Source organism: Procambarus clarkii, chromosome 56, assembly GCF_040958095.1.
Source record: "Procambarus clarkii isolate CNS0578487 chromosome 56, FALCON_Pclarkii_2.0, whole genome shotgun sequence".
NCBI classification, from domain to species: Eukaryota; Metazoa; Arthropoda; class Malacostraca; order Decapoda; family Cambaridae; genus Procambarus; species Procambarus clarkii.
In genome coordinates, this window is record NC_091205.1 from 2,673,265 (window position 1) to 2,745,353 (window position 72,089).

General features: G+C 45.8%; 2 protein-coding genes across 2 annotated transcripts; one reads left to right on the forward strand and one right to left on the reverse strand.

Moving 5' to 3' along the window:
- The first annotated feature begins 3,677 nt into the window (after positions 1-3,677).
- On the forward strand, positions 3,678-5,250 carry LOC138353049 (clumping factor B-like). The gene is made up of 2 exons (XM_069305688.1): positions 3,678-3,936; positions 4,187-5,250. Exons 1-2 carry the CDS (start codon positions 3,678-3,680, stop codon positions 5,248-5,250), a joined length of 1,323 nt encoding a protein of 440 aa, XP_069161789.1.
- Positions 5,251-22,254: 17,004 nt separating this feature from the next.
- On the reverse strand, positions 22,255-33,199 carry LOC138353050 (prophage side tail fiber protein homolog StfR-like). The gene is made up of 2 exons (XM_069305689.1): positions 33,144-33,199; positions 22,255-23,017 (listed from the first exon to the last, which is right to left on the reverse strand). The coding sequence occupies exons 1-2, from the start codon at positions 33,197-33,199 to the stop codon at positions 22,255-22,257; spliced, it is 819 nt and encodes a 272-aa protein (XP_069161790.1).
- Positions 33,200-72,089: the final 38,890 nt, after the last annotated feature.

The following is a 72,089-nucleotide window of genomic DNA, read 5'->3' on the forward strand; positions in this document are numbered from 1 at the left end:
AAGGAACATATAATCTCTTCCCAGAACCAAACCATCGCCAGAGAAATCCTAGTAAACAACACAGAAATCATCGATAGATACAGCGATAGCAGGCGGCTTGACGTCTGCGAGGCACTACACATTAAGAAGTCAACACCAACAATCAACAGCCAATTAATGCACAACTATAACCTACCCACCTCAAGACTCCACTCCAATATAGAAGTATCAAGAAATATGGACCAATAGGCTTTCTACATTCACTTCCATTCAATACCCATTGTTTCGTGTTCTGTCTTGTGTTTATGAATATAATACCCTATTAATACCACCTCACCCCATCCACCTCACTCAAATGTAGATATAAACAAATCGAAGATGTGTAAGTTCTATTCAGTTGTGTATGTGTAAGCTAAAGTCTTTGAAAATGTAATAAGTTTTACGAAACGCGCTCAAGTGTCGCGTCAGACTAGAAATAAAAATGAATTTTGAGGAATTGATTTTTGAATTACCACCAACAGTGAAAAGAAACGTACGAAAGATCGAGAAAATTCGTGTAAGAATTATTAATCTTACTTTTTCGGTCATATTTAATAATATATATATATATATATATATATATATATATATATATATATATATATATATATATATATATATATATATATATATATATATATATATATATATATATATATATATATATATATATATATATATATATATATATATATATATATATATATATACATACATACTAGCAGAACCCGTCCATGCGTTGCTGTAGCTGAGCCACAGCAACCTTCCCTGTCCCCTCGTCCTTCCCACTATTCCCCACTCCACCATCCCCCTCTTCTTGCCCACCATGCCCCACTTTCCCTGTCCCTTTGTTCTCACACTTCTCCATTCCCCTATCCCCTTGTCCCCACCATCCCAAACTCCTCCGTCCCCTCGTCCTTCGCCACCATTCCCCACTCCAGCATCCCCTCTACCTTCCTACCATGCCCCCTCCCCTGTCCCTTTTTCCTCCCAACCCTTCTCCATTTCCCCATCCCCTCGTCCCCACCATACCAAACTTGCCCAGAGTTGACTCGAACACATACTACCAGGAGCACTCTGCTGGTGTACAGGATCCCTTAACAGCTCGACCAAGACGACCAGACAAAAGAGGATGGTTGCCGAGGCTTTTTCCATCCCCCCGCCGGCATTCGGTTGGTAATCTTGGGCATGGTGTTAGGGACTTCCTGTTGGCAGTCCCTAATTCCGCCTTGGGCACCCGCCTGGACCATCGGGCCCTAAGTATTGGTGTTGCTCTGCGCCTTGCCGCCCCTATCTCCACCGAGCATCGGTGTGTTTGCGGCCATGCACCGGCAGACCAATACGGCAGCCATGGTCTCATCTGTGGTAAGACACAGGGAAAGATTGCCAGGCACGAAGCAGTCAATGACATCATCAAGAGAAGTTTGGCTACAGCTGGGTGTCCAGCACAAAGGGAACCTCAGTTGTGCAGACCTGACAACAGCTAAAAACGCCCAGATGGAGTCACCCTGCATCCATGGAGGGAGGGTAAACAGGTCGTATGGGATTACACCTGTGCATCTACATTGGCTGATACCTATTTACGTTACAGCTCAGCGGAGGGAGGTGGGGCAGCCACCTTCAGGGAGACCCAGAAAATCCACAAGTACAGAGACCTAGAACGTTGTTACAGGTTCGTGCCGATAGGCTCTGAGACTCACGAGCAGCCAGTTTCCTGTTCCAGCTCCTCAGTGTCGCAGTTCAGAAGGAATTGCGCGCTGTATCCTGGGTACACACCCAACCTCCGAGGAGCTCGACCAGGTCTTTGAACGCTGATTGTTTAATTGTTATATATTTGTGTGTGTGTGTGTGTTCTCTGTAAACTGTAATATATATATATATATATATATATATATATATATATATATATATATATATATATATATATATATATATATACATATATATATATATATATATATATATATATATATATATATATATATATATATATATATATATATATATATATATATATATATATATATATATTTATATATTGAACATGACCGAAAGGGTATGATTAATGATTCTAACACGAATCTTCACATTATTTCATATATTTTTCCTCACTGTCGAGGGAAGTTGAAAAGTTACCTCTCCAAAGTTAATTTTCACACATTATTATGGTCTGACGCCTAGGAATGCGTTTCACAATGTATTCCTTACATTCTCAAGACAAGTTTACCATGTTTGGCTCCGGATTATATTCTCTTTGGGTGAGGTGGTAAAGAACAAGTGGATGAATGGCATAACATAATTAATTGGGTATTAAATGTATCAACAAGCTTATGTTCCTGAGGTAGGGTCATTGGATCTTGTCTCTGCATTGGCTCGGGGTCTTGAAGTGAGTAGAATGTAATTATGTGTTAGCTGGTTGTTAATTGTAGTCTTGACTTTTTGATGTGTAGAGCCTCGCTGATGTTCAGTCATCTGCTGTCGTTACCCGCTTTATTACCCATTCAGAAGGTTCTTTCATTATTGATATTTTTCAATAAAGAAATGAGACTTTGATAAAACGTTCGATTGAGTGCTGACTAAGCCATTTACGTTGTCCTTTTCCCTCATAACCTCACAGGTCATAACGCATAGTTACTTTTAGCTACGAGAGAGAGAGCGGTACCGATGGGAAAATATGCATAGTTACGTTTAGCTACGAGAGAGTTGCTGATAAGAAAATATTCATTGGCTTTTGTTGAGGTTTTTTGGTAACTTTTAATTCTATTCCTCGTCACTTTGTCATTCTTATTGAACATTTGTGAGAATCAAAGAAATTTCGTTTGATCTGATGGTGTTAAAGTACCTTTCCAAAAGAGATAAAAGTAGTGAGGTTTGATAGAATTATTACATAATCTTCCAAGATTTTAGTGATTTGATTATTATTCGAGTTTCCTGACTATTATAACAGTGCTTAAGAACACCAATTAGGTAGCATCCTTAGTCATACAGTCATAAATCACATTAACGTGATATATCAATGAACAAATCCACCGGAGCCTTGATGAGGGTTCGAAGCTCGGCGCTGGGTGTTCCCAGGCGCCCTCTAGTCGACTGTACCACGACATCTTAAAAAGAATTGCAATTTGTTGGCATTACTTGACCCACAAGGGTGTAGTAATGCCAGTGGTGGAGCCATGGACACTCACACATCTGCTTATAGTCAGTTATAACATTTAGTGACCGCGAGAGTTGGGTTTGCTGTAGCAAGACAACATCTTACAGTGCTGTCGAGGAGTGGGGAGGCGGCAGCCGACGAGGTGTTTGTTACTTGTCTTCTTAAGGGCGAACTGAGAATTTCCACTGCCTTCAAAAGCTAAATTTACATGTTTCTGCGATCAATTCATATGGATCCTGCTAACGTAAGCGATTGTATAGAGAACAATAAGGCCTTGCAGCAACTAGTGGAAAATAAGTTGATTATGCTACTATGTTATAATAATAGCGTCTGTAGAATTCTACGCATTCTACAGACGAACCTCAGGAGGAAATTGTGCCTTTTCAGTTAGTACCACACATTCAACTAAATTTTAGCTAAAAGGAGAGAAATGCTTGTTCTACTCGCGAGAGACAACATTGCCTTTGTTACCAATTGTTATGAACAACTGCTAATCAGGTCAATAATGGTGCAATCCAGAGACAATGTTAAAACACTTGACTGCAACCTTTGGTACCAACTGCAGATGGTACCACCGGGGAAAACTATATCTCAACTAACTGGTACTATGGCGACTCAATGGGCAGCTCTATCTCTGCATACTTCTCAGTTGATAACTGCAGGAACTACCCGACGGGCAGCTATAGATACTCTAGGAGATAATTGCCAGATAACATTGGTTCATCGTACACAAGAAGTGAAGGCTAAAGTTGCAGTTACTGCCAGTATTCAACAGGAGAGGACATCAGATTTTTCGAGACAAGAGCATATATATAACAGACGCTCCGCTGCTCTGAGAGGTGATAGAATGTATCAGAAAATCAGCGTGTTAATCACGGAAGCTATTGCAGCCATAACGGTGACCTTAAAAATGGCTTTCGAAACAACGAAACAAGAGGAGAGCCATGTTTACTAAGAAGCCTCGTGAGTAAACCCAGTCCAATATTCTAATCCTACCATGATTTCTCTCAAGAGATCAGTCTTACCTAAGAAAAGTTTCACCAGAGTCCAGGTCGCTCTGGTCACTTGCCATATACACCTGTGTAGATCCTGAGCCACACTATGACACCCTCACTGGTGTAGATCCTGAGCCACACTATGACACCCTCACTGGTGTAGATCCTGAGTCACACTATGACACCCTCACTGGTGTAGATCCTGAGCCACACTATGACACCCTCACTGGTGTAGATCCTGAGCCACACTATGACACCCTCACTGGTGTAGATCCTGAGCCACACTATGACACCCTCACTGGTGTAGATCCTGAGCCACACTATGACACCCTCACTGGTGTAGATCCTGAGCCACACTATGACACCCTCACTGGTGTAGATCCTGAGTCACACTATGACACCCTCACTGGTGTAGATCCTGAGCCACACTATGACACCCTCACTGGTGTAGATCCTGAGTCACACTATGACACCCTCACTGGTGTAGATCCTGAGTCACACTGTGACACTCACACTGGTGTAGATCCTGAGTCACACTATGACACCCTCACTGGTGTAGATCCTGAGCCACACTATGACACCCTCACTGGTGTAGATCCTGAGCCACACTATGACACCCACACTGGTATAGATCCTGAGTCACACTGTGACACTCACACTGGTGTAGATCCTGAGCCACACTGTGACACCCACACTGGTGTAGATCCTGAGCCACACTGTGACACCCACACTGGTATAGATCCTGAGCCACACTGTGACACCCTCACTGGTGTAGATCCTGAGCCACACTATGACACCCTCACTGGTGTAGATCCTGAGCCACACTATGACACCCTCACTGGTGTAGATCCTGAGTCACACTATGACACCCTCACTGGTGTAGATCCTGAGCCACACTATGACACCCTCACTGGTGTAGATCCTGAGTCACACTGTGACACTCACACTGGTGTAGATCCTGAGTCACACTGTGACACTCACACTGGTGTAGATCCTGAGTCACACTGTGACACTCACACTGGTGTAGATCCTGAGTCACACTGTGACACTGTTACGGACCCGAGTCCATCGTCGGAGCACTGAGCAGTGATGACAACGCCATCTGTGAGTCCGCTCCCGAAAACCCCACAACATGGACAACGCCATCTAGTGGTGACAGGATATGCCAGCAACAGGCGCTGGATTCCTGTCCTGGTCAGCTTGTGACGTAGCCGCTGCTGACCTCTGGTGAGGTGGCGCTTAGACAGTGAACGCCATCTATGGAGTGAAGAGGTGGACGTTTGTGTCTAAGCTAGTAAGTGAAGTTTCCTAGTGGCCCCAGGTAGTGTCCCCAGTACTGATGACGTGTCTACTTTCAGAGTCAACCTAGGACGGTTGTGAGGTACGTGGAGTCAGTCTACCCAAGGCAGCCAAAGTCTCTTCCCCAGTCTGCTTTATAGAAGCTGTGAGCCACCCTCGGACGAACTCTGCTGAGTGTATGATTGCCTGCCTGAGGAGTGGCAGTAACGGGATTTGCCGTATCCGGGGCTGGCTGGAGGAAGAGATCACCCACTGAGGTGACGACCGAGGAGGGTGACCAGCGAGTCACACGAGGCTCCTGGCTAGGGCTCACAACCCTAGTATTAGTCGTGGAGTGGCCTGACAGCGAAGCTGACTAGTACCTGCCAGCTACAGGCTGGACTGTGGTTGTAGGCCATCACGACAAGGCACCCAGTGGGATTGTGGTTTGGCAGGCCTGTGGCCAGGGTAGATTCGTCGTAGAGTCATCGTGGGCCACGGAAGAAGAAACCAGGGCTACCCAGAGTGAGCATCGCCGAGTATCCAGTGTCTTCGGAGGAAGACGAAGCTGTATATATTTTGTGCAGTAATAATTCCCGTGTGTGACTTTTTATTCATATATGGTGGTGGAAATTATATATATAGAGGAAAGTGCTAATCGTGTACATTTAATGTACCTTCCATATTGTTTTAACTTGCGTTACGGAACACACCCCTTGAAAGCCTCTACTAACTTGGGGCCGGATACCCAAACTCTAATACCATCAGAGAAGAACCCGATTGCGTCCCAGTAGGGCCGTAACAGACACCCACACCTGTGTAGATCCTGAGTGAAACTGTGACACCCACACTTGTTTTGATGATGAGTCACACTGTGACACCCACACTTGTGTAGATCATGAGTCACAGTGTGACACCCAGTACGAGCACTAGATATCGTGCTTCACATGTATAGTAATGCGCAGCAGTAGAAGACTAACTCACATCTTGTCTATTTTATACTGCCAACATCAGCAGGGTTCCGAGCGAACATTTCTGTCTGCTATCATCCACGATGATAGCAGACAGAGTATATCGTGACCCAGCTTGCACTCCTCTTGACATGACAGAAAACACACTGAGGAATCTACTCCAAGCCTGCACTAAATAGGCACCCTTCTTGAGTCCAGATGGGAATATGTATAAGCAAGTAGATGGGGTCGCCATGGGTTCTCCCCTAGGTGTCCTGTTTTCGAACTTCTACATGGGCACCATCGAGCAGAGGGAGTTAGTTGACATGGACTTGAAACCCGCCATATACTGCAGGTATATTGACAACATTTTTACGCAGGTACCAGATGCCAGATGTCTGCAGCAGCTGAAGGAGGCATTTGAGCGGAATTCTGTGTAGAGCTTCACTTACGAGATGGAGAATAATGGGAAGCTGCCCTTTCTGGATGTAACAGTTATGGAAAAGAGCGGAGGCTTCCACACTGCAGTCTACACTAAGGAAACCAACATAGGAATGTGCCTCAATGCCAAGAGTGACTGCCCAGACAGGTACAAGATGAGTTTTGTCAACGTTTACGTCGACCGTGCTCTCAGCCACAGCTTAGGATGGAAGCAAGTCGATGAATAACTCTGTAGGGTAAGGCAGGTACTAGTCAACAACGGCTTCATTGAAGACATCATAAATAAAAAGGTGAAACGCCATGCAACCTCTGAAGAGTCAACCAACACAACACCTGTACCCCTTATTAAACTATTTTACAGGAACTTCTTTTTGACGGCTTATAAAACGAAGGAAAGGGTCCTGAAAGATATTGTTGATAGGAACGTTATCCCTACAGACAAAAATCAGAAAATACAATTGACAATTTATTATAAAACAAAAAAACGGCAAATCTACTCATTAAAAACATTCCAGATACTAAGCAGAATGCCTTAAAGGAGACCAACGTCGTCTATTACCCGGATGGTAATCTTGGGCATAGCATTTTATCAAATCACCTCATTCTTTGGGGCACATGTGAGGAACACAAATGCGAACAAGCCTGAATGGTCCCCAGGACTATATGCAACTGAAAACTCACACCCCAGAAGTGACTAGAACCCATACTGCCATACTGCCGGCGGGAGGGTGGTTCAAATAGCTTTGGCTATCACCTCCTTTTGTCTGGTTGAGATGGTCAAGTGGATTAAGGCTTCCTGTACAAACCAGTTGTGTTGCTCCTGGCAGTATGGGTTCGAGTCATTTCTGAGGTGTGAGTTTTCAGTTGCACACAGTCCTGGGGACCATTCAGGCTTGTTGACATTTGTGTTCCTCACGTGTGCCCCAAAGAATGAGGTGATTTGATAAAATGCTATGCCCAAAATTACCATCCGGATGCCGGTGGGGGAGTGATTCAAATAGCTTTGGCTATCACCTCCTTTTGTCCGGTCGAGATGGTCAAGTGGATTAAGGCGTCCTGTACAAACCAGTTGCGATGCTCCTGGCAGTATGGGTTCGAGTCACCTCTGGGGGTGTGAGTTTCCAGTTTATATATATATATATATATATATATATATATATATATATATATATATATATATATATATATATATATATATATATATGCAAACAAGCTTGAATGGTCCCCAAGCATATATGCAACTGAAAACTCCACACCCCGGAGGTCATTCGAACCCAGACAGCCAGGAGACACTATGCAACTGGCGTAACTGGTACCTTAACCACTTGACCAACCATGACCGTACAAAAGACGATGGTAGCCGTGGTTATTTCCCCCACCGTCCCGACGGCACTTAGTGGTGAGCTTGGGGACAGTTATTTCATCAAATCATCTCATTTTGTGGGGCCACGTAAGCAACACATATTTGTGTTGCTCACGTGGCCCTACAAAATGTCTGTGGAGAGTAACATAGCGCCTAGCTACTAATAAATGTTTAACATTAAGCATCTCACAATCATGTATATAATGAGGAATTAAAATATATAATGTCCAACTTATAGAACACAAAAGATGTGTTGAAGTTTCTAACACGAACAATGTTCCGATGTTAGGGACTCCAGTCATCCTATAGCTCTGATCCGTCCAAAATAATTTTCCTGCCCTCACTCAACACAAAGGCCATCTTATCAAAGCGGCTCACGTGAGTAATGTGTCCAGCACGACCCCTTTGTTTGCGCCTCGTTGATGTTGACTCGTGTATTTCTCAGCACAAAGTTTAAATCTTCTAATGTTCTAAACGTGTGGGATGTGACTTATTAATCTGTCCATCTCCTTTTATATTTTCTGTTCTTATATCTTTGTGTCTCTAATTACTACTCAGTCGTATTTCATCTTTGTTCCTTTTCGCGTTTCCGTTCTTCCACTTCCGATCTGTTTAAGGCGTTTAGTTTTCCTTTCTTCGCTAATGAAGCTAATATTAGGAGCTTCCTTCTGCGTGCTCTATATTATTATTATTATGTTCTTATCTCATGTCAGCTTGATATTCATGCTTTATTTCTTTACTTTACTTCTTCTCCTGCTCTCACCATGCCCTTCCTCTCGACCCCCTCTCATTCTCCTCCTCAGTTAGCACTTGGCGAGGCTCCATGACGGATCGAAACGTCGTCAGCACTATTTCATTTGCCGGTGGGGTTAAGTCTCAACAGCTACATTAGTGGGACTCATTCTAAAGAAAACATCTCCAATAATTTAATATTTCTTGTCAGTCGGATCGAAACATCTCATAACTGAAGTTATGAGAGAAAATTCAAAATTGAGCTCCACATCTAGTGAGAAGTTAATGTTCTTGACCAAAGTATATCCTACATCGAGGCTCTTCATCACAGAAGAGTTATTCATGGTTTACAAAATGTTTACTTGCATTTGGCTTCCTAACAAATCCGTTCCTAGAAAGCCCACAACCGAACAAGAGGTTCTATACCTTTTGAAAATATTGATGGTCATCTGCAAGAACAGATCAATTTCGAAGTTCTTATCGGCCAAATTATGGAACTTATTCTAGCAATAGATTGACGACAATTCTGAATTCTTGTAATGAATATATAAAAGCACAAACCAATACTCGATATATCTACTGAATGACCTCATTAGGGTAACAATAGAAAGATTTACTTTAAATTAAATTTCAACGTGATATATATAAAAACAAATGATATTAAAAATGTCAATAATAATAATTATTATTTGCAACAGAGCTACACATCCAGCGGGAAGCAAAATGACACAACTTGACACAATCCATAAATTCAGACTCTTCTATGCATAAGACTCGTGACGGGTCTGAACAAATTAAAGAAAATTCGATGATTGCGAACCCCAGTCTGGCAGGAGGCTGGTGGTTCTAACCATTCTGTCACTTCAACAATTCACACAACTTGTAAATGTCACTAAGAACACACAACAGTGTTCCATACAAATATTCTAATATCCTGATGAATGTACAAAAAAATGTAGTAATGGATTTCAAACGTCAAAGTAACTCTAGTGTGTAAACAAAATAATAATAACCACTATTAAAATAAATAATATTGGAGATCAGTTGGAGTCACAAGGAGGATTCGAACCTGCACATTGGGTACTCTCAAGTACACGCCTTAGACCACTTACCCACAACATGGTAAAAGCAATACATGGAATTCAGCTGAATCCTCTAGGCATCCTAAGGCTTCCAATGAGGCCATGTTAGGGTTTCACACATTGCCTCCCCCCCCCCCCCCCCGCCAACCAGTCCTCCTCCAAAGAGCGTCACATTTCGTCACAATAACAAACATACTTACACACAAACAGAGAGCTAGGAAGACCTAGAGACATTGGGTCAGACAGTCATACAGACTGACAAGGACACAGCATCCACCACATACACTCTTCAATCACTTGACAAATTCATATATTCAACACACAAATCCAGAAGCAAATACCTCGTTCTTGACGCTCGATGAACGTATGAACGATAATGTCACACTTCAACCAGCGTCTCCAATCGAGAATTCTCCTCCTCGAACCATGAGTAAGTGATCAGCAGCTGAGTAAGAGAGAAACTGCCATTCAGAATGCAAATTATTCTACAAGGAAATTTAATAAACAAAAGTCGAGGTCGTGCAAGGCTTTGCAGTGTGCAGCTAAAAGCCGGAAATGTGGAGGAACGTCTCTCACAACGTTGGAGATCTCTGGGAAATATAGAGACGGAGACGTGAAAATGAATGGCAGACGAGAGAGAGAGAGAGAGAGAGAGAGAGAGAGAGAGAGAGAGAGAGAGAGAGAGAGAGAGAGAGAGAGAGAGAGAGAGAGAGAGAGAGAGAGAGAGAGAGACAGAGAGAGAGAGAGAGAGAGAGAGACAGAGAGAGAGAGAGAGAGAAAGAGAGAGAGAGAGAGAGAGAGAGAGAGAGAGAGAGAGAGAGAGAGAGAGAGAGAGAGAGACAGAGAGAGAGAGAGAGAGAGAGACAGAGAGAGAGAGAGAGAGAGAGAGAGAGAGAGAGAGAGAGAGAGAGAGAGAGAGAGAGAGAGAGACAGAGAGAGAGAGAGAGAGAAAGAGAGAGGGGGGCGGCAGCAGAATGTGTGTAAGGGGCACAGAGTGCAGAGATGTGATAAAGTGTTGAGAAGGAGAATGGGAGAGAGGAAAGTAGAGTGGAAGAGTGAGAGGTGGATAGGAGAATGTTAGGGGAGAGAGGAGAGAAAGTTGGAGAGCGTGGGAGAGGAAAGGAGTGGAGGAAAAGAGTGAATGTGTGAATGAGAGACCCGGGCACCACTGGGTTCCCCATCTAGTTCCTCGTAGTTCGGAAGTTATCTTTCCAGTTAATGTTAACAAATCATGATAAACCCAACCGGAAGAAAAGTGAGTATACCAGATTAAAAACAATTATGACAAATTTTTCATTAACACACAGTTTACAATTCGTGTTGTTACATATACATTGGCAACACATAATCACAGCATTCAATTTAATGAGCAATGCATTCCATTTGTCAGAGTATGCAATAGGATGGAATGCAATTGGCAGTGATGTGGTGGAGGCAGACTCCATACACAGTTTCAAATGAAGATTTGATAGAGCCCAATAGGCTTCAGAATCTGTAGACCAGTTGATTGACAGTTGAGAGGCGGGATGAAAGAGCCAAAGGTTAACCCTTGCACGCACAACTAGCTGAGTACAGCAACATTTAACAGCTGAGACATGCGAAGTATATATGCAACATTAATTTACAGTAGTTTATAGAGCCATTGATATACAAGCAATATATAGCAGTGGCAAATATAACTGTAAGAGATGAATATGTTTATGAAAATTAGCTGTACATAACCCGCATATTAAGAATCTTGCTGTGTCACTCTCACTGTGTTCACACAGTGATAGACTAAACTAATTCGCAAATATACAGCCATTATAGCGCTATTGTTTTTATATTTAACAAACAAGTCAACATTTCATGACACTCGGACCAGTTGTGATGGATCAGGCTCCCGGCCAGCCTACAACGCCATTCGCAAATTCCCCGTCTCCAGCCTCACGCACGAGAGTACCAGCGGAGTCAGTGGGAACCCAGCCAGACGGAATGCTAATCATTCTACAAGGAATTCCAATAACCAAGCATTCGAGTCTGACAAGGCCTTCCAGTGTCCAAGTAAATGCCCGAAATACGAAGAAACTTCAGTTACTCTGTTTCTTTGAAAGCTAGAAGAAAGTTTCTAGGAAAAGCTATTTCTATGAAAGCTAGAAGTTGGAGTAAGATAGGACGGCTATAAGGGCTATAAGAGAGAGAGAGACAGAGACAGAGAGAGAAACCGAAATTGTGACACGGAATCAGAGAGAAACGGACACATATACATACAAACGAACATATATATAAATAGACAGACTAAAAGGTAGACATGCAGCATGAAACAAATTAAAAAAATATATCTTGAATAGTGAACCAATAATTAATAAGGTATTTTTAGATCTCCACTAAAATGCTCGGCTCCACTCCCAAAAATCAAGGTCCTGGTGATGAACCTGAGGACATTGCCTCCTTGTATTCCTTCTCTCCACTGCTCTCATAATTTAGTCGCGTTAAACGACTAAATCTTTTCGTTCGACAAGATTTACTTATCTAGACTAAAACAAACTATGGACTAAAGTTTTCTTTAGAGTCTAGGGTACTCCCTGCCAGTTGATCTTCATAACTGTTGCCGTTAGCGACATATACAACAAAAGAATTACGTAATCTGTAAAGATAGGTTGTGTCAGCTGGTGTTAATTATCTTCTATCACAACTGACTGTTTGAAGCTAGGAACAGCTGACTATACACAATAAGCTGTGCTCTAAGTCTCGGAAGCTCTGGAAGAACTGTTTCGTTGCCCTCAGACTGTTGTATTCTTCCATGCTGGGTCAATCACTGATGCAACTGTATGCAAAATTCGGAATGCTTCTGCAATATGTGGGCAATATTTTCCGGATGATGGCAGTAATACCTTAGTGGCAGGGGCGGGCAGCCATCCCCCAAAGCAGCCAAGCTGGCTAATGTCTTAAAACCAGAGTCCTGACGCATTAAAAGTTAGCGGTGCGATGCATTATGGCCATGACAGTGGACCCCTCCACCAGTTCATACACGCACGCGCACGCGTGCGTGTATGAACACACGCACACACACACACACACACACTTGAGAGGCAGGCAGGAGTAAGCGGAAAGGCCCTAGCATGGGTGAAGAACTACCTAACAGAAAGGAGCCAGAGGGTAATGGTAAGGTGCGAGAAGTCGGACTGGCGAACAGTAACAAGTGGAGTACCTCAAGGATCGGTGCTGGGACCAATCCTCTTTCTAATTTACGTAAATGATATGTTTACAGGAGTGGAATCATACATGTCAATGTTTGCGGATGACGCAAAATTAATGAGAAAAGTTGTGAGAGACGAGGATTGTAGGATCCTCCAAGGGGACTTAAACAGGTTGCAGAGATGGTCAGGGAAATGGCTACTGGAGTTCAACACCAGTAAATGTAAAGTTATGGAAATGGGATCAGGTGATAGGAAACCATAGGTTCTCCCCTATCCCCTACACAATGAAGGGGAACTGCCTACCTGTAACGATTCCAGAAAGAGACCTGGGAGTGGATGTGACACCTAATCTAACTCCTGAGGCACATATAAATAGGATAACGACAGCAGCGTACTCTACACTGGCAAAAATTAGAACTTCATTCAGAAACCTAAATGAGGAGGCTTTTAGGGCGCTTTACACTGCCTATGTGAGACCCGTCCTAGAGTATGCCGCGCCATCATGGAGACCCCAACCTGAAGAAACACATAAGGAAACTGGAGAAGGTTCAGAGGTTTGCGACGAAGCTTGTCCCAGAGTTACGAGGGATGGGATATGAAGAGCGTCTGAAGGAACTGAACCTTACGACACTAGAGAAAAGAAGGGAGAAAGGAGATATGATAGGGACATATAAAATACTCAGGGATTTGACAAAGTGGAAATAGATGAAATGTTCACACGTAACAATAACAGAACGAGGGGACATGGGTGGAAACTGGAAACTCAGATGAGTCACAGAGATGTTAGGAAGTTTTCTTTTAGCGTGAGAGTAGTGGAAAAATGGAATGCAATTGGGAAACAGGTTGTGGAAGCAAACTCTATTCATACTTTTAAAATTAGGTATGATAAGGAAATGGGACAGGAGTCATTGCTGTAAACAACCGATAGCTGGAAAGGCGGGATCCAAGAGTCAATGCTCGATCCTGCAAGCACAAATAGATGAGTACAAATAGGTGAGTTCACACACACACACACACACACACACACACACACACACACACACACACACATAGCCATATAAGAAGGAAGATGGCGGTAAATGACCAAGTGACAAGACTGAAGGAAAACAGAAGGGGCATATACAGAAAGCGACAAGGAAATCTGTGAGGTACTGAATGCAAAATTCCATGGAGTGATTCACAACCGAGCCTGAGCAGCTCCCATTGTTAGAAGAGATTACCCTAGATGAAAGACTATCAGATATAGAGATGACAGCAGAGGAGGTAATGAAACAGTTGACAACACTGGATGCAAATAAAGCTGTTGGACCAGACAAAGTATCACCGTGGATACTTAAAGAGGCAGCGCATTCTCTCAGCGTGCCTCTGGCAATGATCTTTAATGAGTCACTTATGTCGGGAGAATTGCCCAGTTGCTGGACAGGACAGTTCTGGACAGGGAAATCATGCCTAACAAACCTTTTAGAATTCTATGATAAAGTAACAAGGATAAGGCAGAACAGAGAAGGCTGGACAGACTACATATTTCTTGACTGCCAAAAGGCCTTTGATACAGTACCGCACATGAGACTGCTATACAAACTTGAGAGGCAGGCAGGAGTAAGCGGAAAGGCCCTAGTATGGGTGAAGAACTACCTAACAGGAAGGAGCCAGAGGGTAATGGTAAGGGGCGAGAAGTCGGACTGGCGAACAGTAACAAGTGGAGTACCTCAAGGATCGGTGCTGGGACCAATCCTCTTTCTAATTTACGTAAATGATATGTTTACAGGAGTGGAATCATACATGTCAGTGTTTGCGGATGACGCAAAATTAATGAGAAGAGTTGTGACAGACGAGGATTGTAGGATCCTCCAAGAGGACTTAAACAGGTTGCAGAGATGGTCAGGGAAATGGCTACTGGAGTTCAACACCAGTAAATGTAAAGTTATGGAAATGGGATCAGGTGATAGGAGACCAAAGGGACAGTGCACAATGAAGGGGAACAGCCTACCTGTAACGAATCGAGAAAGAGACCTGGGAGTGGATGTGACACCTAATCTAATTCCTGAGGCACATATAAATAGGATAACGGCAGCAGCGTACTCTACACTGACGAAAATTAGAACTTCATTCAGAAACCTAAATAAGGTGGCTTTCAGGGCGCTTTACACTGCCTACGTGAGACCCGTCATAGAGTATGCCGCGCCATCATGGAGCCCCCACCTGAAGAAACACATAAAGAAACTGGAGAAGGTTCAAAGGTTTCCGACGAGGCTTGTCCCAGAATTACGAGGGATGGGATATGAAGAGCGTCTGCAGAAACTGAACCTTACGAAACTAGAGAAAAGAAGGAGGAGAGGAAATATGATAGGTACATATAAAATACTCAGAGGAATTGACAAAGTGGAAATAGATGAAATGTTCACACGTAATAATAACAGAACGAGGGGACATGGGTGGAAACTGGAAACTCAGTTGAGTCACAGAGATGTTAGGAAGTTTTCTTTTAGCGTGAGAGTAGTGGAAAAATGGAATGCACTTGGGGAACAGGTTGTGGAAGCAAATACTATTCATACTTTTAAAACTAGGTATGATAGGGAAATGGGACAGGAGTCATTGCTGTAAACAACCGATAGCTGGAAAGGCGGGATCCAAGAGTCAATGCTCGATCCTGCAAGCACAATTAGGTGAGTACAAATAGGTGAGTACACACACACACACACACACACACACACACACACACACACACACACACACACACACACACACACACACACACACACACACACAGGATCCAAGGCGGGATCCAAGAGTCAATGCTCAATCCTGCAAGCACAAATAGGTGAGTACACACACACACACACACACACACACACACACACACACACACACACACACACACACACACACACACACACACACACACACACACACAAAGTTTCAAAGTGTAGTTTCAAAGCGTTATTGGAAAAAGAGTCCTAGGAAGACGGGACACCACGAGCATAGCTCTCATCCTGTAACTACACTTAGGTAATTACACTTAGGTAATTACACACACACACACTCCTTCCTCTCCCCCCCTCTCTGCCCACACGCTCACACACACACACACACACACATTGGGTATTGAAAGAGTGTGCAGGAGCACTTTGCCTACCACTCTCCATAGTGTATAGTAGGTCACTGGAAACGGGGGACCTACAAGAAATATGGAAGACTGCTAATGTAGTACCAATATACAAAAAGGGTGACAGACAAGAGGCACTGAACTACAGGCCAGTGTCCTTAACTTGTATACCATGCAAGGTGATGGAGAAGATTGTGAGAAAAAACCTAGTAACACATCTGGAGAGAAGAGACTTCGTGACAACCCATCAACATGGGTTCAGGGAGGGTAAATCTTGCCTTACAGGATTGATAGAATTCTACGATCAGGTGACAAAGATTAAACAAGAAAGAGAAGGGTGGGCGGACTGGATTTTTTTGGACTGTCGGAAAGCCTTTGACATAGTACCCCATAAAAGGTTGATGCATAAGCTAGAGAAACAGGCAGAAGTAACTGGTAGGGCGCTCCAGTGGATAAGGGAGTACCTAAACAATAGGAAGCAGTGAGTTACAGTGAGGGGTGAGACCTCAGACTGGCGTGAAGTCACCAGTGGAGTCCCACAGGGCTCTGTACTTGGACCTATCCTGATTCTGATATACGTAAATGATCTCCCAGAGGGTATAGAATCATTCCTCTCAATGTTTGCTGACGACGCCAAAATTATGAGAAGGATTAAGACAGAGGAGGACAGCTTGAGGCTTCAAGAAGACCTGGACAAGCCCTATTATCGGAAGGGAAGGGAATTATCGGTGGAAAGCGCCATGCCATTGCGACTATATAACACTCGGATGCTTTCAGGATTAGGATTTGGGATGTGACGGGGGAAGGAACTAACATAGAAATGTGCCTTACCTTGCGGTTACCTTGCTATGATTTCGGGGCTCAACGTCCCCGTGGCCCAGTCCTCGACCAGGCCTCCTGGTTGCTGGACTGGTCAACCAGGCTGTTGGATGCGGCTGCGAACAGCCTAACGTATGAGTCACAATCTGGTTGATCAGGTACCCTTTGGAGGTGTTTATCAAATACTCTCTTGAACACTGCTAAGGGTCTGCCAGTTATACCCCTTATGTGTAGTAGAAGCGTGTTGAACAGTCTCGGACCTCGGATGTTGACAGAGTTCTCTCTCAGGGTACCTATTGCACCTTTGCTCTTCAACGGGGTTATTCTGCACATTCTGCCATGCCTTCTGGTCTCATGTGATGATATTTCTGTGTGCAGGTTTGGGACCTGCATATTTTCCTCGTGTAAATTATTATGTATCTCTCCGGCCTGCGCCCAAGAGAATACAGATTTAGGCCTTTTAGTGGGTCCCAATAGTTTAGATGTTTTACTGAGTGGATTCTAGCAGTAAAGGTTCTCTGCACGCTCTCCAGGTCAGTAATTTCTTCAGCTTTGAAAGGGGGTTGTCATTGTGCAACATTATTCCACTGTAGAGAGCACTAGCATCTTGAAGAGTATCATCATTGGTATAACATCTCTAGTGTGAACGGTTCTTGTTATCCAAACTGTCATGTTTTGTAAGTTGTGACGGCAACTTTATTGTGTTCTTTGAAGGTAAGGTCTTCCGACATAAGTACACCCAAATCCTTTAAAATGCTTTTTCGTTCTATGTTATGATTTTACTGCATTTTGTTCGTGGTTTCCGTTTTTACATTTTCACTTTTTCCTAAACGTAGCAGCTGGAACTTACCTTCACTACATAAATATTATTTTCTGCAGCCCATTAAAAGATCTTAGTGATAAGTATGAAACTATGTACAATATATATATATATTGTTGCACAAGGCCTGTCGACCGTGTGATACATTAATTCTCCTAATAATACGTGATTATATATTCAGTTGCTCCGGTTAACTTGTGTTGGAAAATTTAGTTCACTGACCTGTTTAAATAATCATCTCATTTACACTTAATACTATAGATTAGTTTAATTAATTAAATTCTCCGAGTTATTAAATCCAGACGACACTCGTTGGTGAGAATACTGAGTTACTTATTCTGCTACACCCTACTGGGCCCCGCTCTGCTACACCCTACTGGGCTACACCCTACTCTGTTACACCCTACTGGGCCACGCTCTGCTACACCCTACTGGGCCACGCTCTGCTACACCCTACTGGGCTACACCCTACTCTGTTACACCCTACTGGGCCACGCTCTGCTACACCCTACTGGGCTACACCCTACTCTGTTACACCCTACTGGGCCACGCTCTGCTACACCCTACTGGGCCCCGCTCTGCTACACCCTACTGGGCTACACCCTACTCTGTTACACCCTACTGGGCCACGCTCTGCTACACCCTACTGGGCCACGCTCTGCTACACCCTACTGGGCCACGCTCTGCTACACCCTACTGGGCCACGCTCTGGTACACCCTACTGGGCCACACACTGCTACACCCTACTGGGCCCCGCTCTGGTACACCCTACTGGGCCACACACTGCTACACCCTACTGGGCCACGCTCTGGTACACCCTACTGGGCCACGCTCTGCTACACCCTACTGGGCCACACTCTGCTACACCCTACTGGGCCACACTCTGCTACACCCTACTGGGCCACGCTCTGGTACACCCTACTGGGCCACGCTCTGCTACACCCTACTGGGCCACGCTCTGCTACACCCTACTGGGCCACGCTCTGGTACACCCTACTGGGCCACGCTCTGCTACACCCTACTGGGCCACGCTCTGCTACACCCTACTGGGCCACACACTGCTACACCCTACTGGGCCACGCTCTGGTACACCCTACTGGGCCACGCTCTGCTACACCCTACTGGGCCACACTCTGCTACACCCTACTGGGCCACACTCTGCTACACCCTACTGGGCCACACTCTGCTACACCCTACTGGGCCACACTCTGCTACACCCTACTGGGCCCCACTCTGTTACACCCTACTGGGCCCCGCTCTGCTACACCCTACTGGGCCACACTCTGCTACACCCTACTAGGCCCCGCTCTGCTACACCCTACTGGGCCACACTCTGCTACACCCTACTGGGCCACGCTCTGCTACACCCTACTGGGCCACACTCTGCTACACCCTGCTGGGCCACGCTCTGCTACACCCTACTGGGCCACGCTCTGCTACACCCTACTGGGCCACACTCTGCTACACCCTACTGGGCCCCGCTCTGCTACAACCTACTGGGCCACACTCTGCTACACCCTACTGGGCCACGCTCTGCTACACCCTACTGGGCCACGCTCTGCTACACCCTACTGGGCCACACTCTGCTACACCCTACTGGGCCACGCTCTGCTACACCCTACTGGGCCACACTCTGATACACCCTACTGGGCCCCGCTCTGCTACACCCTACTGGGCCACACTCTGCTACACCCTACTGGGCCCCGCTCTGCTACACCCTACTGGGCCACACTCTGCTACACCCTACTGGGCCACGCTCTGCTACACCCTACTGGGCCACACTCTGCTACACCCTACTGGGCCACACTCTGCTACACCCTACTGGGCCCCGCTCTGCTACACCCTACTGGGCCACACTCTGCTACACCCTACTGGGCCACACTCTGGTACACCCTACTGGGCCACGCTCTGCTACACCCTACTGGGCCACACTCTGCTACACCCTACTGGGCCACGCTCTGCTACACCCTAATGGGCCACACTCTGCTACACCCTACTGGGCCACACTCTGCTACACCCTACTGGGCCACACTCTGCTACACCCTACTGGGCCACACACTGCTACACCCTACTGGGCCACACTCTGCTACACCCTACTGGGCCACACTCTGCTACACCCTACTGGGCCACACTCTGCTACACCCTACTGGGCCCCGCTCTGCTACACCCTACTGGGCCACACTCTGCTACACCCTACTGGGCCCCGCTCTGCTACACCCTACTGGGCCACGCTCTGCTACACCCTACTGGGCCACGTTCTGCTACACCCTACTGGGCCACACTCTGCTACACCCTACTGGGCCACACACTGCTACACCCTACTGGGCCACACTCTGCTACACCCTACTGGGCTACACTCTGCTACACCCCACCCAAATGAATTTTTCATGGATATGATACCAACATCAAATCATATATCAGACGTCGCCCTATCCCCACTAGATTTTGAAGAAGCCATAAACAGTATGCCTATGCACTCTGCACCAGGCCCGGATTCTTGGAACTCCATATTCATCAAGAACTGTAAAAAAACACTATCGCAGGCCCTTCACATTCTGTGGAGACAAAGCCTAGATACTGGCGTTATCCCTGACATACTAAAAACAGCAGAGATAGCACCACTCCATAAAGGAGGAAATAAGGCAGAGGCAAAAAATTACAGACCGATAGCACTAACATCGCACATCATAAAAATTTTTGAGAGAGTGCTAAGAAGTAAGATCACAAAATACATGGAATCACAGCATCTCCATAACCCCGGACAACATGGTTTCAGAACAGGGCGCTCTTGCCTGTCGCAGTTGCTGGACCACTATGATATGGCATTAGATGCTATGGAAGACAAACAAAACGCTGATGTAATTTACACAGATTTCGCAAAAGCTTTTGATAAATGTGACCATGGTGTTATTGCACATAAAATGCGTTCAAAAGGAATTACCGGGAAAATAGGCAGATGGATCTACAATTTCCTGACTAACAGAACCCAATGTGTAATAGTCAACAAAATAAAATCCAGCCCATCAACCGTGAAGAGCTCAGTCCCCCAGGGTACTGTGCTTGCCCCAGTACTTTTTCTCATCCTCATATCGGACATAGACCAGAACACAACCTATAGCACTGTATCATCCTTTGCAGATGACACTAGGATTTTCATGAGAGTTGGCAACATAGAGGACACGGCAAACCTCCAATCAGATGTAGATCAGGTCTTTCTATGGGCTACAGAAAATAATATGGTATTCAACGAGGATAAGTTTCAGCTCATGCGCTACGGAAAAATTGAAAATATAAAAACAGAAACCACGTACAAAACGCAGGCAAATCATAACATAGAACGAAAAGGCAATGTAAAGGACCTGGGTGTACTCATGTCGGAAGACCTTACCTTTAAAGAACACAATAAAGTAGCCGTCACAACTGCAAGAAAAATGACAGGTTGGATAACAAGAACTTTTCACACTAGAGATGCTATACCGATGATGATACTTTTCAAAACGCTTGTGCTCTCTAGAGTGGAGTACTGCTGCACAATGACAGCCCCTTTCAAAGCTGGAGAAATTGCTGACCTAGAGAGCGTGCAGAGATCCTTTACTGCTAGAATCCACTCAGTAAAACATCTAAATTACTGGGACCGACTAAAGAGCCTAAATCTGTACTCCCTTGAGCGCAGGCGGGAGAGATACATAATAATTTACACGTGGAAAATAATTGAGGGGCTGGTCCCAAACCTGCACACAGAAATAACACCACATGAGACCAGAAGACATGGCAGGATGTGCAGAATACCCCCGTTGAAAAGCAGAGGTGCAACAGGTACTCTAAGAGAGAACTCTATCAACATCAGAGGCCCGAGACTGTTCAACACGCTTCCACTACACATAAGGGGCATAACTGGCAAACCCCTCACAGTGTTCAAGAGAGAACTGGATAAGCACCTCCAAAGGATACCTGATCAACCAGGCTGTGACTCATACGTCAGGCTGCGAGCAGCCGCGTCTAACAGCCTGGTTGATCAGTCCAGCAACCAGGAGGCCTGGTCGACGACCGGGCCGCGGGGACACTAAGCCCCGCAAGCACCTCAAGGTAGCCAAGGACCCTACTGGGCCCCGCTCTGCTACACCCTACTGGGCCACACTCTGCTACACCCTACTGGGCCACACTCTGCTACACCCTACTGGTCCACGTTCTGCTACACCCTACTGGGCCACACTCTGCTACACCCTACTGGGCCACACTCTGCTACACCCTACTGGGCCACACTCTGCTACACCCTACTGGGCCACACTCTGCTACACCCTACTGGGCCACGCTCAGCTACACCCTACTGGGCCACGCCCGTACACTCCTCTCTGCTTCAGATGCCCGTACACTCCTCTCTGCTTCAGATGCCCGTACACTCCTCTCTGCTTCAGATGCCCGTACACTCCCCTCTGCTTCAGATGCCCGTACACTCCTCTCTGCTTCAGATGCCCGTACACTCCTCTCTGCTTCAGATGCCCGTACACTCCTCTCTGCTTCAGATGCCCGTACACTCCTCTCTGCTTCAGATGCCCGTACACTCCTCTCTGCTTCAGATGCCCGTACACTCCTCTCTGCTTCAGATGCCCGTACACTCCTCTCTGCTTCAGATGCCCGTACACTCCCCTCTGCTTCAGATGCCCGTACACTCCTCTCTGCTTCAGATGTCCGTACTCTCCTCTCTGCTTCAGATGCCCGTACACTCCTCTCTGCTTCAGATGCCCGTACACTCCCCTCTGCTTCAGATGCCCGTACACTCCTCTCTGCTTCAGATGCCCGTACTCTCCTCTCTGCTTCAGATGCCCGTACACTCCTCTCTGCTTCAGATGCCCGTACACTCCTCTCTGCTTCAGATGCCCGTACACTCCTCTCTGCTTCAGATGCCCGTACACTCCTATCAGCTTCAGATGCCCGTACACTCCCCTCTGCTTCAGATGCCCGTACACTCCTCTCTGCTTCAGATGCCCGTACACTCCTCTCTGCTTCAGATGCCCGTACACTCCCCTCTGCTTCAGATTTTTTTTGCAGGGATATTCCTGCGCGGGCCCTAAGCCTCTGGCTGGCCCACTAAGTAATGCTTGTTTCTGTTTTACTTGGGCGGAGTATGAGTATTTATGACTCGTATGGTCGCTTCACATTATATCTACAGTTACCTGTAATGATATATACAGGTACGTGACATGATATCTACAGGTACCTGACAATATATCTAGAGGTACATCACGTGATATCTACAGGTACCCTCACATGATATCTACAGATACATCACATAATATCTACAGGTAACTATCTAGATATCTATAGGTACCTCACTTGATATCTACAGGTACCTCACATGATATCTACAGGTACCTAACAAGATATCAACAGGTACCTCACATGAGATCTGCATGTACCTGACAAGATATCTACAGGCACTTCACATGATATCTACAGGTACCTCACATAATATCTACAGGTACCTGACAGGATATCTACAGGCACCTCAAATGATATCTACAGGTACCTGACAAGATCTCTACAGGTCCCTCTCGTGATATCTACAGGTTCCTCACATGATATCTACAGGTAAATCACATGATATCTACAGGTACCTCACATGATATCTACAGGTATCCCACATGATATATAAAGGTAAATCACATGATATCTACAGGTACCTCACATGTTATCTACAGGTACCTCACATGATATCTACAGGTACGTCACATGATATCTACAGGTACCTCACATGATATCTACAGGTACCTCACAAGATATCTACATGTACCTGACAAGATATCTACAGGTACCTCACATGATATCTACAGGAACCTGACAAGATATCTACAGGTATCTCACATTATATCTACAGGTATCCCACATGATATCTACTGGTACCTCACATGATATCTACAGGTACCTCACATGATATCTACAGGAACATAACAAGATATCTACAGGTAACTCACATGAGATCTACAGGTATCTGACAAGATATCTACATGCACTTCACATGATGTCTACAGGTACCTCACATGATATCTACAAGTCCCTCATGTGACATCTAAAGGTACCTCACATGATATCTACAGGTACCTCACATGATATCAACAGGTACCTCACATGATATCTACAGGTACCTGACAAGATATCTATAGGTACCTGACAAGATATCTACAGGTACCTCACATTATATCTACAGGTACCTCACATGATATCTACAGGTACCTGACAATATATCTACAGGTACCTCACATGATATCTACAGGTACCTGACAAGATATCTACAGGCACCTCAAATGATATCTACAGGTACCTGACAAGATCTCTACAGGTCCCTCTCGTGATATCTACAGGTTCCTCACATGATATCTACAGGTAAATCACATGATATCTACAGGTACCTCACATGATGTCTACAGGTACCTCACATGATATATACAGGTACCTCACATGATATCTACGGGTACCTCTCATGATATCTACAGGTACCTGACAAGATATCTACAGGTACCTGATAAGATATCTAAAGGTACCTCACATGATATCTATATGTACTTCAAATCATATCTACAGGTACCTCACATGATATCTACAGGTACCTGACAAGATATCTACAGGTAACTCACATGGTATCTACATGTACCTGACAAGATATCTACAGGTATCTCACATGATATCTACAGTTACTTGACAAGATATCTACAGTTACTTGACAAGATATCTACAGGTACCTCACATGATATCTACAGGTACCTGATAAGAGATCTACAGGTATCTCACATTATATCTACAGGTACCTCACATGATATCTACAGGTACCTAACAAGATATCTACAGGTACCTCACATAAGATCTTCAGGTACCTGACAAGATATCTACAGGCACTTCACATGATGTCTACAGGTACCTCACATGATATCTACAGGTACCAGACAGGATATCTACAGGTAACTCAAATGATATCTACATATACCTGACAAGATCTCTACAGGTCCCTCATGTGACATCTACAGGTACCTTACATGATATCTACAGGTACCTCACATGATATCTACAGGTACCTCACATGATATCTACAGGTACCTGACAATATATCTACAGGTACCTCACATGATATCTAAGGTACCTGACAAGATATCTACAGGAACCTGACAAGATTTCTACTGGTATCTCACATGATATCTACAGGTACCTCACATGATATTTACAGGTGTGTCACATGATATCTACAGGTACCTCACATGATATCTACAAGTTCCTGACAAGATATCTACAGGTACCTCACATGATATCTACAGATTCCTGACAAGATATCTACAGGAATCTGACAAGATTTCTAATGGTATCTCACATGATATCTACAGGTACCTCACATGATATCTACAAGTTCCTGACAAGATATCTACAGGTACCTCACATGATATCTACAGATACCTGACAAGATAGCTACAGGTACCTCACATGATATCTACAGATACATCGCATGATATCTACAGGTACCTATCTAGATATCTATAGGTACCTCACTTGATATCTACAGGTACTTCACATGATATCTACAGGTACCTAAGAACATATCTACAGGTACCTCACATGAGATCTACAGGTACCTGACAGATATCTACAGGCACTTCACATGATCTTTAAAGATACCTCACATGATACCTACAGGTACCTCAAATGATATCTACAGGTACCTCAAATGATATATACAGGTACCTGACAAGATATCTACAGGTACCTCACATGATAACTACAGGTATCCAACATGATATATAAAGGTAAATCACATGATATCTACATGTACCTCACATGTTATCTACAGGTACCTCACATGATATCTACAGGTACGTCACATGATATCTACAGGTACCTCACATGATATCTACAGGTACCTCACAAGATATCTACATGTACCTGACAAGATATCTACAGGTATCTCAGATGATATCTACAGTTACTTGACAAGATATCTACAGGTACCTCACATGATATCTACAGGTACCTGATAAAATATCTACAGGTATCTCACATTATATCTACAGGTATCCCACATGATATCTACTGGTACCTCACATGCTATCTACAGATACCTCACATGATATCTAAAGGTACATAACAAGATATCTACAGGTACCTCACATGAGATCTACAGGTACCTGAAGAGATATCTACATGCTCTTCACATGATGTCTACAGGTACCTCACATGATATCTACAGGTCCCTCATGTGACATCTACAGGTACCTCACATGATATCTACAGGTACCTCACATGATATCTACAGGTACCTCACATGATATCTACAGGTACCTGACAAGATATCTATAGGTACCTGACAAGATATCTACAGGAACCTCACATGATATCTACAGGTACCTCACATGATATCTACAGGTACCTGACAATATATCTACAGGTACCTCACATGATATCTACAGGTACCTGACAAGATATCTACAGGAACCTGACAAGATTTCTACCGGTATCTCACATGATATCTACAGGTACCTCACATGATATTTACAGGTATGTCACATGATATCTACAGGTACCTCACATGATATCTACAGATACCTGACAAGATAGCTACAGGTACCTCACATGATAGCTACAGGTACCTAAGAAGATATCTACAGGTATCTCACATGAGATCTACAGGTACTTGACAAGATATCTGCAGGCACTTCACATGATATTTACAGGTACCTCACATGATATCTACAGGTACCTCAAATGATATCTACAGGTACCTCAAATGATATGTACAGGTACCTGACAAGATCTCTACTGGTCCCTCACGTGATATCTACAGGTACCTCACATGATATCTACAGGTACCTCACATGATATCCAAAGGTACCTCACATGATATCTACAGGTATCTGACAAGATAACTACAGGTAGCTGACAAGACATATACAGGTACCTCACATGATATCTACAGGTACCTGACAAGATATCTACAGGTACCTGACAAGACATCTACAGATACCTCACAAGATATATATATGCACCTCAAATCATATCTACAGGTACCTCACATGATATCTACAGGTTCATGACAAGATATCTACAGGTAACTCATATGGTATCTACAGGTACCTGACAAGATATCTACAGGTACCTCACATGATATGTACAGGTACCTCACATGATATTTACAGGTACTTCACAAGATATCTACAAGCACCTGACAAGATATCTACAGGTACCTCACGTGATATCTGCAGGTACCTCACATGATAACTACAGGTACCTGACAGGATATCTACAGATACCTCACATGATATCTACAGGTACCTCACATGATATCTGTAGGTACTTGACAAGATATCTACAGGTATCTCACATGATATCTACAGGTACCTGACAAAATATCTACAGGTACCAGACAAGATATCTACAGGTACCTCACATGATATCTAAGGTACCTGACAAGATTTCTACTGGTATCTCACATGATATCTACAGGTACCTCACATGATATTTACAGGTATGTCACATGATATCTACAGGTACCTCACATGATATCTACAAGTTCCTGACAAGATATCTACAGGTACCTCACATGATATCTACAGATACCTGACAAGATATCTACAGGAACCTGACAAGATTTCTACTGGTATCTCACATGATATCTACAGGTACCTCACATGATATCTACAAGTTCCTGACAAGATATCTACAGGTACCTCACATGATATCTACAGATACCTGACAAGATAGCTACAGGTACCTCACATGATATCTACAGATACATCGCATGATATCTACAGGTACCTATCTAGATATCTATAGGTACCTCACTTGATATCTACAGGTACTTCACATGATATCTACAGGTACCTAAGAACATAGCTACAGGTACCTCACATGAGATCTACAGGTACCTGACAGATATCTACAGGCACTTCACATGATCTTTAAAGATACCTCACATGATACCTACAGGTACCTCAAAAGATATCTACAGGTACCTCAAATGATATATACAGGTACCTGACAAGATATCTACAGGTACCTCACATGATAACTACAGGTATCCCACATGATATATAAAGATAAATCACATGATATCTACAGGTACCTCACATGTTATCTACAGGTACCTCACATGATATCTACAGGTACGTCACATGATATCTACAGGTACCTCACAAGATATCTACATGTACCTGACAAGATATCTACAGGTATCTCAGATGATATCTACAGTTACTTGACAAGATATCTACAGGTTCCTCACATGATATCTACAGGTACCTAATAAGATATCTACAGGTATCTCACATTATATCTACAGGTATCCCACATGATATCTACTGGTACCTCACATGATATCTACAGATACCTCACATGATATCTACAGGTACATAACAAGATATCTACAGGTACCTCACATGAGATCTACAGGTACCTGAAGAGATATCTACATGCACTTCACATGATGTCTACAGGTACCTCACATGATATCTACAGGTCCCTCATGTGGCATCTACAGGTACCTCACATGATATCTACAGGTACCTCACATGATATCTACAGGTACCTCACATGATATCTACAGGTACCTGACAAGATATCTATAGGTACCTGACAAGATATCTACAGGTACCTCACATGATATCTACAGGTACCTCACATGATATCTACAGGTACCTGACAATATATCTACAGGTACCTCACATGATATCTACAGGTACCTGACAAGATATCTAAAGGAACCTGTCAAGATTTCTACCGGTATCTCACATGATATCTACAGGTATGTCACATGATATCTACAGGTACCTCACATGATATCTACAGGTTCCTGACAAGATATCTACAGGTACCTCACATGATATCTACAGATACCTGACAAGATAGCTACAGGTACCTCACATGATAGCTACAGGTACCTAAGAAGATATCTACAGGTACCTCACATGAGATCTACAGGTACCTGACAAGATATCTGCAGGCACTTCACATGATCTTTACAGGTACCTCACATGATATCTACAGGTACCTCAAATGATATCTACAGGTACCTCAAATGATATGTACAGGTACCTGACAAGATCTCTACTGGTCCCTCACGTGATATCTACAGGTACCTCACATGATATCTACAGGTACCTCACATGATATCCACAGGTACCTCACATGATATCTGCAGGTACCTGACAAGATAACTACAGGTAGCTGACAAGACATATCCAGATACCTCACAAGATATATATATGCACCTCAAATCATATCTACAGGTACCTCACATGATATCTACAGGTTGCTGACAAGATATCTACAGGTAACTCACATGGTATCTAAGGGTACCTGACAAGATATCTACAGGTACCTCACATGATATGTACAGGTACCTCACATGATATTTACAGGTACCTGATAAGATATCTAGAGGTACCTGACAAGACATCTACAGATACCTCACAAGATATATATATGCACCTCAAATCATATCTACAGGTACCTCACATGATATCTACAGGTTCCTGACAAGATATCTACAGGTAACTCACATGTTATCTACAGGTACCTGACAAGATATCTACAGGTACCTCACATGATATGTACAGGTACCTCACATGATATTTACAGGTACTTCACATGATATCTACAAGCACCTGACAAGATATCTACAGGTACCTCACGTGATATCTGCAGGTACCTCACATGATAACTACAGGTACCTGACAGGATATCTACAGATACCTCACATGATATCTACAGGTACCTCACATGATATCTGTAGGTACTTGACAAGATATCTACAGGTATCTCACATGATATCTACAGGTACCTGACAAGATATCTACAGGTACCTGACAAGTTATTTACAGGTACCTCACATGATATCTACAGGTACCTCACATAATATCTACAGGTACATCACATGATATCTACAGCTACCTGACAAGATATCTACAGGTACCTCACATGATATCTACAGGTACTTCACATAATATCTACAGGTAGCTGACAATATATCTACAGGTATCTCATATGATATCTACAGGTACCTCACACGATATCTACAGCTACCTGACAAGATATCTACAGGTACCTCACATGATATCTACAGCTACCTGACAAGATATCTACAGGTACCTCACATGATATCTACCGGTACCTCACATAATATTTACAGGTACCTGACAAGATATCTACAGGTACCTCACATGATATCTAAAGGTACTTCACATGATATCTACAGGCACCTGACAAGATATCTACAGGTACCTCACATGATATATACAGGTACCTCACATGATATCAACAGGTACCTGACAAGATATCTACAAGTACATGACAAGATATCTACAGGTACCTCTCATGATATCTATATGTACCTCAAATCATATCTACAGGTACCTCACATGATATCTACAGGTACCTGACAAGATATCTACAGATAACTCACATGGTATCTACAGGTACCTGACAAGATATCTACAGGTACCTCACATGATATCTAAAGGTACTTCACATGATATCTACAGGCACCTGACAAGATATCTATAGGTACCTCACGTGATATCTAAAAGTACCTCACATGATAACTACAGGTACCTGACAGGATATCTACAGATACCTCACATGATATCTACAGGTACCTGACAAAATATCTACAGGTATCTCACATGATATCTACAGGTACCACACATGATATCTACATGTACCTCATAGGATATCTACATGTACCTCACATGATATCTACAGGTACCTCACATCATATCTACAGGTACCTCACATGATATCTACAGGTACCTCACATGATATCTACAGGTACCTCACATGATATCTACAGGTACCTGACAATATATGTACAGGTATCTCACATCATATCTACAGTTACTTGAAAAGATATCTACAGGTACCTCACATGATATCTACAGGTACCTGACAAGATATCTACAGGTACCTCACATGATATCTACAGGTGCTTCACATGATATCTACAGGTATCTCACATGATATCTAAAGGTCCTTCACATGATATCTTCAGGTACCTCACATAATATCTGCACGTACTTGACAAGATATCTACTGGTACCTCACATGATATCTACAGGTACCTCACATGATATCTACAGGTACTTCACGTGATATCTACAGGTACCTCACATGATATCTACAGGTACCTCACATGATATCTACAGGTACCTCACATGATATCTACAGGTACCTGACAAGATATCAACAGGTATCTCACATGATATCTACCGTTACTTAACGAGATATCTACAGGTACCTCACATGATATCTACAGGTACCTCACATGATAACTACAGGTACCTCACATGATAACTACAGGTACCTCACATGATATTTACAGGTACCTCACATGATATCTACAGGTACCTCACATGATATCTACTGGTTCCTGACAAGATATTTACAGGTTCCTCACGTGATATCTACACGTTCCTAACATGATTTCTACTGGTTTCCAGGTTATAGGCGGTGTTACCAGGTTGTGGGCGGTGTTACCAGGTTGTGGGCGGTGTTACCAGGTTGTGGGCGGTGTTACCAGGTTGTGGGCGGTGTTACCAGGTTGCAGCTAAAAGATTGTTGGCGGTGTTACCAGGTTGTGGGCGGTGTTGCCAGGTAGTGGGCGGTGTTACCAGGTTGTGGGCGGTGTTACCAGGTTGTGGGCGGTGTTACCAGTTTGTGGCGGTGTTACCAGGTTGCAGCTACAAGGTTGTGGGAAGTGTTACCAGGTTGTGGGCGGTGATGCCAGGTTGTGGGCGGTGTTACCAGGTTTTGGGCGTTGTTACCAGGTTGTGGGCGGTGTTACCAGTTTGTGGCGGTGTAACCAGGTTGCTGCTATAAGGTTTTGGGCGGTGTTACCAGGTTGTCGGCGGTGTTACCAGATTGTGGGCGGTGTTACCAGGTTGTCGGGGGTGTTACCAGGTTGTGGGCGATGATACCAGGTTGTGGGCGATGTTACCAGGTTGTGGGCGGTGTTGCCAGGTTGTTGGCGATGTTACCAGGTTGTGAGCGGTGTTGCCAGGTTGTGGGCTGAGTTACCAGGTTGCAGCTACAAGGTTGTGGTCGGTGTTACCAGGCTGTGGGCGTTGTTGCAAGGTTGTGGGCGGTGTTAACAGGTTGCCGCTTCAAATCTGTGGGCGGTGTTACCAGGTTTTGGGCGGTGTTACCAGGTTGTGTGCGGTGTTACGAGGTTGTGGGCAGTGTTACCAGGATGTGGGCGGTGTTACCAGCTGGTGGGAGGTATTACCGGTTTATGCGCGGTGTTATCAGGTTGCTGCAATAAGGTTATGGGCGATTTTTTTTAAATTTTGCCCCGAGGGGCGAGTTTATTGGGCAGCGCCACTCATCTTGTGAGTGGACACACCGCCATAGCAGAATGTACAACACTCCCCAATAGGAAGAAAACCCGCTGGGTTGTTCATCCTGTCACTTGTACCCAGACACAGCTGGGACTTGCTTAACTGTCTCAAGTGAACAGCTCCTCAAACAAGAAGATTAACATTTATCAACCCTTAAAAGCTTACGTTATCTTGCGGGTGCAAAATTGGGAAATCTTTTAAGAACAGTATCAATATTTGACAAAAAGTGTTTTCCTAACTCAAAAAATGTGGGGTTTATTATTCTACAGTTATTCCTAATGTCTCTCAGGTGTTCACATTCACGTAGATAGTGGTCAAGGCGGTGTCCATCACTCTCACCACAGATGCTGCAACTTCGCTGATCAACTGTTGTTTCCATTCCAAATCTCCATGGATATTTGTATCCAAGACGGATTCTCGCTATTACAGATTCTCACCCTCGTCGTCTTCGGCCATACTGATTGGGATGTTATGGGCGATGTTACCAGGTTGTGGACGGAGTTACCAGGTTGTGGATGGTGTTACCAGGTTGTGGGAGGTGTTACCAGTTTGTAGGAGGTGTTACCAGGTTGCTGCTACAAGGTTGTAAGCGGTGTTACCAGGTTGTAGGCGGTGTTACCAGGTTGCAGCTACAAGGTTGTCTTGGGTGCTACCAGGTTGCTGCTGCAAGGTTGATAGCGGTGTATTAGGTTGTGGGCGGTGTTACCAGGTTGTAGGCGGTGTCACCAGGTTGTGGGTCGTGTTACCAGGTTGTAGGCGGTGTCACCAGGTTGTGGGTCGTGTTACCAGGTTGCAGCAACAAGGTTGTGGGCGGTGTTACCAGGCTGTGAGCGGTGTTACCAGGCTGTGGGCGGTGTTACCAGGTTGTAGGCGGTGTTACCACGTTGCAGCTGCATGGTTGCAGGCGGTGTTACCAGGTTGCAGGCGGTGTTACCCGGTTGAGGGTGGTGTTACCAGGCTGTGGGCGGTGTTACCAGGTTGCTGCTACAAGGTTGTGGGCGGTATTGCCAGGTTGTGGGCGGTGTTACCTGGTTGAGAGTGGTGTTACCAGGTTGTGGGCGGTGTCACCAGGTTGTGGGTGTTGTTGCAAGGTCGTGGGCGGTGTTACCAGGTTGCTGCTTCAAGGCTGTGGGCGGTGTTACCAGGTTGTGGGCGTTGTTACCAGGTTGTGGGCGTTGTTACCAGGTTGTGTGCGGTGTTACAAGGTTGTGGGTGGTGTTACCAGGATGTGGGCGGTGTTACCAACTGGTAGGAGGTGTTACCAGTTCATGCACGGTTTTATCAGGTTGCTGCTATGAGGTTGTGGGCAGTGTTACCAGGTTGCGGGCGGTGTCACCAGGTTGTGGGCGGTGTTACCACGTTGCAGCTGCAAGGTTGCAGGCGGTGTTACCAGGATGTAGGCTGTGTTACCAGGTTGTAGGCGGTGTTACCCGGTTAAGAGTGGTGTTACCAGGCTGTGGGCGGTGTTACCAGGTTGCTGCTACAAGGCTCTGGGAGGTGTTGCCAGGTTGTAGGTGGTGTTACAACGTTGCAGCTGCAAGGTTACAGACGGTGTTACCAAGCTGCGGGCGGTGTTACCAGGTTGTTAGCGGTGTTGCCAGATTATGGGCGGTGTTACCAGGTTGCAGCTACAAGGTTGTGGGCGGTGTTACCAGGTTGTGGGTGGTTTTGCCAGGTTGTGGGCGGTGTTACCAGGTTGTGGGCGTTGTTACCAGGTTGTGGACGGTGTTACCAGTTTGTGACGGTGTTACCAGAATGCTGCTATAAAGTTTTGGGCTGTGTTACCAGGTTGTGGGTGGTGTTACCAGGTTGTGGGCGGTGTTATTAGGTTGTGAGCGGTGTTACCAGGTTGTGGGCGGTGTTACTAGGTTGTGGGCGATGTTACCAGGTTGTGGGCGGTGTTACCAGGTTGTGGGCGGTGTTGCCAGGTTGTTGGCGGTGTTACTAGGTTGTGGGCGATGTTACCAGGTTGTGGGCGGTGTTACCAGGTTGTGGGCGGTGTTGCCAGGTTGTTGGCGGTGTTACCAGGTTGTGGGAGGTGTTACCAAGATGTGGGCGGTGTTACCAGCTGGTTGGAGGTGTTACCAGTTTATGCGCGGTGTTACCAGGTTGCAGCTACAAGGTTGTGGGCGCTGTTACCAGGCTGTGAGCTTTCTTGCAAGGCTGTGGACGGTGTTACCAGGTTGTGGGCGGTGTTACCAGGTTGTGTGCGGTGTTACAAGGTTGTGGGCGGTGTTACCAGGATGTGGGCGGTGTTACCAGCTGGTTGGAGGTGTTACCAGGTTGCTGCTATATGGTTGGTGGCGGTGTTACCAGTTTGTAGGCGTTGTTACCAGGTTGATTCTACAAGGTTGTGGGCGGTGTTACCAGGTTGTAGGCGGTGTTACCAGTTTGTGTGCGGTGTTACCAGGTTGTGGGTGGTTTACCAGGTTGTGGGTCATGTTACCAGGTTGTTGTCAGTGTTACTAGGTTGAGGGAAGTGTTAACAGGTTGTGAGCGGTGTTACCAGGTTGTTGGCGGTGTTACTAGGCTGCGGGCGATGTTACCACGTTGTAGGTGGTGTTATCAGATTGTAGCTACAAAGTTGTAGGCGGTGTTACAAGGTTGCTGCTACAAGGTTGTGGGCGGTGTTTCCAGGTTGTGGGTAGTGTTACCAGATTGTGGGCAGTGTTACCAGGTTGCTGCTACTAGGTTATGGGCGGTGTTACCAGGTTGTGGGCGGTGTTACCAGGTTGTGGGTGGTATTACCAGGTTGAGGGCGGTGTTACCAGGTTGTGGGCGGTGTTACCAGGTTGTGGGCGGTGTTACCAGGTTGAGGGCGGTGTTACCACGTGTCAGCTACAAGGTTGTGGACGGTGTTACCAGGCTGAGGGCTGTGTTACCAGGCTGTGGGCGGTGTTACAAGGATGTCGACGGTGTTACCAGATTGTGGGCGGTGTTACCAGGTTGAGGGTGTTTTTGTCAGGTTGTGGCGGTGTTACCAGGCTGTGGGTGGTGTTACCAAGCTGGGTCCGGTGTTACCAATTTACAGCTACAAGGTTGTGGGTGGTGTTACCAGGTTGTGGCCGCTGTTACGAGGTTGTGGGCGGTGTTACCAGGTTGCAGCTACAAGGTTGTGGGCGGTGTTACCAGGTTGCTGCTAGAAGGTTGTGGGCGGTGTTACCAGGTTGCTGCTACAAGGTTGTGGGCGGTGTTACCAGGTTGTGGGAGGGGTTACCAGGTTATGGGCGGTGTTACCAGGATGTGGGCGGTGTACCAGGTTTTGGGCGGAGTTACCAGGTTGTAGCTACAAGGTGTTGGGGCTGTGTTACCAGGTTGTGGGTGGTGTTACCAGGTTGTGGGCGGTGTTACAAGGTTGTAGGAAGTGTTACAAGGTTGTGGGAGGTGTTACCAGGATGCAGCTACAATGTTGTGAGCTATGTAAAAAGGTTGTGGGCAGTATTACCACGTTGTGGTGGTGTTACCAGGTTATTAGCGGTGTTACCAGGTTCCACCTACAAGGTTGTGGGCGGTGTTACCAGGTTGCAGCTACAAGGTTGTGGGCGGTGTTACCAGGTTGTAGCTACAAGGTTGTGGGCGGTGGTACCAAGTTGTGGGCGGTGTTACCATGTTTCAGGTACAAGGTTGTGGGCGGTGTTACCAGGTTGTAGCTACAAGGTTGTGGGCGGTGGTACCAAGTTGTGGGCGGTGTTACCATGTTTCAGGTTCAAGGTTGTGAGCGATGTTACCAGGTTCCAGCTACAAGTTTGTGGGTGGTGTTACCAGGTTGCTACTACAAAGTTGTAGGCGGTGTTACCAGGTCGAAGCTACAAGGTTATGGGCGGTGTTACCATGTTGTGGGCTGTGTTACAAGGTTGTGGATGGTGTTACCAGGTTGTGGGTGGTGTTACCAGGTTCCAGCTACGAGGTTGTGGGCAGTGTTACCAGGTTGCTGCTAAAAGGTTGTGGGTGGTGTTTCCAGATTTGCAGCTAAAAGGTTGTGTGCGGTGTTACCAGGTTGTGGGCGGTGTTACCAGGTTGTGGGCGGTGTTACCAGGTTGTGGGTGGTGTTAGCAGGTTTCAGCTACAAGGTTGTGGGCTGTGCTACCAGGTTGTGGGCGGTGTTATAAGGATGTCGGCGGAGTTGCCAGGTTGTGGGCGGTGTTACCAATTTGCAGCTACAGGGTTGTGAGCGGTGTTACCAAGATGGAGCTACAAGGTTGTGGGCGGTGTTACCCGGTTGAAGCGACAAGGTTGTGGGCGGTGTTACCAGGTTTTGGGCGGTGTTACCAGGTTTTGGGCGGTGTTACCAGCTTGTGGGCGGTGTTCCCAGATTGCAGGTACGTGGTTGTGTGCGGTGTTACCAGGTTGTGGGCGGTGTTACCAGCCTCTGGGCTGTGCTACCAGGTTGTGGGCGGAGTTACAGGTTGTGGGCGTTGTTACCAGGTTGTGGGCGGTGTTACAAGGTTGTGGGCGGTGTTACCATGTTGTGGGTGGTGTTACCAGGATGCTGCTGCAAGGTTGTGGGCGGTGTTACCAGGTTGCAGCTACAAAGTTGTGGGCGGTGTTACCAGATTTTGGACGGTGTTTCCAGGTTGTGAGCGGTGTAACCAGTTTGTGGGGTGTGTTACCAGGTTGCTGTTAAAAGGTTGTGGGCGGTGTTACCAGGTTGCGGCCGACAGGTTGTGCGCGGTGTTACCAGGTTGTGGGCGGTGTTACCAGGTTGTGGGCTTTGTTACCAGGTTGTGGGCTGTGTTACCATGTTGTGGGTGGTGTTACCAGGTTTCAGCTACAAGGTTGTGGGCGGTGTTACCAGTCTGTGGGCTGTGCTACCAGGTTGTGGGCGGTGTTATAAGGAAGTGGGCGGTGTTGTCAGGTTGTAGGCGGTGTTACCAGCTTGCTGCTACAAGCTTGTAGGCTGTGTTACCAGGTTGTGGGCGGTGTTACAAGGATGTCGGCGGTGTTTCCAAGTTGCAGCTACAGGGTTGTGGGCGGTGTTACCAAGATGGAGGTACAAGGTTGTGGGCGGTGTTACCAGGTTGTGGGCGGTGTTACCAGGTTGTGGGCGGTGTTACCAGGTTGAGGGCGGTGTTACCAGGTTGCAGCCACAAGGTTGTGGGTTGTGTTACTAAGTTGTTGCTACAAGGTTGTGGGCGGTGTTACCAGGTCGAAGCTACAAGGTTGTGGGCGCTGTTACCAGGTTGTGGGCGGTGTTACCAGGTTTTGGGCGGTGTTACCAGGTTGTTGGCGGTGTTACAAGGTTGCAGGTACGTGGTTGTGGGCGGTGTTACCAGGTTGTGGGCGGTGTTACCTGGTTGTGGGCGGTGTTACAAGGTTGTGGGTGGTGTTATCACGTTGTGGGCGGTGTTACAAGGTTTTGGACGGTGTTTCCAGGTTGTGAGCAGTGTAACCAGGTTGTGAGGTGCGTTACCAGATTGCAGCTACAATTTTATGGGTGGTGTTACCAGGTTGCTGCTGCAAGGTTGTGGGCGGTGTTACCAAGTTGAGGGCGGTGTTACCAGGTTGTGGGCGGTGTTACCAAGTTGAAGGCGGTGTTACCAGGTTGAGGGCGGTGTTACCAGGTTGCAGCTACAAGGTTGTGGGTTGTGTTACTAAGTTGTTGCTACAAGGTTGTGGGCGGTGTTACCAGGTTGAAGCTACAAGGTTGTGGGCGCTGTTACCAGGTTGTGGGCGGTGTTACCAGGTTGCAGCTACAAGGTTGTGGGCGGTGTTACCAGGCTGAGGGCTGTGTTAAAAGGTTGTGGGCGGTGTTACAAGGATGTCGGCGGTGTTACCAGGTTGTGGGCGGTGTTACAGGCTATGGGCGGTCTTACCAGGATGTGGGCGGTGATACCAGATTGTGGGCGGTGTTACCAGGATGAGGGCGTTTTTGCCAGGTTGTGGCGGTGTTACCGGCTGTGGGTGGTGTTACCAGGCTGGGTCCGGTGTTACCAAGTTACAGCTACAAGGTTGTGGGCGGTGTTACCATGGTATGGCCGCTGTTACTAGGTTGTGGGCGGTGTTACCAGGTTGCAGCTGCAAGGTTGTCGGCGGTGTTACCATGTTGTGGCCGCTGTTACTAGGTTGTGGGCGGTGTTACCAGGTTGCTGCTACAAGGTTGTGGGCGGTGTTACCAGGTTGTGGGCAGTGTTACCAGGATGTGGGCGGTGTACCAGGTTTTGGGAGGTGTTACCAGGTTGTAGCTACAAGGTGTTGGGCTGTGTTACCAGGTTGTGGGTGGTGTTACCAGGCTGTGGGCTGTGTTACCAGGCTGTGGGCTGTGTTACCAGCTTGCAGCTATAAGGTTGTGGGCGGTGTTACCAGGTTGTGGGCGGTGTTGCAAGGTTGTGGGTGGTATTAACAGGTTGCATCTTCAAGGCTGTGGGCGGTGTTACCTGGTTGCAGCTACAAGGTTGTGGGCGGTGTTACCAGGTTCTGGGCGGTGTTACCAGGTTATGGACGATGTTACCAGGTTGTGGGCGATGTTACCAGGTTGTGGGCGGTGTTTCCAGGTTGTGGGCGGTGTTGCCAGGTTGTTGGCGGTGTACCAGGTTGTGGGCGGTGTTACGAGGCAGTAGGTGGCGTTACCAGGCTGTGGGCGGTGTTACCATTTTGCAGCTACAAGGCTGCGGGCGGTGTTACCAGTTTGTGGACGGTGTTACCAGGATGTGGGTGGTGTTACCAGGTGGCAGCTACAAGGCTGTGATCGGTGTTTCCAGGTTGTAGGCGGTGTTATCAGCTTGCTGTTTCACGGCTGTTGGAGGTGTTACCAGATTGTGGGCGGCGTTACCAGGTTGTGGGCGGTGTTATCAGGTTATAGCGGTGTTACAAGGATGTGGTCGGTATTGACTGGTTGTGGGCGGTGTTACCAGGTTGTGGGCAGTGATACCAGTTTGTTGGCGGTGTTACCAGGCTGTGTGTGGTGTTACCAGGCAGCGGGCGGTGTTACCAGGCAATGGGCGGTGTTACCAGGTTGTAGTTACAAAGTTGTAGGCGGTGTTACAAGGTTGTTGCTACATGCCTGCAGGCGGTGTTATCAGCTTCTGTTACACGGCTGTTGGAGGTGTTACCAGATTGTGGGCGGCGTTACCAGGTTGTGGGCGGTGTTATCAGGTTATAGTGGTGTTACAAGGATGTGGTCAGTATTGACAGGTTGTGGGCGGTGTTACCAGGTTGAGGGCGGTTTTACCATGTTGCAGCTACAAGGTTGTGGGCGGTGTTACCAGTTTGCAGCTACAAGGTTGTGGGCGGTGTTACCAGGTTGTGGGCGGTGTTGCCAGATTGTGGGAGGTGTTGCGAGGTTGTGGGCGGTGTTACCAGGTTTCAGCAACAAGGCTGTGGGCGGTGTTACCAGGTTGCAGATACAAGGATGTGGGCAGTGTTACCAGGCTGTGAGCGGTGTTACCAGGTTGCCGCTTCAAAGCTGTGGGCGGTGTTACCAGGTTCCAGCTACAAGGGTGTGGGCGGTGTTACCAGGCTGTGAGCGGTGTTACCAGGTTGCAGCTAGAAGGTTGTAAGGGGTGTTACCAGGTTGTGGGCAGTGTTACCATGTTGTGGGCGGTGTTACCATAATGTTGGCGGTGTTATTATGTGGCAACTACAAGGCTGTGAGCGGTGTTTCCAAGTTGTAGGCGGTGTTATCAGGTTGTGGGCAGTGATACCAGTTTGTTGGCGGTGTTACGAGGCTGTGTGTGGTGTTACCAGGCAGCGGGCGGTGTTACCAGGCTATGGGCGGTGTTACCAGGTTGTAGTTACAAAGTTGTAGGCGGTGTTACAAGGTTTCTGCTACATGCCTGCAGGCGGTGTTATCAGGTTGTGGGCGGTGCTACCAGGTTGAAGGCAGTGTTACCAGGTTGTAAATGGTGAAACAGGGATGTGGGCGGTGTTGCCAGGTTGTGGGCGGTGTTACCAGATTGCAGCTACAAGGTTGTATGCAGTGTTACCAGGTTGTGGGCCGTGTTATCAGGTTGTGGGCGGTGTTTGCAGGATGTGGGCGGTGTTGCCAGGTTGTGGGAGGTGTTGCGAGGTTGTGGGCGGTGTTACCAGGTTGCGGCCGACAGGTTGTGCGCGGTGTTACCAGGTTGAGGACGGTGTTACCAGGTTGTGGGCTTTGTTACCAGGTTGTGGGCTGTGTTACCATGTTGTGGGTGGTGTTACCAGGTTTCAGCTACAAGGTTGTGGGCGGTGTTACCAGTCTGTGGGCTGTGCTACCAGGTTGTGGGCGGTGTTATAAGGAAGTGGGCGGTGTTGTCAGGTTGTAGGCGGTGTTACCAGCTTGCTGCTACAAGCTTGTAGGCTGTGTTACCAGGTTGTGGGCGGTGTTACAAGGATGTCGGCGGTGTTTCCAAGTTGCAGCTACAGGGTTGTGGGCGGTGTTACCAAGATGGAGCTACAAGGTTGTGGGCGGTGTTACCAGGTTGTGGGCGGTGTTACCAGGTTGTGGGCGGTGTTACCAGGTTGAGGGCGGTGTTACCAGGTTGCAGCCACAAGGTTGTGGGTTGTGTTACTAAGTTGTTGCTACAAGGTTGTGGGCGGTGTTACCAGGTTGAAGCTACAAGGTTGTGGGCGCTGTTACCAGGTTGTGGGCGGTGTTACCAGGTTTTGGGCGGTGTTACCAGGTTGTTGGCGGTGTTACAAGGTTGCAGGTACGTGGTTGTGGGCGGTGTAACCAGGTTGTGGGCGGTGTTACCTGGTTGTGGGCGGTGTTACAAGGTTGTGGGTGGTGTTATCACGTTGTGGGCGGTGTTACAATGTTTTGGACGGTGTTTCCAGGTTGTGAGCAGTGTAACCAGGTTGTGAGGTGCGTTACCATATTGCAGCTACAAGGTTATGGGTGGTGTTACCAGGTTGCTGCTGCAAGGTTGTGGGCGGTGTTACCAAGTTGAGGGCGGTGTTACCAGGTTGTGGGCGGTGTTACCAAGTTGAAGGCGGTGTTACCAGGTTGAGGGCGGTGTTACCAGGTTGCAGCTACAAGGTTGTGGGTTGTGTTACTAAGTTGTTGCTACAAGGTTGTGGGCGGTGTTACCAGGTTGCAGCTACAAGGTTGTGGGTTGTGTTACTAAGTTGTTGCTACAAGGTTGTGGGCGGTGTTACCAGGTTGCAGCTACAAGGTTGTGGGCGGTGTTACCAGGCTGAGGGCTGTGTTAAAAGGTTGTGGGCGGTGTTACAAGGATGTCGGCGGTGTTACCAGGTTGTGGGCGGTGTTACCAGGCTATGGGCGGTCTTACCAGGATGTGGGCGGTGTTACCAGATTGTGGGCGGTGTTACCAGGTTGAGGGCGTTTTTGCCAGGTTGTGGCGGTGTTACCGGCTGTGGGTGGTGTTACCAGGCTGGGTCCGGTGTTACCAAGTTACAGCTACAAGGTTGTGGGCGGTGTTACCATGTTGTGGCCGCTGTTACTAGGTTGTGGGCGGTGTTACCATGTTGTGGCCGCTGTTACTAGGTTGTGGGCGGTGTTACCAGGTTGCTGCTACAAGGTTGTGGGCGGTGTTACCAGGTTGTGGGCAGTGTTACCTAGATGTGGGCGGTGTACCAGGTTTTGGGAGGTGTTACCAGGTTGTAGCTACAAGGTGTTGGGCTGTGTTACCAGGTTGTGGGTGGTGTTACCAGGCTGTGGGCTGTGTTACCAGCTTGCAGCTATAAGGTTGTGGGCGGTGTTACCAGGTTGTGGGCGGTGTTGCAAGGTTGTGGGTGGTATTAACAGGTTGCAACTTCAAGGCTGTGGGCGGTGTTACCTGGTTGCAGCTACAAGGTTGTGGGCGTTGTTACCAGGTTCTGGGCGGTGTTACCAGGTTGTGGACGATGTTACCAGGTTGTGGGCGATGTTACCAGGTTGTGGGCGGTGTTTCCAGGTTGTGGGCGGTGTTGCCAGGTTGTTGGCGGTGTACCAGGTTGTGGGCGGTGTTACGAGGCAGTAGGTGGCGTTACCAGGCTGTGGGCGGTGTTACCATTTTGCAGCTACAAGGCTGCGGGAGGTGTTACCAGTTTGTGGACGGTGTTACCAGGATGTGGGTGGTGTTACCAGGTGGCAGCTACAAGGCTGTGATCGGTGTTTCCAGGTTGTAGGCGGTGTTATCAGCTTGCTGTTACACGGCTGTTGGAGGTGTTACCTGATTGTGGGCGGCGTTACCAGGTTGTGGGCGGTGTTATCAGGTTATAGCGGTGTTACAAGGATGTGGTCGGTATTGACAGGTTGTGGGCGGTGTTACCAGGTTGTGGGCAGTGATACCAGTTTGTTGGCGGTGTTACCAGGCTGTGTGTGGTGTTACCAGGCAGCGGGCGGTGTTACCAGGCTATGGGCGGTGTTACCAGGTTGTAGTTACAAAGTTGTAGGCGGTGTTACAAGGTTGTTGCTACATGCCTGCAGGCGGTGTTATCAGCTTGCTGTTACACGGCAGTTGGAGGTGTTACCAGATTGTGGGCGGCGTTACCAGGTTGTGGGCGGTGTTATCAGGTTATAGTGGTGTTACAAGGATGTGGTCGGTATTGACAGGTTGTGGGCGGTGTTACCAGGTTGAGGGCGGTTTTACCATGTTGCAGCTACAAGGTTGTGGGCGGTGTTAACAGTTTGCAGCTACAAGGTTGTGGGCGGTGTTACCAGGTTGTGGGCGGTGTTGCCAGATTGTGGGAGGTGTTGCGAGGTTGTGGGCGGTGTTACCAGGTTTCAGCAACAAGGCTGTGGGCGGTGTTACCAGGTTGCAGATACAAGGATGTGGGCAGTGTTACCAGGCTGTGAGCGGTGTTACCAGGTTGCCGCTTCAAAGCTGTGGGCGGTGTTACCAGGTTCCAGCTACAAGGGTGTGGGCGGTGTTACCAGGCTGTGAGCGGTGTTACCAGGTTGCAGCTAGAAGGTTGTAAGGGGTGTTACCAGGTTGTGGGCAGTGTTACCATGTTGTGGGCGGTGTTACCATAATGTTGGCGGTGTTATTATGTGGCAACTACAAGGCTGTGAGCGGTGTTTCCAAGTTGTAGGCGGTGTTATCAGGTTGTGGGCAGTGATACCAGTTTGTTGGCGGTGTTACGAGGCTGTGTGTGGTGTTACCAGGCAGCGGGCGGTGTTACCAGGCTATGGGCGGTGTTACCAGGTTGTAGTTACAAAGTTGTAGGCGGTGTTACAAGGTTTCTGCTACATGCCTGCAGGCGGTGTTATCAGGTTGTGGGCGGTGCTACCAGGTTGAAGGCAGTGTTACCAGGTTGTAAATGGTGAAACAGGGATGTGGGCGGTGTTGCCAGGTTGTGGGCGGTGTTACCAGATTGCAGCTACAAGGTTGTATGCAGTGTTACCAGGTTGTGGGCCGTGTTATCAGGTTGTGGGCGGTGTTTGCAGGATGTGGGCGGTGTTGCCAGGTTGTGGGAGGTGTTGCGAGGTTGTGGGCGGTGTTACCAGGTTGCGGCCGACAGGTTGTGCGCGGTGTTACCAGGTTGAGGGCGGTGTTACCAGGTTGTGGGCTTTGTTACCAGGTTGTGGGCTGTGTTACCATGTTGTGGGTGGTGTTACCAGGTTTCAGCTACAAGGTTGTGGGCGGTGTTACCAGTCTGTGGGCTGTGCTACCAGGTTGTGGGCGGTGTTATAAGGAAGTGGGCGGTGTTGTCAGGTTGTAGGCGGTGTTACCAGCTTGCTGCTACAAGCTTGTAGGCTGTGTTACCAGGTTGTGGGCGGTGTTACAAGGATGTCGGCGGTGTTTCCAAGTTGCAGCTACAGGGTTGTGGGCGGTGTTACCAAGATGGAGCTACAAGGTTGTGGGCGGTGTTACCAGGTTGTGGGCGGTGTTACCAGGTTGTGGGCGGTGTTACCAGGTTGAGGGCGGTGTTACCAGGTTGCAGCCACAAGGTTGTGGGTTGTGTTACTAAGTTGTTGCTACAAGGTTGTGGGCGGTGTTACCAGGTTGAAGCTACAAGGTTGTGGGCGCTGTTACCAGGTTGTGGGCGGTGTTACCAGGTTTTGGGCGGTGTTACCAGGTTGTTGGCGGTGTTACAAGGTTGCAGGTACGTGGTTGTGGGCGGTGTAACCAGGTTGTGGGCGGTGTTACCTGGTTGTGGGCGGTGTTACAAGGTTGTGGGTGGTGTTATCACGTTGTGGGCGGTGTTACAATGTTTTGGACGGTGTTTCCAGGTTGTGAGCAGTGTAACCAGGTTGTGAGGTGCGTTACCATATTGCAGCTACAAGGTTATGGGTGGTGTTACCAGGTTGCTGCTGCAAGGTTGTGGGCGGTGTTACCAAGTTGAGGGCGGTGTTACCAGGTTGTGGGCGGTGTTACCAAGTTGAAGGCGGTGTTACCAGGTTGAGGGCGGTGTTACCAGGTTGCAGCTACAAGGTTGTGGGTTGTGTTACTAAGTTGTTGCTACAAGGTTGTGGGCGGTGTTACCAGGTTGCAGCTACAAGGTTGTGGGTTGTGTTACTAAGTTGTTGCTACAAGGTTGTGGGCGGTGTTACCAGGTTGCAGCTACAAGGTTGTGGGCGGTGTTACCAGGCTGAGGGCTGTGTTAAAAGGTTGTGGGCGGTGTTACAAGGATGTCGGCGGTGTTACCAGGTTGTGGGCGGTGTTACCAGGCTATGGGCGGTCTTACCAGGATGTGGGCGGTGTTACCAGATTGTGGGCGGTGTTACCAGGTTGAGGGCGTTTTTGCCAGGTTGTGGCGGTGTTACCGGCTGTGGGTGGTGTTACCAGGCTGGGTCCGGTGTTACCAAGTTACAGCTACAAGGTTGTGGGCGGTGTTACCATGTTGTGGCCGCTGTTACTAGGTTGTGGGCGGTGTTACCATGTTGTGGCCGCTGTTACTAGGTTGTGGGCGGTGTTACCAGGTTGCTGCTACAAGGTTGTGGGCGGTGTTACCAGGTTGTGGGCAGTGTTACCTAGATGTGGGCGGTGTACCAGGTTTTGGGAGGTGTTACCAGGTTGTAGCTACAAGGTGTTGGGCTGTGTTACCAGGTTGTGGGTGGTGTTACCAGGCTGTGGGCTGTGTTACCAGCTTGCAGCTATAAGGTTGTGGGCGGTGTTACCAGGTTGTGGGCGGTGTTGCAAGGTTGTGGGTGGTATTAACAGGTTGCAACTTCAAGGCTGTGGGCGGTGTTACCTGGTTGCAGCTACAAGGTTGTGGGCGTTGTTACCAGGTTCTGGGCGGTGTTACCAGGTTGTGGACGATGTTACCAGGTTGTGGGCGATGTTACCAGGTTGTGGGCGGTGTTTCCAGGTTGTGGGCGGTGTTGCCAGGTTGTTGGCGGTGTACCAGGTTGTGGGCGGTGTTACGAGGCAGTAGGTGGCGTTACCAGGCTGTGGGCGGTGTTACCATTTTGCAGCTACAAGGCTGCGGGAGGTGTTACCAGTTTGTGGACGGTGTTACCAGGATGTGGGTGGTGTTACCAGGTGGCAGCTACAAGGCTGTGATCGGTGTTTCCAGGTTGTAGGCGGTGTTATCAGCTTGCTGTTACACGGCTGTTGGAGGTGTTACCAGATTGTGGGCGGCGTTACCAGGTTGTGGGCGGTGTTATCAGGTTATAGCGGTGTTACAAGGATGTGGTCGGTATTGACAGGTTGTGGGCGGTGTTACCAGGTTGTGGGCAGTGATACCAGTTTGTTGGCGGTGTTACCAGGCTGTGTGTGGTGTTACCAGGCAGCGGGCGGTGTTACCAGGCTATGGGCGGTGTTACCAGGTTGTAGTTACAAAGTTGTAGGCGGTGTTACAAGGTTGTTGCTACATGCCTGCAGGCGGTGTTATCAGCTTGCTGTTACACGGCAGTTGGAGGTGTTACCAGATTGTGGGCGGCGTTACCAGGTTGTGGGCGGTGTTATCAGGTTATAGTGGTGTTACAAGGATGTGGTCGGTATTGACAGGTTGTGGGCGGTGTTACCAGGTTGAGGGCGGTTTTACCATGTTGCAGCTACAAGGTTGTGGGCGGTGTTAACAGTTTGCAGCTACAAGGTTGTGGGCGGTGTTACAAGGTTGTGGGCGGTGTTGCCAGGTTGTGGGAGGTGTTGCGAGGTTGTGGGCGGTGTTACCAGGTTTCAGCAACAAGGCTGTGGGCGGTGTTACCAGGTTCCAGCTACAAGGGTGTGGGCGGTGTTACCAGGTTGTGGGCGGTGTTACCAGGTTTTGGGCAGTGTTACCAGGTTGTGGGCCGTGTTATCAGGTTGTGGGCGGTGTTAGCAGGATGTGGGCGGTGTTGCCAGGTTGCGGGAGGTGTTGCGAGGTTGTGGGCGGTGTTACCAGGTTGCGGCCGACAGGTTGTGCGCGGTGTTACCAGGTTGTTGGCGGTGTTACCAGGTTGTGGGCTTTGTTACCAGGTTGTGGGCTGTGTTACCATGTTGTGGGTGGTGTTACCAGGTTTCAGCTACAAGGTTGTGGGCGGTGTTACCAGTCTGTGGGCTGTGCTACCAGGTTGTGGGCGGTGTTATAAGGAATTGGGCGGTGTTGTCAGGTTGTAGGCGGTGTTACCAGCTTGCTGCTACAAGCTTGTAGGCTGTGTTACCAGGTTGTGGGCGGTGTTAAAAGGATGTCGGCGGTGTTTCCAAGTTGCAGCTACAGGGTTGTGGGCGGTGTTACCAAGATGGAGCTACAAGGTTGTGGGCGGTGTTACCAGGTTGTGGGCGGTGTTACCAGGTTGTGGGCGGTATTACCAGGTTGAGGGCGGTGTTACCAGGTTGCAGCCACAAGGTTGTGGGTTGTGTTACTAAGTTGTTGCTACAAGGTTGTGGGCGGTGTTACCAGGTTGAAGCTACAAGGTTGTGGGCGCTGTTACCAGGTTGTGAGCGGTGTTACCAGGTTTTGGGCGGTGTTACCAGGTTGTTGGCGGTGTTACAAGGTTGCAGGTACGTGGTTGTGGGCGGTGTTACCAGGTTGTGGGCGGTGTTACCTGGTTGTGGGCGGTGTTACAAGGTTGTGGGTGGTGTTATCACGTTGTGGGCGGTGTTACAAGGTTTTGGACGGTGTTTCCAGGTTGTGAGCAGTGTAACCAGGTTGTGAGGTGCGTTACCAGATTGCAGCTACAATTTTATGGGTGGTTTTACCAGGTTGCTGCTGCAAGGTTGTGGGCGGTGTTACCAAGTTGAGGGCGGTGTTACCAGGTTGTGGGCGGTGTTAGCAAGTTGAAGGCGGTGTTACCAGGTTGAGGGCGGTGTTACCAGGTTGCAGCTACAAGGTTGTGGGTTGTGTTACTAAGTTGTTGCTACAAGGTTGTGGGCGGTGTTACCAGGTTGAAGCTACAAGGTTGTGGGCGCTGTTACCAGGTTGTGGGCGGTGTTACCAGGTTGCAGCTACAAGGTTGTGGGCGGTGTTACCAGGCTGAGGGCTGTGTTAAAAGGTTGTGGGCGGTGTTACAAGGATGTCGGCGGTGTTACCAGGTTGTGGGCGGTGTTACCAGGCAATGGGCGGTCTTACCAGGATGTGGGCGGTGTTACCAGATTGTGGGCGGTGTTACCAGGTTGAGGGCGTTTTTGCCAGGTTGTGGCGGTGTTACCGGCTGTGGGTGGTGTTACCAGGCTGGGTCCGGTGTTACCAAGTTACAGCTACAAGGTTGTGGGCGGTGTTACCATGTTGTGGCCGCTGTTACTAGGTTGTGGGCGGTGTTACCATGTTGTGGCCGCTGTTACTAGGTTGTGGGCGGTGTTACCAGGTTGCTGCTACAAGGTTGTGGGCGGTGTTACCAGGTTGTGGGCAGTGTTACCTAGATGTGGGCGGTGTACCAGGTTTTGGGAGGTGTTACCAGGTTGTAGCTACAAGGTGTTGGGCTGTGTTACCAGGTTGTGGGTGGTGTTACCAGGCTGTGGGCTGTGTTACCAGCTTGCAGCTATAAGGTTGTGGGCGGTGTTACCAGGTTGTGGGCGGTGTTGCAAGGTTGTGGGTGGTATTAACAGGTTGCAACTTCAAGGCTGTGGGCGGTGTTACCTGGTTGCAGCTACAAGGTTGTGGGCGTTGTTACCAGGTTCTGGGCGGTGTTACCAGGTTGTGGACGATGTTACCAGGTTGTGGGCGATGTTACCAGGTTGTGGGCGGTGTTTCCAGGTTGTGGGCGGTGTTGCCAGGTTGTTGGCGGTGTACCAGGTTGTGGGCGGTGTTACGAGGCAGTAGGTGGCGTTACCAGGCTGTGGGCGGTGTTACCATTTTGCAGCTACAAGGCTGCGGGAGGTGTTACCAGTTTGTGGACGGTGTTACCAGGATGTGGGTGGTGTTACCAGGTGGCAGCTACAAGGCTGTGATCGGTGTTTCCAGGTTGTAGGCGGTGTTATCAGCTTGCTGTTACACGGCTGTTGGAGGTGTTACCAGATTGTGGGCGGCGTTACCAGGTTGTGGGCGGTGTTATCAGGTTATAGCGGTGTTACAAGGATGTGGTCGGTATTGACAGGTTGTGGGCGGTGTTACCAGGTTGTGGGCAGTGATACCAGTTTGTTGGCGGTGTTACCAGGCTGTGTGTGGTGTTACCAGGCAGCGGGCGGTGTTACCAGGCTATGGGCGGTGTTACCAGGTTGTAGTTACAAAGTTGTAGGCGGTGTTACAAGGTTGTTGCTACATGCCTGCAGGCGGTGTTATCAGCTTGCTGTTACACGGCAGTTGGAGGTGTTACCAGATTGTGGGCGGCGTTACCAGGTTGTGGGCGGTGTTATCAGGTTATAGTGGTGTTACAAGGATGTGGTCGGTATTGACAGGTTGTGGGCGGTGTTACCAGGTTGAGGGCGGTTTTACCATGTTGCAGCTACAAGGTTGTGGGCGGTGTTAACAGTTTGCAGCTACAAGGTTGTGGGCGGTGTTACAAGGTTGTGGGCGGTGTTGCCAGGTTGTGGGAGGTGTTGCGAGGTTGTGGGCGGTGTTACCAGGTTTCAGCAACAAGGCTGTGGGCGGTGTTACCAGGTTCCAGCTACAAGGGTGTGGGCGGTGTTACCAGGTTGTGGGCGGTGTTACCAGGTTTTGGGCAGTGTTACCAGGTTGTGGGCCGTGTTATCAGGTTGTGGGCGGTGTTAGCAGGATGTGGGCGGTGTTGCCAGGTTGCGGGAGGTGTTGCGAGGTTGTGGGCGGTGTTACCAGGTTGCGGCCGACAGGTTGTGCGCGGTGTTACCAGGTTGTTGGCGGTGTTACCAGGTTGTGGGCTTTGTTACCAGGTTGTGGGCTGTGTTACCATGTTGTGGGTGGTGTTACCAGGTTTCAGCTACAAGGTTGTGGGCGGTGTTACCAGTCTGTGGGCTGTGCTACCAGGTTGTGGGCGGTGTTATAAGGAATTGGGCGGTGTTGTCAGGTTGTAGGCGGTGTTACCAGCTTGCTGCTACAAGCTTGTAGGCTGTGTTACCAGGTTGTGGGCGGTGTTAAAAGGATGTCGGCGGTGTTTCCAAGTTGCAGCTACAGGGTTGTGGGCGGTGTTACCAAGATGGAGCTACAAGGTTGTGGGCGGTGTTACCAGGTTGTGGGCGGTGTTACCAGGTTGTGGGCGGTATTACCAGGTTGAGGGCGAGTAGTAGGGTTGACACGCCACAGGCCCTTTTTTTTCTGGGGAAAAAAAGGGCCTGTGGCGTGTCATGGTTTTCAGGTCCAAAGGGGAAAAAAGGGCCTGTAGCGTGTCAGGGTTTTCAGGTGAATTTAGAAATTCCCCTGTAGCGTGTCGGGGTTTTTCAGGTTCCAATATTCCCCTGTAGCGTGTCAGGGTTTTCAGGTAAATTTTTTTTTCAGTCACAGATTTTAGAAGTAAGGATTTCTTATAAGAAAAATAATTTCCGAGACATAGAAGTTTGTTAAGGCCTTATGGGAGAAATTCAAATAACGTGTGTAGCACTTTAGGGCTTCCAGGAGAACTCTACGGACATATTTTACATGTTTTCAACTTACAAAATCGTCTATGTAAGCCTTAGTTATTCATATAAATTTAGAAAATCACCTGTGTAAGTCATGGTTTTCAAGTCTCGTACCTCACACCCCCCTCCCTCCCCCCTTACCTCGCAATCTCTCGCGTCACCTTTATTTACTTTGCGCCCAGCCAGCCAGCCAGTCAGCTCTTAATCTTATCTTATCTTATCCGTAATATCTGGACCGTCCCTCCTCTCTCTCTCTCTCTCTCCCTCCTCTCTCTCTCTCCTCTTCATATTATTCCCTCTTCCTATTTTCTGACATACTAATATTTTATTCCTTTTTCATTAACCAGTCAGTTTTATACAAATCAACCGAAGCATCTCAATGTAACCTTTAATACTGAAAACTGCCTCAGAGACTATCTAAGCTGGCCCCAGCTACCTGCCCCAGGCTATCTGCCCGAGGCAATCATCACCTGATTACCTGCCCCAGACATCCACCAGTCATTGTCGGCGTTCGCCACCATAATAATTTATATATATATATATACATTAAGCGTTAATAAAACTTATTTATTTATTTATAATTTATTTAGTCATCTAATTCATAGTTTACACAATTTATAATAAAAGAGTTTATTCCCAGTATTCGCCAATCATTCTCGCTATTAATAAAACAACCAAACGCTCACTAAGGGGCACACTATCGTTATTACGCTCATTCAGGGGCCCCCTCAGATCGCCAAAGTCTCAGAGGCCTACACTTTCAGTCAACATTCAATCTTCATCCTGTTCACAAGGTTCCCCTAGCCTAGTCATATCATCATGTCAGTGTGTCCTCTGTGCCTGTCTCCTCTCAACAACAACAACAACGAAATCGTTCATGTGTGTCAAACACGATGTTTAACATGCCTAGGTGAAATGTCCATCAACGCTCTTCAAGAATGCAGACTATACTGTATAGGATGCAACGGGCCTACACCGCCTGGACATTTTGACGTAACCTGTACCAGCTGCGGGCAACTCTATTGTGCAAATCGTAAGTACCGCTTTTTCTCGCACATTCAATAAACTTTCAAAGAAAATATATATCCGAAACACACATACATACATACAGACAGTCAATTTATATATATTATTTTCATTTCAGTTCATGGTTCTACTTCCTGCCCATACTGTCGTTTCTCCGTTAACCGGGAACCTCCCACCGAAGCCAGAAACGTCATTGAACCTCCACCCAAACGCCGTCGCACCATAAATAACCGTACGTTTTCACAATAATTTGCGTAATTTTAAAAGTTAATAATTGTATTTTTAACAAGTGTATAAACAAGTAATAAGTACTCATACAGAAAAATGTTTCCATTACAGGAGTTCCTATTCGTGATCAAGAGAATCTCATACTTGGTGGAATCAACATCCCAGCTCGTAAGTAATATTATTATTTTATCTGTAATTCAGTTTTTCCTTTTATTTAAACTTTTTGTTTTTCCTCTTAATAATAATTCCTCTTATTTACACAATATTTTCCATTAAGGTTTTCAAATCCTCTTATTGTTTTCAAATTTGTTTTCCTCTTAATGTTTATTTCATTGCTAATATTATATTACAGAATCGCCCCTGGATTCAACCCAACCCTCTGAGTGGAGCACACCTGTACGCAGTCAACCCCAGCTGTCCCAGGAGCTAGAAGAAGATGCACCAGACGGCAACCAGCAGGCATCCTCAGATGAAGAAGAAGAAGACAATCAACCCCCTGTTCACGACATATCAGATGAAGAAGTCAACGCTCCAGATTCCCCAGAGGTACTTAACTTAGATAACGTTGTTCCACGAGTGTTAGAAGTCATTAACCATTTCGAAGGAGCATTCTCGAGGCATTCTTTCTCCATTCCCGGTCATTTAGACGCCGACCCCAGCATTTATATAAATAGGTATAGGGAATTTTTTATAGAATATATAGACAATCAGTTCAGACAAATACAGGAAGAATTCCCTCCCTCATTTCACATTTACCCTGATGTAAGCCTAATTTTGCAAAAACTTAATCATGCCGACGATCAATATGAAATATTAGATGAAGTATTTTCAATTAGAGGCGAAACTCAGACTGTTACACAGGAAGAGGTGGAAGTTCTCGTAAATTCATGGGTTGACGAAATGTCTGCTAAAATTGACGAATGCTTAAAAAATGTCCAATCCTCGAGTGTAGGAATTCATTCCATGTCAGGCTTTGCCATTAATTTTTCATATATTCGCCACCCTATGCACCTTGGATCTTACGTACCATATCCTGCAAAATTAAAGGGTAAAGAATCGGTATTTAATCCTGAAAGTGAAGGAGATGAGTGTTTGTTACAGTGCATTGCGGCGTATAAAAACTTAGCATTGGGCAGGACTATAAAAAACGTTAGACAACATTACAAAAGCCTTCGATGGTGTAGAAGATTCGTAGTATGGGCAGATGAAATCAGATTCCCCGTATCATTTGATAACCTTAAGAAAATAGAGAAGCTTAACAAAATTTCTATTTATATTTATACAATAACTCATGAAAGTAACAGATACTATCTTAGTTTAGCTAGGAAAAGCCAGGAAAAGTATGCCGATAAAGTTCCTTTGTTGTTATTAGAAGGCAAGCATCTCTGTCTGATCAAGGATTTTGATAAATTTGTAAAGAATATTAACCATAACCACGGTAGAATTCCTGACACTCATAAATTCTGTAAAATTTGCCTTTTGCATGCTCCCTTGGATGAAATTCAGGCTCACGAAGAGTCATGCACTGTATCCCAAGTATTTTCATTCTATAATCCTAGTGATAAAATCAGTTTTAAAAATTACGGTAGGACCTATAGCCCAACTCACACCGCCTATTACGATTTTGAATGTCTATTAGACCGTCAAAATCCTAGAGGCATGGTGGAATGTAAGCATAAAGCAATTGCTTATGCATACATGATTTTAGACAGGGAATTCAATGTCGTAGAAACGTATTCATACGTAGGTCCAGACGCGGTCAATCATTTTATTACCAAGCTAGAAGCCTCATGGAAAGCTATTCATGCTCAGCTCCCCAACTTCCCTAAGAACTTGTCTAGAGAACAGGAAAGAATGGTTCAAAGACAAAATACGTGTCAATTGTGTCATCAAACTTTCAAGGATAAGAAAGATAAACATAGACATCATAATCATGCTATTCAGGAAAATAATTACTTAGGTGCTTATTGTGCTCGTTGCAATTTACAATGTAAAAATGCTCGTAAATACTTGACCACATTTTCCCATAATGCTGCCTATGATCTGGGAATTATACTTAAAGAACTGTCCAAAAATCCTCACCGCGATGTAGAAATTCTAACCAAGGAAGGATTGAAATTTATGCAAGTCATCATAGGTAAACTTAAATTCCTAGATAGCCTAGCTCTCCTTAATGGGTCATTAGGAACCTTAGCAAGCGAGCACGTTGCCGGTAAGAAACCCACCAAGTACACTGAACACATACTAAATGGTGTATCCGATGAAGCTAAAGCTCTGTTAATTAAAGGTAAACAAAGCCTATGTTATGATTATATTTCTTCCATGGACGTGTTAGACGAACCTCAGCTCCCTTCGCGAGATAAGTTTTACAATGTTTTACATGACTCTCCTCTGTCTGAAGAAGATTATAACAATGCTCTTAAAGTGTTTAATTTAGGGAACTGTACAAACATCAAGGATTACCTCATGTTATATTTAAAAGTTGACGTGGGAATGCTAGTTGATATATTTACACTTTGGCGAACATCACTGAAAGAAATTTATGAACTAGATATTGTTTTCTATGTATCACTTCCTAGTTATGCTTGGGACGCTTTCCTATTTAAATCGAAAGTTGTACTTGACTATGTGTATGATCAGAATATATATGATTTGTTGAGAAGGAATCTTAGAGGAGGGTTCACATCTTCCATTAGACAATTTACACAGGCTGTTAACGAGCACACTACATCTAACCCTAGCTCTGATGACGATACTCACATTTTGTACCTCGACTTTAACAGCTTATATGCAGCGTGCATGGCTGAGGTACTTCCCCAGGGAGGGATTAGACAATTAACTGACCTTGAGCGGGATACCTTATTAGGGCAAGGGTTACAACATATCCCCTGTAATCAAGACAAAGGCTATTGGATTTTATGCGATACAAAACGTGTATCTCCCGAGGTAGCCAGGTATACTGATGATCTGCCCCTTGTACTGTCTCATACTAATATAACTGAGGAGTTTTTGTCAGAGTACAGTAAGAAAACCCTTAATGATGAAAAACGTAAGCTCCCACCTAAAAATACTAAGTTAATTGCATCCCACTTGCCCCAAAACGACTACTTAGTAAGCCTTGATTTCCTGCAATTGCTATTAAAACTTGGACTAGAAGTTGAACGAGTAAAAACAATCTATGAATTTAAACAGGCTCCCTATTTAAAAGATTTTATTTCAACCAACATTCGAGAACGAGCAAATACCACCTGTAAAGTTAAAGGAAAAGCCTTTAAACTCATAAGTAATAGTCTGTACGGGAAATCAATGACAAATATATCTAGATATGCTAATACTCACCATCTAGTAACGACAAAACATTCATTCTTAACTCATGCAAGAAACCCTTTGTATAAACGAGCTGTCTCTTTAGGTCAAGATAGGGTTCTCTGTACAGTAATGAAAGACATCCTTAAAGTTACCACTCCTTCTTACATGGGTTATCAGATCTTGCAAATAGCCAAGAGGCGTTTATACGAGTTCTGGTATAATGTAGTTAAAGCCCATTATGGGGAGAGAGCTAGACTAATTTATACGGATACAGACTCATTCATATTTACTCTGTCCTGTAAAGATGCTTTCCAAGAAATGACAAAAGCTCCTCTAGTAGATTATATGGATTTCAGTAATTTTGACAAAGATCATCCCATGTATTCTGCTACTCGCAAAGGTGAACTAGGACTCCTCAAGTCAGAAGTAAAGCAGAAAATCATAACTGAATTAATTGCACTCAAGCCTAAAACTTACTCTCTCCTAACCCTTGATAATGAACATTTATGTAAATGTAAAGGGATTCCTTATCACCAACAAAAGAAAATAACACATGCATCTTTTCAGAACACATTAGAGACAAATACAACTTTTAATTTTGTATCCCGATCCATTCGTAATGTTAATGGACAGATATGCACGTGTAAAACAACTAAGCGCGGTCTGTCAGCTTTTGATGACAAGAGGTACCTCATTAGTCCCACAGAGTCATTAGCTTACGGTCACCCAGACATTCCAGAGCGTGAGGTACAGGTACAGGTAGAGGAAGAGGTACAGGAAGAGGTACAGGTAGAGGAAGAGGCGCAGGTAGGGGATCCAGTAATTGTAGATAATCCCCAACCAAGACGTCAATTGTTCCCCATTTTTAATCTTTGGGAAAAGCGGGATAGAGTCGCTCAGCAATTATTCCCTAACAACAACTAAGTCTGTTACTGTATTGTCTATGTATTATCTATAACTATATTCAAATGTCTATGATATTGTATTGGCTATGATTTGTTACTGTATTTGATATGAAAATGACTAAGATTTGTTACTGTATTGGATATGTTATGTTTTAATGTCTATGATAATGTATATTCTATGATTTTATTACTGTATTTGATATGTTCAAATTGCTATTTTAAGACTGATTTATTTATTACTGTATTGGATATGTTATGATATTTGATATTCTATGATTTTATTACTGTATTTGATATGAAAATGACTATGATTCAAATGTCTATAATAATGTATATTTTATGATTTTATTACTGTATTGGATATGTTATGTTTTAATGTCTATGATAATGTATATTCTATGATTTTATTACTGTATTGGTTATGTTATGACTATGATTTTATTGGTTATGTTTAAATAAAACTCGAATGTAGATTTCGTTTAAATACTCCTTTCATTATATATTTGTAGTTAGTCTATTGAATCCTAGCAACATGGAAGGGCAGAAAAAAGTTATTACTGAATCCCAGTTGAATATATTTAGTGAACCGTCAAGAATTATTATTGCTGGATTTTCAAATGGTGGGAAGAGCTATTTATGTGCTAAAATGATAGAGAAATATCAGCAGAACTTTGCAAAAATAATTATCTGTGGAAGCGGGTATAAAGAGTTGAGAACTAATCCACTTATTAAACATAAGATAACTTTTTACTCTGAAATTGTAAACCCTTTAGACGATCGTGATCCAGAGGACACATCTCATATATTAGTTGTTTATGATGACTTGTATGTTGAATCTACAAACTCTAAAATAGTAAGTGATATATTTACTAAGGGACGGCATGAGAACATCTCTGTTATTTTTATAACCCAAAATATATTTTTCAGTGGGAAATTTTCTAGATCTATAAGTTTAAATGCTTCTCATTTTATTCTGCTTAAATCAAGAGACTTGTCCCAGATAGAAACATTAGGCAGACAAATATTCGGAAAACAAGATGCCAAGAAATTTTTAGATATATATAAGAAAGTGATTTCTCGACAGTATGGGTATTTACTTGTTGACTTGGGCGTTAAAACACCTGAATCCATAATATTTAGGGGAAATATTGTAAATGAACCCCCATATGAAATAGTGTATCAATGGTGAACATTACACAAGCTCTTAATAAGATATACAATGACCCCAAGTCCATAGGTGGGTTTGGTGGCGTTTTAAAATTGTATAAGGCTGCAAAGAAAACAATCCCTGAAATAACTATAAAAGATGTGAAAGACTATTTAAAAACGTCTAATGCTTATACCTTACATCTATTAAAAAAACGTAAATTTAAACGAAGACGTATCTTAGCACCTAGACCAAAAGCTTTCTTTACCAGTGACTTGGCTGATATGACATTGTTAGCTAAGCACAACAATGATATTAAATATTTATTAGTTTGTGTTGATATATTTTCAAGGTTTGCACATGTAGTTCCACTATCCACTAAATCAGGTCAGAGTGTAAGTGAAGCCATGAAAGCTGTTCTGGATTTACCTTCATCAAAAGGTGTAAGGAAGCTTAACACTGATAAGGGCGGTGAATTCTATAATAAATATATGAAACGATTGTTAGACAGTAAAAACATTGATCTGTACAGTGTATTTTCTCAGGAAACTAAAGCTAGCATAGCAGAGAGATTTATAAGAACATTGAAAACTAAGATATATAAATATTTAACGGCTTATAACACCTTAACCTATATAAATGTTTTACCTGATATGGTTAAAACGTATAATAGAACACCACATAGAGGATTAAAGGGGAAAATACCTATTGATGTACATGCTTTATCTTCGTCTCAAGATGTGACTAGGCAATTTAAGCTCATGTATAAAGGAGAGCAGCAGACTAAGCCACGCATCAGTAATCATCTGTCTGTAGGAGATACAGTACGGCTTGCCTTATCTAATCGTATTTCAAAGTTCAAAAGAGGTTTTCATCAACAGAACACTAAGGAAATATTTACAATTGCTCGAATTGATACTAAACAACCCGTGCCTTTATATTATCTAAAGGACTTAAATAATAGACTTATAGAAGGCGGATTTTATAGAGAGGAGTTGACTCCCACCTACTTGTCAGATACATTTGAAATTGAGAGAATTATAAGTAAACGTAAAGTTGGTAATACTACTTTATATAAAGTTAGATACATCGGTTACGACAGTTCATTTGATCAGTGGGTGAATTCAGATGACGTGAAGAAACTATGAAGAAGCAGCCCTTAGTTAGCAAGTATCGTGGATTTATTGAACTATTAGCTAGATTAGGTTATAATTCTAGGAAAAAGTTAATTAAGACTCTTAAAAAGGAACATATACTTTGCTTATCAGAAATATTTAATAATTTCTTAAAAAATAAAATTGAAGTTGGGAAGCCTATTTTAAAGAGACTTTCTAAATATAGAGCTCTACTCCATACATTAGCCTGTAAGAAGAAAGCTATTTCACTCAAGAAAGACATATTAACGAGTAAAAGAGGAGGTAATTTATTGGGCATTTTACTTCCCATAGCTATAAATTTCATTTCAAGGCTATTTAATAAGGAATAATGAAAGAATTCTATCTTGTACCACGAAAAGCTATTGATCAACAGAAGCCTACGGCAGTAAGTGTTGAGAAACCTACGACGACAGTGAGAACAAATCCTGTTATACAACACTTGATAGACTTAAGATTAAAGCTTAAGGATTATGATTTTGCTGTCTCCTTGTTAAATTATTTTAATACAACTGGACTTGTAAAGTGGGATGAGGAAGGGAACATTACATCGCCAGTTACTGGGCTCAATATTGTTGATGACGTTATAGGCAGGATGTGCACTCCGAAATTGTTATTCCCAGAAGATAAACTGCCAATTGCAAAGTTGTTCTACTCTTTGACATCTACACCTAAGAATTTATTTAGAAATGTAGATGCGAAAAATCAAGTGTTTTCTCCTCCAAGTTTGAAGAGGAAGATCAAGGCTGTAGATGAAGGAGAGTCTACCTGGATATCATATTAAGGTGAGTTTCTGTTTATTTTTATCATTTACTATTAGTCTACAGGATGGATAGTTACGTTATATATGCAGCGAGTAACTCTGATACTGATGTATTTAAAAACAATGCTCCCAATGCTTTTGAAAATAGATTACATAATCAGCTGCCTTTAGACCCGAATAAAGCTTATGAAGTGTGCCTGAAGAATATATTCCTGCCTCCATCTTATTTCGCTGTTAGGAGGAATGACCCGGAAAGTTTTATTTCAGTTCAACTTCTAGTGTCTAATAAAAGTTTATCTGATTTGAGTACGGTGAATACATCTTTCACTTTAAAGTCTGATATTTTAGCCAGTGATAATTGCATAGAGCTAACGACTATTTTAAATAGAGAAATTTCTACTATATTTTCAAAAGGTTCACTGAGTTTTATAGGACCCGTACTTAATTATAATTTCCCAGATCACGGGGACGTTTATATGAAATATGATTCGAGTATTAATCGAATTAAGTTTAATGCAGCATTTCGTGAGAAGTTGTTAAAATTATTTATTACAAAGGATGGAAAATTAGTTGTTAGAATTTCTTTATCTTTCGGTCGAAATATATGTAAAGTTATTGGAGCTGAAGTAGGTAAAGCCTATGATATTTTTATTATGAATAAGCCACCTAATAACAGGTTATTTGTACAAGATACTTGCTATTATCATCCTAGGCCAGGAGGCCGTATAGATTTCTTGTGTGTATATTGTGATAAGGTGCAGCCCACCATGTTTGGTAATCAGATTGTAAATATCTTGGATGTTGTTTCGTTTCAAAGTAATGTAACACACAGGAAATTATATAAACCTTTAAATACGACTAATATTGATGGCATCAGTATTAGATTAACAGATCAAGATGGGGAGCCTGTATATTTTGAAAAGGATGGATGTACGATTGCAGTATTACATATTAGACCCGTTGATATATAATGGCATGAGTAGATGGAGTTTATCATTCTCTCTTGGCCTGTTTAAACATGAGGGTCGGGTTTGTACCGCTGTCTGTTGACGAGGTAGGGCGATTTATCGCTCCTCGAGGGAAGAGAGGTGGAGCACTGGGCGATATTACTGTTTTTGATAGAAGACATTTAAGAGGAGGTGGAATATTAAGTTTCTTAACTGGTCTAGCTCGTAGAGCAACTCCTTTCCTATTAAAAACTATTATGCCAGCTGCATTGACAATGGGACAGAATGTTTTGCAGGATATAAATGCTGGTCAAGGTACTTTGAAAGATTCAATTAGAAAACGCGGTATGGAAACATTGAAAAGTATAGGTCCTAAATTGTTAGCAGGTGGCCGAATAACGAAAAGAAAAACGAAAAGACATGCCTATATAAAGAAAATGGATAGATATAAAGACGTGTTTTCATAAAACAGTACTAGTTGTATGCTAGACGCAGACATGATGAGTGTAAATGCTCCTAGTGCAGCATTGCAAGTTCCTTTAGAAAATTATACAGCTGCTATAAGCGATGGCTTTCCTAAAGTTAGTCCTCATAGAATGGTTGAAAGTACGATATTTTCAAGACAGACACAGGATATTTTACCTGTGAATTCAAGTATTAACAATAAATTTAAAGATTCATATATTGAATTTCGTATCCCGGGAGTTAAGGGTCAATTTATTGATCTTTCGAGCTTGACGCTAGAACTGATGGTTGAATTAACGGGACCTGATGGAATTACGGCTTTAGCGGATATTAAAAATGCATCAATAGTCAATGGTTTGTCCCAGACAATGTTTAAAGCTGTAACTGTTTATTTAAATGAGCAAGTGGTGGAAACTAATTCACTATTTTCATATTTATCATATGTAAAGCTAATGACGACGCTTTCTGAATGTAAAGCTGAAAGATTTAAAGAACTGACGTATTTCTATAATGATGTTTTCCCTGAAAAATATGATGTAGATTATTTTAAGAATGCCTCAGAAGACCTTAAATCTAGATTTGTAAAGTTAAAAACTGAGGGAGTAAATTGTTGCTTTAAACTGCTATTGGACATTACAACTTTGAGCGAGTATCTTTTGGATGGAATTGATATTCGTTTGAGATTAGAACTTAACAGTGATCCGTGGGTTATAAACAGTATTGAATCTGGATATAAGTTTAACATAAAACTAGCTAGAATGTGGATTGATCGGATAACTCCATTTGCATCTGGATTGGAGGCTATTAATAGAGCTCTGGCTGAACAAAATACACCAGTTACATATACGTTTGATAAGACACTCCATAAGACGTTCATTCTCGGTAATGGGCAGCAGAGATTAAGTATTGACCAGCCATGGGGGAGCATTATCCCAGATAAATTATTTATTATGATGATGGATATGGAAGCAATATCGGGAGCGTATACACTTAATCCACTTTATTTCGATCACTGCGATTTATCTAATGTATATATTACACGTGATGGGACAAACTTATTTAATATAACTTGCAAGTTCCCGAATAAATGTTCGAAACTATACTACGAGACTCAAAATACAGTAGGCTTTAATGCTTGCAATACCTTGACATATAATTCATTTATAAAAGGAAGAACATTACTGGCATTTAGACTAACGCCTGAGGAATTGAGAGATACCCTTCCTATAGAGGCTTCGGGCAACCTGAGAATTACATTAGAATTTGCTGTTCCAGCGAAATCAAATAAAGTTATTATTTTATTCGGAATTACAACGGGAGTATTGAGAATTTATTCCGATAGGCGAGTTGTGTGTGATACAAGAGCATGAACTGCAAACAAATTAATACGGCATTGAACGATATGAAAGGTAGTAAAGCTAAATATATTGGATGCTATTTAGCGACGGATATATATAGAATAATGAAGCAAATACGGGACAGACCGATTATGTTTATAATAAATACCTTAGGAAGAGACTCTAAGGAAGTAATGGGTCATTGGATTGCTGTATATAAATCTAAACGGAAAATAGTTATACTCGATTCATATGGAATAAATGTGTATTCGCCATACATTTCGGAGTTTTTAAATTATTATAAAGACTGTGATGTATACACGTTTACAGAGAGACTTCAGAGTTTAAATACTTACGTATGCGGGCTATATGCGATGTTTTTCTGTTACCATCTTTCAAACAAGGATCTAAAAACTGCAATAAAGCTATTTGAAACTAGTTTTACTTATGGAGAATATATGCAGAATGATAGGAACGTAATGAGGCTATCTTATGCTTTATTTAAAAATATGCCGAGCTGCTATGAAACGCTGTGTTATGATAAGAGCGATATTTGTTGGAAAATGTGCTTGGAGACGACTGGCTGAATGAGGCTATAACAAATTATCTAATGGAAAAATGGTGAGTACATTTGTTTTGAGGTTTTATGCGTCTGATAAATATTGTACATGTGTAAACGCTGTCTGAAACTGTTATTCTTTATTTACAGAGATGAAGAGTGAATAGGACGGATATTATACAAGCGGATTGAGGAGCGAGCTTCTTAGAACTTCGGGCTAAATGAATCGTTTATTATAAATTGTGTAAACTATGAATTAGATGACTAAATAAATTATAAATAAATAAATAAGTTTTATTAACGCTTAATGTATATATATATAAATTATTACGGTGGCGAACGCCGACAATGACTGGTAGATGTCTGGGGCAGGTAATCAGGTGATGATTGCCTCGGGCAGATAGCCTGGGGCAGGTAGCTGGGGCCAGCTTAGATAGTCTCTGAGGCAGTTTTCAGTATTAAAGGTTACATTGAGATGCTTCGGTTGATTTGTATAAAACTGACTGGTTAATGAAAAAGGAATAAAATATTAGTATGTCAGAAAATAGGAAGAGGGAATAATATGAAGAGGAGAGAGAGAGAGGAGGGAGAGAGAGAGAGAGAGAGGAGGGACGGTCCAGATATTACGGATAAGATAAGATAAGATTAAGAGCTGACTGGCTGGCTGGCTGGGCGCAAAGTAAATAAAGGTGACGCGAGAGATTGCGAGGTAAGGGGGGAGGGAGGGGGGTGTGAGGTACGAGACTTGAAAACCATGACTTACACAGGTGATTTTCTAAATTTATATGAATAACTAAGGCTTACATAGACGATTTTGTAAGTTGAAAACATGTAATATATGTCCGTAGAGTTCTCCTGGAAGCCCTAAAGTGCTACACACGTTATTTGAATTTCTCCCATAAGGCCTTAACAAACTTCTATGTCTCGGAAATTATTTTTCTTATAAGAAATCCTTACTTCTAAAATCTGTGACTGAAAAAAAAATTTACCTGAAAACCCTGACACGCTACAGGGGAATATTGGAACCTGAAAAACCCCGACACGCTACAGGGGAATTTCTAAATTCACCTGAAAACCCTGACACGCTACAGGCCCTTTTTTCCCCTTTGGACCTGAAAACCATGACACGCCACAGGCCCTTTTTTTTCCCCAGAAAAAAAAAGGGCCTGTGGCGTGTCATCCCTACTACTAGGGCGGTGTTACCAGGTTGCAGCCACAAGGTTGTGGGTTGTGTTACTAAGTTGTTGCTACAAGGTTGTGGGCGGTGTTAGCAGGTTGAAGCTACAAGGTTGTGGGCGCTGTTACCAGGTTGTGAGCGGTGTTACCAGGTTTTGGGCGGTGTTACCAGGTTGTTGGCGGTGTTACAAGGTTGCAGGTACGTGGTTGTGGGCGGTGTTACCAGGTTGTGGGCGGTGTTACCTGGTTGTGGGCGGTGTTACAAGGTTGTGGGTGGTGTTATCACGTTGTGGGCGGTGTTACAAGGTTTTGGACGGTGTTTCCAGGTTGTGAGCAGTGTAACCAGGTTGTGAGGTGCGTTACCAGATTGCAGCTACAATTTTATGGGTGGTTTTACCAGGTTGCTGCTGCAAGGTTGTGGGCGGTGTTACCAAGTTGAGGGCGGTGTTACCAGGTTGTGGGCGGTGTTAGCAAGTTGAAGGCGGTGTTACCAGGTTGAGGGCGGTGTTACCAGGTTGCAGCTACAAGGTTGTGGGTTGTGTTACTAAGTTGTTGCTACAAGGTTGTGGGCGGTGTTACCAGGTTGCAGCTACAAGGTTGTGGGCGGTGTTACCAGGCTGAGGGCTGTGTTAAAAGGTTGTGGGCGGTGTTACAAGGATGTCGGCGGTGTTACCAGGTTGTGGGCGGTGTTACCAGGCAATGGGCGGTCTTACCAGGATGTGGGCGGTGTTACCAGATTGTGGGCGGTGTTACCAGGTTGAGGGCGTTTTTGCCAGGTTGTGGCGGTGTTACCGGCTGTGGGTGGTGTTACCAGGCTGGGTCCGGTGTTACCAAGTTACAGCTACAAGGTTGTGGGCGGTGTTACCATGTTGTGGCCGCTGTTACTAGGTTGTGGGCGGTGTTACCAGGTTGCAGCTGCAAGGTTGTGGGCGGTGTTACCATGTTGTGGGCAGTGTTACCAGGATGTGGGCGGTGTACCAGGTTTTGGGAGGTGTTACCAGGTTGTAGCTACATGGTGTTGGGCTGCGTTACCAGGTTGTGGGTGGTGTTACCAGGCTGTGGGCTGTGTTACCAGCTTGCAGCTATAAGGTTGTGGGCGGTGTTACCAGGTTGTGGGCGGTGTTGCAAGGTTGTGGGTGGTATTAACAGGTTGCAACTTCAAGGCTGTGGGCGGTGTTACCTGGTTGCAGCTACAAGGTTGTGGGCGGTGTTACCAGGTTCTGGGCGGTGTTACCAGGTTGTGGACGATGTTACCAGGTTGTGGGCGATGTTACCAGGTTGTGGGCGGTGTTTCCAGGTTGTGGGCGGTGTTGCCAGGTTGTTGGCGGTGTACCAGGTTGTGGGCGGTGTTACGAGGCAGTAGTGGCGTTACCAGGCTGTGGGCGGTGTTACCATTTTGCAGCTACAAGGCTGCGGGCGGTGTTACCAGTTTGTGGACGGTGTTACCAGGATGTGGGTGGTGTTACCAGGTGGCAGCTACAAGGCTGTGATCGGTGTTTCCAGGTTGTAGGCGGTGTTATCAGCTTGCTGTTACACGGCTGTTGGAGGTGTTACCAGATTGTGGGCGGCGTTACCAGGTTGTGGGCGGTGTTATCAGGTTATAGCGGTGTTACAAGGATGTGGTCGGTATTGACAGGTTGTGGGCGGTGTTACCAGGTTGTGGGCAGTGATACCAGTTTGTTGGCGGTGTTACCAGGCTGTGTGTGGTGTTACCAGGCAGCGGGCGGTGTTACCAGGCTATGGGCGGTGTTACCAGGTTGTAGTTACAAAGTTGTAGGCGGTGTTACAAGGTTGTTGCTACATGCCTGCAGGCGGTGTTATCAGCTTGCTGTTACACGGCTGTTGGAGGTGTTACCAGATTGTGGGCGGCATTACCAGGTTGTGGGCGGTGTTATCAGGTTATAGTGGTGTTACAAGGATGTGGTCGGTATTGACAGGTTGTGGGCGGTGTTACCAGGTTGAGGGCGGTTTTACCTTGTTGCAGCTACAAGGTTGTGGGCGGTGTTACCAGTTTGCAGCTACAAGGTTGTGGGCGGTGGTACCAGGTTGTGGGCGGTGTTGCCAGGTTGTGGGAGGTGTTGCGAGGTTGTGGGCGGTGTTACCAGGTTTCAGCAACAAGGCTGTGGGCGGTGTTACCAGTTTATAGACGGTGTTACCAGGTTATGGGCGGTGTTATCAGATTATGGGCTGTGTTACCAGGTTGCTGCTACAAGGTTGTGGGCGGTGTTACCAGGTTGTGGGCGGTGTTGCCAGGTTGTGGGAGGTGTTGCGAGGTTGTGGGCGGTGTTACCAGGTTTCAGCAACAAGGCTGTGGGCGGTGTTACCAGGTTGCAGATACAAGGATGTGGGCAGTGTTACCAGGCTGTGAGCGGTGTTACCAGGTTGCCGCTTCAAAGCTGTGGGCGGTGTTACCAGGTTCCAGCTACAAGGGTGTGGGCGGTGTTACCAGGCTGTGAGCGGTGTTACCAGGTTGCAGCTACAAGGTTGTAAGCGGTGTTACCAGGTTGTGGGCAGTGTTACCATGTTGTGGGCGGTGTTACAAGGTTGAACCTAAAAGGTTGTGGGCGGTGTTACCAGGTTGTGGGCGGTGTTACCAAAATGTGGGCGGTGTTATCATATGGCAACTACAAGGCTGTGAGCGGTGTTTCCAAGTTGTAGGCGGTGTTATGAGGTTGTGGGCAGTAATACCAGTTTGTTGGCGGTGTTACGAGGCTGTGTGTGGTGTTACCAGGCAGCGGGCGGTGTTACCAGGCTATGGGCAGTGTTACCAGGTTGTAGTTACAAAGTTGTAGGCGGTGTTACAAGGTTGCTGCTACATGCCTGCAGGCGGTGTTATCAGGTTCTGGGCGGTGCTACCAGGTTGAAGGCAGTGTTACCAGGTTGTAAATGGTGAAACAGGGATCTGGGCGGTGTTGCCAGGTTGTGGGCGGTGTTACCAGATTGAGGGCGGTGTTACCAGGTTCCAGCTGCAAAGTTGTGAGCGGTGTTACCTGATTGCAGTTCCAAGGTTGTATGCAGTGTTACCAGGTTGTGGGCCGTGTTATCAGGTTGTGGGCGGTGTTAGCAGGATGTGGGCGGTGTTGCCAGGTTGTGGGCGTTGTTGCCAGGTTGTGGGCGGTGTTTCCAGGTTGCAGCTGCAAGGTTGTGGGCGGTGTTACCAGGTTGTGTGCGGGGTTACCAGGATTTGGGCGGTGTTACCAGGTTGTAGCTATAGGTGTTGGGCGGTCTTACCAGGTTGTGGGCGTTGTTGCCAGGTTTTGGGCAGTGTTACCAGGTTGTGGGCTATGTTACAAGGTTGTGGGTGGTGTTACCAGGTTTTGGGAGTTGTTGCCAGGTTGTGGGCGGTGTTACCAGGTTGCAGCTATAAGGTTGTAGGCGGTGTTACCAGGTTGTGGACTGTATTACAAGGTTGTGGGCGGTGTTTCAAGGTTGTTGGCAGTGTTACCAGGTTGCAACTACAAGGTTGTGGGCGCTGTTACCAGGTTGTGTGCGGTTTTACCCGGTTATGGTCGGTGTTAGCAGGTTGTGGATGGTGTTAGAAGGTTGTGGGCGGTGTTACAAGGTTGTGGGCGGTGTTACCCGGTTGTGGCAGTGTTACCACGTTGCGGACGGTGTTACCAGTTTATAGACGGTGTTACCAGGTTATGGGCGGTGTTATCAGATTATGGGCTGTGTTACCAGGTTGCTGCTATAAGGTTGTGGTCGGTGTTTCCAGGTTGTGGGCGGTATTACCAGGTTGTGTGCGGTATTACCAGGTTGTGTGTGGTGTTACCTGGTTGCAGCTACAAGGTTGTGAGCCGTGTAATAGGTTGTAGGCCTTGTTATCACGTTGAGGGCGGTGTTACCAGGTTATGGGCGGTGTTAGCAGGTTGTGGGGGGTGTTACGAGGTTGTTGGCGGTGTTACCAGGTTGTGGGTTGAGTTACCAGGTTATGGGTGGTGTTACCAGGTTATTGACGGTCTTACCAGGTTGTAGGTGGTGTTACCAGGTTGTAGGCCGTGTTACCAGGTTGTGGCCGGTGTTACCAGGTTGTGGGCGGTGTTACCAGGTTGTGGGCGGCGTTACCAGGTTGCAGCTATAAGGTTGTGGGCGGAGTAACCAGGGAGCTGCTACAAGGTTGTGCCAGGTGTTAACAGGATGTGGGTGGTGTTACCAGGTTGCAGCTACAATCTTGTGTGAAGTGTTACCAGGCAGTGAGTGGTGTTACCAGGCTGTGGGCTGTGTTACAAGGTTGCAGCTACAAGGTTGTGGGCGGTGTTACCAGGTTATATGTGGTGTTACCAGGTTGAGGGCGATGTTATCAGGCTGTGGGCGGTGTTACCAGGTTGTGTGCGGTGTTAACCGGTTGCAGCTACAAGGTTGTGGGTGGTGTTACCAGGTTGTTGGAGGTGTTACTAGGTTGTGGGCGGTGTTGCCAGGTTGTGGCTGTGTTACCAGGCTGTGGGCGGTGTTACCAGGTGGTGGGCGGTGTTACCAGGTTGTGGGAGTTGTTACCAGGATGTGGGTGGTGTTACCAGGTTATGGGCGGTGTTACCAGGTGGTGGGCAGTTACCAGGCTGTAGGCGGTATTACCAGGTTGCAGCTAGAAGGTTGTTGGCGGTGTTACCAGGTTGTGTTCGGTGTTACAAGGTTGTTGGCGGTGTTACCACGTTGTGCGCGGGGTTACCAGGTTATGGGCGGTGTTACCAGGTTGTAGCTACAAGGTGTTGGCCGGTGTTACCAGGTTGTGGGCGGTGTTGCCCGGCTGTGGGTGGTGTTACAAGGTTGCATCTACAAGGTTGTGGGCGGTGATACCAGGTTGTGGCTGGTGTTACCAGGTTGTGGGCGGTGTTACCAGGTTGCAGCTACAAGGTTGTAGGCGGTGTTACCAGGTTGCTGCTACAAGATTGTGGGCGGTTTTACCAGGTTGTGGGTGGTGTTACCAGGTTGTGGGCGGTGTTACCAGGATGTGGGCGGCGTTACCAGGTTATGGGCGATGTTACCATGTTGTGGGCAGTGTTGCCAGGCTGTGTTCCCACTCTTTCAATACCCATGGTGAGATTCCATCCGGCCCAACAGCTTTTCTCACGTCCAGCTCCAATAGGTGCTTCTTGACCGCATCTCTTGTAATTTCGAACCTTTCCAAGGTCACCTGGTTTGCTGCCACCTCTCCTAGCGCCGTGACCTCTCCTGTTCTATTGTAAAGACCTCCTGGAACCTTTTGTTGAGTTCTTCACACACCTCTCTGTCATTCTCAGTGTATCTGTCCTCACCCGTCCTAAGTTTTATCACCTGTTCCTTCACTGTTGTCTTCCTCCTGATGTGGTTATCTAGTAGCTATGGTTCGGTCTTGGCTTTATTGGCTATTTCATTTTCATACATTTTCTCAGCTGCTCTTCTCACACTGACATACTCGTTCCTGGTTCTCTGGTATCTCTCTCTACTTTCTGGTGTTCTGTTATTACGGAAGTTCCTCCATGCCCTTTTGTTCAGCTCCTTTGCTTTCATACATTCCCTATTAAACCACGGATTCTTCTTTTGCTTCTCTGTTTTTTCCTGTCGGGCTGGAACAAACCTGCTTACAGCCACCTGACACTTTTGGGTAACATAGTCCATCATGTCATGTACGGACTTGGTTCTGAGTTCTGTGTCCCATTGTATATCCCTTAGGAATTTATTCATCTCCTCGTAGTTTCCCTTTCAGTACGCCAGCCCTTTGTTTCCCAGTTCTTTTTTGGGATTGATAATTCCTAGCTCAACCAGGCACTCAAAGCTCAATACACTATGATCACTCATTCCCAAGGGGGCTTCCAACTTAACTTCCCTTATATCCGACTCTTTTAGGGTAAATATCAGATCAAGCAAGGCTGGTTCATCGTCTCCTCTCATTCATGTCGGTCCCTTGACGTGTTGACTTAGAAAGTTTCTTGTTGCCACATCCAGCAGCTTAGCTCTCCATGTGTCTGGGCCTCCATGTGGGTCTCTGTTCCCTCAATCTATCTTCCCATGGTTAAAGTCTCTCATGATTAGTTGTCTGGATCCGTTCCTGCTAGCCACAGAAGCTGCTCTCTCCATTATATTGATGGTGGCCAAGTTGTTTCTATCATATTCCTGTCTGGGTCTTCTGTCGTTCGGTGGGAGATTATATATGACTACTATTATAATTTTCAGTCCTCCAGTTGCTATGGTGCCTAATATGTAATCACTAAAATCTTCACAGTTCTGAATTACCATCTCTTCAAAACTCCCACCTTTTCTTCTCAGCAAAGCTACACCACCTCCTCCTCTCCCTTCTCTCTCTTTCTTCACTACATAGTAGTCCTGTGGAAACACTGCGTTTGTTATGGTTTTCTTTAGCTTTGTTTCTGTGAGTGATATTATGTCTGGGTTTTCTTCCAGTGCCCATTCTCCGAGTTCACTTGTTTTATTTGTAATCCCATCTATGTTAGTGTACATTGCCTTGAAGCTCACTTTCTTCAGTTCATTTTCTTGTCCCTTTCTTGGCGAGCATTCTGCTGGTGTGGGAAGCTTTTCAGTGGGTGAGATGATCTGTGAGGTGGTTTGCAGGGTTTCAGGGGAGTTTGGGGTGAGGGGTGGGGGTTTCATGGAAGGGGGGACAGGTAGGGTGTGGATTAAGGAGATAGGGGGGACATGGAGGATACGGGGTGAGGGGGGAGGAGGGATAGGAAGGGTATGGGATGAAGGGGGGGGGGGACAGGGGGTAAAAGCGGGAGGGGGGACATGGTGGGAATAGGGGAGGAGAGACAGGGTCAGAATGGGATGGAAGAAGGGAGGGTTGGGTGAGCACTTGAGTGGAGGAAGGTAGGGTGAGGGGAACGGAGGGTTTCTATGAAGAGTGGGGTGGTGGTGTTGCCCTCCCCTCTGGTGTTGCTGGGATGCTGGTTGTGGGTTCCCCACCTGTCTCTGAGACTGTTATGTTGGGGGCTGTGATTTCCTGGTTTACTCCTCTCTCCCTACGCTTCCTCCTTGCCTCTGCTGCCTTGGCTCTCTCCTCCTTCGTCCTGTCCTTCTGCAGGAATACTTTTTTGTATCCCTCCACATACTGCAGATGACTCTTCCTTTCTGAAATAACCTCTTTGGTGGCCTCGTTTGTAAACACCACCTTTACCAGTCGGTTTCTGTCCTTGTTGTACCAGCCCAACCTGAAAACCTTCTCAATGTATTGTTCAGCCCCTTTTATCGGGGCTGAACAAAAGCCCCTTTGTTCAGCACCCTTCTAGCCCTTCCTGTGCCCCTTTTGTAGCCCAAGTACTGCCTCTCTATCCTTGCTATTCCATTCCTGCCTATTGGATACTTCCTGTTCTCTGATGCCTACAACTACCACTGATCTTTTTCTCTCCATCAGCTGACTGGTGCACCTTGCTGCTTCCTGTGAGGTAGCTGCTTGCATGGCTACCTTCCTCACTGTGTACATTGCTTCTGAGCTCTTTCTCAGACTTTCCGCAAATGTTTCAGGTACAGAGGCATTTCCTTCCAATGCTCCAATCCCACCTTCCGTTTGGATGATAATCTGATGCTCGGTCTCTTAATTTTTCTCTGTGAGGGATTTGATCTCCTCCCTTGCTGATGTCAGCTCACTTTGCAGGTTGTTAATTATAATGCTCATATTATGTATCTCCCTCCTGAATTCCTCCAGAACTTGGGTTAACATTTTTTTCGTTTGGTCACTTTGACTATTCCCTGTGTCCCTGTTGCATCCTCCTGCCATTTTGTCCCTTGTCAAGAGAGAGAGAGTAAGATAGAGAGAGAGCAAGAGAGAGAGAGAGAGAGAGAGAGAGAGAGAGAGAGAGAGAGAGAGAGAGAGAGAGAGAGAGAGAGAGAGAGAGAGAGAGAGAGAGAGAGAGAGAGAGAGAGAGAGAGAGAGAGAGAGAGGAGAGAGAGAGAGAGAGAGAGAGAGAGAGAGAGAGAGAGAGAGAGAGAGAGAGAGAGAGAGAGAGAGAGAGAGAGAGAGAGAGAGAGAGAGAGAGAGAGAGAGAGAGAGAGAGAGAGAGAGAGAGAGAGAGAGAGAGAGAGAGAGAGAGAACAGAGAGAATGAGAGAGAGGGAGGGTGGTGTGTATGTGTAATTACCTAAGTGTAATTAGATGAGAGCTACGCTCATGGTGTCCCGTTTTCCCAGCACTCTTTGTCATATAACGCTCTGAAACTACTGACGATCTTGGCCTCCACCACCTTCTCACCTAACTTGTTCCAACCATCTACCACTCTGTTTGCGAAAGTGAATTTTCTTATATTTCTTCGGCATCTGTGTTGCATGGCTACCTTCCTCACTGTGTACATTGCTTCTGAGCTCTTTCTCAGACTTTTCGCAAATGTTTCAGGTACAGGGAGGTATTCTTTCTTCTGTCATCAGGTCAATGGGTATAACTGGTAAAGTAGGACGCTGGATACTCAATTTCCTGTCGAACAGAACACAAAGAGTAACAGTCAATCAAGTAAAATCGAGTCCGAGTGCAGTTAAAAGCTCTGTACCTCAAGGTACAGTCCTTGCACCACTGCTGTTCTTTATTCTCATATCAGATATAGACAAAAACACAATTCACAGCTTCGTGACATCCTTTGCAGATGATACAAAAATGTGCATGAAAATTACCTCTGCTGAAGACATTGATAAACTACAAACAGATATTAACAAAGTTTTCGATTGGGCAGCAGAAAATAACATGATATTTAACGGTGATAAAATTCCAGGTACTCATATACGGCAAAAATCAGGATCTTAAACATAATACCGGGCACAAAACACAATCGAATCTGCCCATAGTTGGAAAACAGCATGTCAAGGATTTTGGAATAATGATGTCCGACGACCTAACGTTTAGGGAGCATAACCAAGCAAGTATTGCGTCAGCCAGAAAAATGATAGGATGGATTACGAGAACCTTCAAGTCCAGAGATCCCATCACAATGGTTGTACTCTTCAAATCACTTGTGTTGTCCCGTCTTGAGTACTGCTCAGTACTCGCTTCCCCCTTCAGAGCAGGAGAGATTGCTGAAATTGAGGGAATACAGAGAACAT

Bases quoted from the DNA above. Each gene is read 5' to 3' on its own strand.
- LOC138353049 (XM_069305688.1), top strand. From the start codon at position 3,678: ATGGTGCAATCCAGAGACAATGTTAAAACACTTGACTGCAACCTTTGG. The intron at 3,937-4,186 runs GTATTCAACAGG...TTCTCTCAAGAG, and splicing joins TAAAGTTGCAGTTACTGCCA to ATCAGTCTTACCTAAGAAAA.
- LOC138353050 (XM_069305689.1), bottom strand. From the start codon at position 33,199: ATGCAGCTGCAACGTGGTAACACCGCCTACAACCTGGTAACACCGCCC. The intron at 23,018-33,143 runs GTAACACCGCTC...TTAGTGGGCCAG, and splicing joins GTAACACCGCCCACAGCCTG to CCAGAGGCTTAGGGCCCGCG.